At 45.8% G+C, this 72,089-nt stretch overlaps 2 protein-coding genes across 2 annotated transcripts; one reads left to right on the top strand and one right to left on the bottom strand.

The window, feature by feature from the left end:
• Positions 1-19,180: 19,180 nt before the first annotated feature.
• On the bottom strand, positions 19,181-22,243 carry LOC123142778 (uncharacterized). Its single transcript, XM_044561535.1, has 2 exons — positions 22,043-22,243; positions 19,181-21,602 (listed from the first exon to the last, which is right to left on the bottom strand). The coding sequence occupies exons 1-2, from the start codon at positions 22,241-22,243 to the stop codon at positions 19,317-19,319; spliced, it is 2,487 nt and encodes an 828-aa protein (XP_044417470.1). The 3' UTR covers positions 19,181-19,316.
• A 21,691-nt stretch (positions 22,244-43,934) lies between these two features.
• LOC123142174 (uncharacterized) lies at positions 43,935-46,425 on the top strand. Its single transcript, XM_044561175.1, has 2 exons — positions 43,935-44,193; positions 44,320-46,425. Exon 2 carries the CDS (start codon positions 44,334-44,336, stop codon positions 46,383-46,385), a length of 2,052 nt encoding a protein of 683 aa, XP_044417110.1. The 5' UTR covers positions 43,935-44,193; positions 44,320-44,333; the 3' UTR covers positions 46,386-46,425.
• The last annotated feature ends 25,664 nt before the right edge of the window (positions 46,426-72,089 follow it).

Consider the following 72,089-nt stretch of genomic DNA (forward strand, 5'->3'; position numbering starts at 1 on the left):
TCCTCACCGTCGCCGCCCGACGCCCCTGCTCCACGTTCCCGTCGCCGCCGCCACCGACGCCGTCAGGCTGCTCGACGTCGCCGTCGCCGCCGCCACCGACGCCGTCAGGCTGCTCAACGTCGCTGCCGCCACCGCTTTCGCCCTCTGCCCCGACGCCCCTACTCCTCTGAGTCGCCGTCGCCGCCCTCTGCCGTCGTCGTCGCCCCTGCTCCATCGTGCCCTGCCGCCCCCTGTGAGCACCAGCCTGCTCCCGCGCCCCTCCCCTGTCCCGCGCCCCTGTGCCCCGCCCCGCCGGCGCCGGCACCGGCCCCTCTGCCGTGCCCCTCCGCCCCTGCCCTTAGATGTTTTTACATGTTTTTTAGATTATTTTAGTTTATGTTTAGTTTCGTTTTAAGATTAGGAAAATTTCAAATGTGTAGTAATATTTATTTAGATGTGTAGTTAATTTAGATTTTGTAATTTGTTCATAAAAATTGTGCACTTTTGTATAGAAACTTTATTTTTTCATATGTACGAAAATGTAGAGTGAAAACGAAAACAAACATATAAGAAAAAACAAAGGAAAAAATGAAGAAGGAAAAGAAAACCGCCCGGCCCGGCCACCACTGCATTTTCATAAAGTGTTTTCACCGAGTCCACGTCGCACCGATCGAGCACCCGCGGCGAAGCAAGTCTTTTTTAAGGTAGATCTTTGTTAAAGTGAGGGGGGACGTCGAACATTACATGAGGCGGGGGGGCGTCGGACATGACATGAGGGGGGACGTCGGAAAAAATAAGAAGAGGAAGAAGAAGAAGAAAAAATAAATCTTCCACTCCTCTATTCCTTCTTCTTCTCCTCTTTTTTTTCTTCTTCTTTTTTATCGGGAATGAGGGTGTCGAGGATCGCCGAGCGGTCGAGGGTCGGGAACTAGGGCGGAGGGTCGAGGGTCACCGAGGGGCCGAGGGGTTTTGTTGAATCCTTTGACACTAGCTAGACAAACGTGAAGCGTTGCCGAGGCCACCCCAAACCCGGGAGAAGCTAGGTCTACGTTCGCCACTAATATATCCACCTGCTTCATGTTTAGAAAAGTGTATATATGTATGTATGTTCTCTGTGTATATATGTTCATATATGCAAAAGTTGGATTTTTAGAAAAGTGAGCACCCCCTCTCGACCGTGATAACTTATACCACGGGAGCACCCCCCCCCCCCCCCCCCCGCCCTCTCGCTCGACCAAAACTCTCGAGGACACCCAAACCCTAGAAAAAAAACGATGTCGGTCTCCTACCCCCTCCCGCCACGCCCCTACCCTTGAAGCGTTGCCGAGGCCACCCCAAACCCGGAATAAGCTAGGTCTACGTTTGCATTAATATATCTACCTGTTGTCATGTTTGTGTAATAATTGCCATGTTGTAATATTTGCAGAAACAATGGAGCACGGACGAGACGAGGAAGCAGAAGAGGTGTTGGGGACATAATCTTAGCCGGAGGTGATGTCTTGTCGTATCTTAACGACAATGATGGTCTGGAAGAACAGGGTGAAGAAGTAGGCTACGGTGATCGAAGAGTGGAGGAGGAAAGACATGATTATGATGGCTCCGGTGATCCAATGCTGGTGCAAGAAGGAGCCCGTGGTGACGGCTCCGGTGACCGAACAGAGTCCGGCCAGGTAAATATATTAGTTAAGCCTGTGCTGACTAGCTAATTGATGCATTCATTGTTTTGGTATGTACACATATTAATTAACTCTTGTCTTTCTTCTTTTTTCTAGCCCTCCGGATCGAGCACAACTTCGGTAAAGAGACGAGGCCCGAAGAGAAAGTTGCGCTCGGATGAAAGGTTTGAGATCACAGCAATCGCGCGTGACGGCCAACCGATTGAACCCATCCGGACAAAGGAAGCATTTGCTGCTCAGTGCGGGGTTCTTGTTAGGGACAAGATGCCGATCAGCATCCACCAATGGTATAAGCCTAAGAAGGAAGACCCTGAGGTGTCTTATGTCAATGATATGCAGAAAGATGATCTTTGGACTGAGCTGAAGGCAAATTTCACCCTACCGCCAGAGTAGGATCCGGAGAAGCCAGTTAAAGAGCAATTAATCAAGTCTCATGCTCTTAAGAAGATGGCAGACCTATTCAGGAGGTGGAAGAATGAGCTGAAAATGTTTGTCGACAAAGAAGAGACACCATAATTCATCGGCCGGTATGAGAAGATCAGAGATCACTGGCCCGCATTTGTGGCCCACAAGACATCAGAAAAGAGTAAGAAGATGTCAGCGACAAACAAGAAGAATGCTGCGAAGAAAAAGCTTCACCATCGCACGGGGTCAGGTGGCTACCTCAAAGCCTGGCATAAGTGGGCCAAGGCTGAGAATGATCTGCTTGATAAAGGGATCAAACCACAGACAATGAACTGGCCAGACCGTTGCCGGACTTGGTTCTTCGGGGCTGGCGGAAAATTGGACCCTGTATCAGGGAGGTGCGTTTGGACGGACGAGCTTTTGAGAATACCAGTCAAGAGGCTTCAGCACTATATCGATGCAGCGCAGGAAGGGACGTTCATTCCAGACAGACAGAACGATGAGCTCACAATGGCCCTCGGGAATCCTGAGCACCCTGGACGGACACGAGGCAGGCCAGGCTCCGTTCCGTGGAAGGCTGGTTTTCTGGACGCAGGCAGTTACAAAAGCCAGCAGAGGAAGAAAAAATTGGAGCAGACTCAAATTCAGAAGCTGCACGAAAGGGTTCAAGCGCTAGAGGAACGAGACGGCAATCGACATGCCGAAACTACCCCCGAAGCTACCCCGCCATCTCAGCGGAGAAGCAGCGTGGCTTCCACCGAGCTGCTTCAGCCGGAGCATGTCTTGACGGCTCCTGCTAGCTACCCCGTGAATGCTATCACGGAGTCTCAACATTGCCACCTTATGACGCAATGGATGAAATTCAAAGTCAAGGCAGCTGTTGGCTCTGTTTTACCTACTGAACCTGGGGCAACCTACCACTGCTGGCCGATTCCAGAAGGATATGCTAGGGTGATGGTGGATGAAATAACGGACGGATTTGAGGACCTCGAGCTTGATCACCCTACCGGTGAAGGGAAGACTCGGCTGGGTTCTGCTCTGAAGACTCCATGCCTATGGCGGAAGGAGCTCATCAACCTTCCGAACTGGACGCCTCCGGCGAGTAAGGGCACTCCGCCTCCTCCTCCACCTCCTCCTCCGGCGAGTGATCAGGGCACTCAGCCTCCTTCTCCGGCGCGTGGCGGCACTCCGCCTCCTCCTCCGCCTCCTCCTCTGGCGAGTGATCAGGGCACTCAGCCTCCTTCTCCGGCGCGTGGCGGCACTCCGCCTGCGCCGGCGCGCCAGTGCAGCCAGCCTCCTCCTTCTCCGCCTTGTAAGCAAGGAAAGAAGACAGCCGCAGCCGCTCCGTCTGCTCTGCTGGCGTCTAGCAGTACAGCCAGAGGCGAAAGGCAATACAGATTCGGTCCTTCTCTGAAGACTCCAGAGAAGTTACCATACGAGAGGACCGAGGAGGAAACCACGAAGATCGTGCGAGCCGAAGTGACGAACTTGTTTGAAGGGGTGAAAGCAAAGAAACATCCACCTCCGGAGGAGAAGGTAGATCCGGTGAAAGCGAAGCGCACTCTGGCTGCCCTGACAAAACCACCAAAGTCTCCGCCGAGAGGCAACTATGAGGGCACTATTGCAAAGACATTTGCCAAAGCGGAGCGGTCAGGAAGTATTGTCAGTGATCAAAGGTTAAAAGAACGACGAGCTGGGAAAAAAATTGCCCAGCTCGGCGAACAAGCGAACCAATCGTGCCCCCACTCAAGGTGTCTAGTGACATCGTCGCTAGTGATCCGAGGATGGTGCCCGGTTATAGCAATCTTGGAGATTACCTGCCCGATGATGTACATTATGATTTCTTGGAGGTGGACGAACACAAATACCATTACAGGAAGCCTCTCGTCAAAGATGAAAGATCTCTAACAATGATGATGTGAAGATTACATGATTGGTACATGAAAACCTGCAGAGAGTCTGGGGGGAGGAATACTTTGACGCTGAGAGTTAAACAGGAGCATGACCTCGTTGGAATTGAACTGTTGAATGTTCCATTTGAGGAGTTCTTCCAGTTTTTCAATCAAAAGGCCCTCGATAAATCAACGATCACTTGCTACTATCTGTAAGTAGTACTACTTCTGTCATTAAGTCTCTCTATATAGGTCAGCTCTTTCATTGCATGTATTTATAATTATCCTCACTATATTATGCAGATTGAAGATCGCCGAATTGAAGAAAAGACAAATCGGTGATATTGGGTTCATTAACACAAATCTCATAGATGCAACTGAGGTTAAATATCATGCCGAAAATACCGAGGCCAACTTGCTACGATCGTTGGTAATAAATGAAAACAAAGATATAATACTCTTTCCTTACAACTTCAAGTGAGTGTTACTGTCTTGTGCATATTCGGTTTCCCTTATTAGTCCAGGTTATAGTAATGTAATTGATGACTTATGCATGCGTGCGCAGCTTCCACTATATTCTCCTAGAGATTAAGCTTGAGCAGGGAATAGTAACCGTCTTAGACTCGAGACGAAAAGATCCCCAGAACTATGCGGACATGACTCAAATGCTCGAGAAGTAAGTTAAATCGATCATTATCCACCATATCAGCAACTTTGTTCATTTCCTGATATCAAGTAATTGTTTTCTTTGTCTGGCAGGGTTTGGAGAAAATTCACCAAAAAAGCTCCGGGGCTGCCGAAGAAGCTGCAATTTAGACACCCGAAAGTAAGTACTATAGTAGCATGTCCCGCGCATCTCCTAGTGATTCAAGCGCTAGTTTCATCAATACCATTTAGCATGCTTGCTTATCAGTTTGATTGACCTCTATTTCTTGTAAAGTAGTTGTGGCAGGAACCCGGGAATAATTACTGTGGATACTACGTTCGCGAGTCCATACGCTACACGACCTGTGAGCCGGGCTACTCTGACAAACAATATGAAGTGCGTAAGCAATAATATTCACAATTTTATTTTATTACCATCATTTGTGTTGTGTTTCATTTATTCATATATATATATGTATTGACCCCCTTCTTCAAATTAGATCTTTCGGATGCGGGATGAACTCCTAGCACCAGATCGTATGCGAGCAATTCAAGAGGAATTGGCGGCATTCTTCCTTGACCACGTGATCGCTGAAAACGGAGAATACTATGTGGACCCTGTGTTCTTACAATTTAATTAGGGGATTATATTGTAAGAGATAATAATTGTATATATGTAGCCGGTAGTGTCGGATAGATATACAAGAACTTGTTGTTCGATCAATCTCTCGGAGAAGGAGAGGTGGTCGATATCACTTCTCTCTGTATGCATATGTTCATGACGATCTTCTGTTTCCTTCATTTGCTTACTAGCTAGCGTGTCTAGTCCTCTCCATACGTATATAGTACGTAGCGCCGACCAAGCACGGAGATAAGAGAGGACACTTCTCTCTATTAATTAGCTAGCTAACACAATATAAGAAACACCTAAATTAACCCCCAAAACCCCCAACCCCCCCCCCCCCCCCTTGAAAAACAAAAACAAAAAACCCCAGCCCCTGAAATGGTGACGCGTGGATGCCTATTGGTCCCAGTTAGTGCCACCAACCGGGACCAAAGGCCCTCCTGCCTGGGCTCGCCGCACCGGCCACGTGGAGGCCCATCTGTCCCGGTTCATGTAAGAACCGGGACTAAAGGGTTAGGGCATTAGTAACGACCCTTTAGTCCCGGTTCAAAAACCGGGACAAAAGGCCCTTACCAACCGGGACAATAGGCCCTTTTTCTACTAGTGTAGAGTCGATGACGATCGGCGGTGCAGATCCCCGCAGCTAGGATTTGCAACCTCCCAACCGCGAGGATGTATACCCTCATCTGCTCCTCAGACAGCCCTCCGGGAGGCGGTCGAACAGCCCCCCGGACGATGTCATGGACAGCCCTTCGGGAGGACCTTCGAAACTCGAACGGTCACTCGGACAGCCCTTCGGGAGGACCTTCGAAACTCGGACGGTCACACGGACAGCCCTTCGGGAGGCACTCACGAACTAAGACCGGAACTACGATCTCTCTACAGAGTTGCACACATACGGTGTCATCTATCCGGCAGGGCTTCGCCGTCCAGAACTAGTTCCTGCCGGAACCCAGACAGCCTTACGGCTCTACGAAACTATTTCGCTAGGAGGGAGAGAAGAAGCCAGATAATGCATGGCATGTGTATGAGAGCAAGGATGAGTGTGGAGGGCTGCCCCTCCACCTCTATTTATAGGAAATCCCAAGGGGGTAGGGTAGTTTCACACAAAAACCCAAAATGCACATGAATGAAGTCCTTCCACAAGGACCTAGGAGTGAAACCAATGAACAAGAGGGTCCCCAAGGGGGGATACCCCATGTGGCCGGCCACACCCCCATGAGGGGCCCAAAAAATGGCTCCTATCCATCCATGTCATCCCCAAGATCTTTTGGAGCAAAGCCCCAAAAGGTGGCTTTCCATAAAGTAACCATAAAGCTGATTTTCACTATTCACGACGACATTTTTCAGCGTCTGATCGAACTGAAAATATTTATGTGGGCTAAGAACATTTCCAGTACCCACTAAAATGATTTTCAACGCATTCTGAAACAATTCCGGTTTTAGTGATTTTCATCTGCGAAACGCATCTGAAGTGCCTCCAGCGGCTCCGGAACATTTCCGGTTTTTATCTCAGAAAATTCCAAAAAGCTTCCGGAATGATTCTGGCATCCTCCAAGAATTATCAGGCATGTGCCGAAACCAATTTGACTTAATGGTATATCCCGAAACAACTTTTCGGTATCATCGAAACTTATCCGATGACCTCTCTCTGCGGTACGATTCCGCTGTCCGAAACTTTTCGGTGTCCCAAAACTTTTTCGGTGATTTTCTCTCAGACTCCCTGTAGTATTCAGCAGATAGATGACCCTTAAGTGTGTGACCCTATAGGTTCGGTGAAGTATAGACATGACCCGGAACCCCTTCCGATCAATGATCAACATCGGAGTCGTGGACACCCATATTGACCCCTATACCCACACGAATAAATATTTGAGTGAACCTCCAGTTGCAGTGAGCTATTCCTGTGCTTCGCGATATCTTACAAAGACCCGAGGTGAGATTTACTTGCATCCCCGTGGATCAACAACTTGTCCACTATGCTAGTTACCTCGTTACTGGTTTTGTTCTCTTTTCTCGTTTCCATATTCCGGCATCCCTGTGATCAAATCACACTGTGTCTGGCCATACGATGATGGATACCGTAACACCGAGAGGGCTCGAGAATGTCTCTCCGTTCGTCGGAGGAGCAAATCCCAATCTTGAGCTATCAAGTTACTTGATATACTTTTCCATGAACCCGTAAGCCGCCATAATAGCCACCCATTTACGGATGACGTTTAACAAACCCCAAAGTTCATGAAGCAAGCATGAAGAAACTCGATACTCTCATGGTCTAAGGAATCATGCAAACGTTAACCATCTCTGTGTTATGTACCATTAACTTGTGACGAATGAATCTCATAGCATAACATCAATTCGGGTCGATTCAACACAAATGTCCTTCCTGACATTGTGCCCTCAAAGTTGCTTGGCATAGACATGCCCATGATTGGGAAAACATAATCATCATGCAACACTTGAGCTAGTCTTAGAGGCACGACTAGGAATACATTTTACCGTTTATTATTCCACACGTGCATATGGGTTCTCCCCAGAGCCTTTATGGATATACGGGCTCGGGAACCACAGCAGTTATAGCATGGAACATAAACATAATTATGAACAGGGAGATAATCAATAACATTTATTATTGCCTCTAGGGCATATCTCCTACAGACTCCCACTTGCACTAGAGACAATAATCTAGCTTATGCTAATGCACTTCACACCTGTGGCACACCGGTGTAAATATGCTTCGCTTGTGGTATAGCCTGATGTCCAACGGATCTGACGACTTCAGTTCCGTGTGTATCTTTGCATGTCCTCCGTTTCACGTTTTCACAAAATTCATATTTTGTGTGGACTTGGCTTTGTATGTATGTGAATCACAGGTCGAACCTGGATTCCTCAGACTGAGTTATGGAGCAACTACCTGCAGTAGTGTCCCATTGTCAAAAGCCATCTTGGAACTATACTAAGTTCATGAATGAACTATATGATTCAACATCTTCTTTGTCGCTTCTAAAGCGTCAACATACTTAGCCCTTGTTATAGAATTCGCCACAGTAACTAGTTTGAACAAATTCCAACTAACTGTGCCACCACATTGTGTGTTACACAAAACCCTTAATTTAAATCGAAAATCGCATGGAGAAAAGATGAAGACTGTATCGATGTAACATTTTACAACGAACTCTTCATGATCTCTGCTTGCGAGAAAACCATGTCATCAGTACTTACTCTAGTACTCTGTGACATCTTTCACTGTTGTCCCATGATCAGTAATTTGATCACTTTGGTATCCATACTCGCAACACCTTGGGAGTATCGGACATATCTGGTTGTTTTACATACCATGGAATACATGATTAATCCAAACACAAAAGTGTGTGGAATCTGCATCATGTATTTTACTCATCAGTGTTTTGGGACACCGAGTCTTGCAAAAACTCTTTCCATGTGACTTTGGCAAGAATCACTCCTTGGCGTTTTAAATGCTAAAAGGTTTTAGCATCTTGTCAATATGTATTCATTGCTTAGCCCCATTAGGTAAATCTATCTCCATAGATCATCATGCCTAATATTGAGGCTATTTAGCCTAAGCACTTCATCAAAAAACTATTTTCAAATGAAGTCCTAATTCGTGTCAAGAAATTTATTTCCAATTACCAATGTGCCAAGCACATAAGGTTTTTAGAAATATTATTACGCTCCCACTTACTTTCTTGAATTACAAGCATCTTCGTTACCCATTGATGAAGTCAAAACCCCTTTGACCATTTCATCAAAACACGAAGATTCCAACTCCATTTTGCTCTCTTCTGTCCATTGCTGGAACTCTGAAGTTTGCATACCTACTAGCATCCTCTGGATCGACAAATTACTTTGGACTGTATCATATACAAGTCCTAGCTTTCATTTCCATCAGATGGAAATCCTTTTATCATCCATGTTTCATATCTCATGATTGAAATATGTATTAATTGCTAGTTCAACCCGAACCGACTTTAAGCATCGCTACGATGAAAACAACCTCATCGTAGTCAACTCTTGAACTTGTTATTTCAACAAGTCGAGCTTTATGGATAAAACATTTTTATCCGTATCAGTTTTAAGTTCCATAAATATTCGTTAGACTCTAAGTCTTCCGAAAGGTGTATCAAGGTTTAATCTTGAATCACTTATATGGAAACTAACTCGGGTTGTATTGGCATTTAGCCAATTCCGGAGTCAGGGCCCATCAACGCTTCCTTGTGTATCGTAGGTATAATGTTGTCTAACAACAATATCTCGTTTGCGCACCTGAGAGGTTTGCACGAGCCTTGCCTACGTGGTTCAGCTGCAAGTTCGACCGAAGTTCATACATTTTATTGTAGAGACTTCCGTATCAGTCGCAGTAGGAAACTCTGGAATTACTTCCAAGGTCTCTTTCCTTTGATCTGATGAAGATACTGTTTATCTCGTCGAGTTGCACTATTCTCCCACTCACCTTTTGAAAGAACCATTCTCTTTAAAAGCACACCGTTTCGTGGCAAAACTATTTGCCTCGGTATAGTGAGGGAGGAATACCCAACATTTGGTATAACCTACAAAGTAGCACTTGTCTGATTTGGAATAGGTTTGTAACCTTTTACACAAGCCCCATATTCCAAATGTTAAGAAAAGATATAACATGGTTGGGCGTACCATACCATGGCTTCATTTCAACAGACCCGATGTAGCTCTTTTCAGTGTAAAAGCCGCAGTCTCTAAAGCATCACTTTAAAAGGATAATGGCAAATTTATTTATGTCATCTTTGACCTTACCATGTCATAAATGGTTTGATTACATCTCCACGGACTTTCCACTTGCAGTGGTGTTCCGGGAGGTGCAAGTTATGAAACCCTTTCACAACTCATCAGACATTCGCTAAACATGTAACTCAAATATTCCTTTGTGCAATCAAATTGCAGAAACATAATTTTCTTGTTACAATAACTTCTACTTCATTTTTGAAAACCTTTCGAATGATTTCAAAAGATCCAGACTTACGTCTCATCAAGTAAATATCCATATATCTACTTGAGTCATTTCTGAAGATAAATAAATCCACCACTAACAACACTTATCGGACTACACACATCAAATGTATGATCACTAATAAGTTTGTTGTTCGTTCCTTATGGCCTGTGAACGGTATTTTAGTCACTTCACTTTTCGGAGGAAAGTTGCAAGTGTCAGATGATTCAAAATCAAAAAGACTTCAAAATCCATCATAATGGAATTTTCCATGCGGGTTTCTCCAATGTGACCAAATGTAGTGCCACACTTGTGTGGTATTCTTTTAGTCTTGCGACATTTAGCGTCAGTGTTATGGATGTATCATATTACCATCAATATTCATAACATACATCCCATCTTGGATGGAAGCATGGCCCTTCATGTTATTCATAATACTTAACAACAATTGTTGTTTTATGAACAACTCTTTTGCAACAAACATTGTGCAATGGGCTAGAGTGTATGAAACTCTAAAATGAATTATGAAAGTAAACCCAGAGGTATTGTATTATTATCAATATTCATAACATACATCTCATTCATAATGAAAGTATGGCCCTTGTGTTATTCATAACATCGAACATAAAAGTTCTCTTATGAACAACCTTCTTGCAAGATACCTTATGCAATGGGCTAGAGTTTGTAAAACTCTAAATGAATTATGAAAATAAATACAGACGGCAATACACCGATGGAAGGTATAGTAACATTTACTATGTTCCCTGTGTATACCTTAACCTCATTTCTGGCTAGTCTTTTTAGGCCATAGTAGCTCTTACAGTGATTCGCAACAGAATGCAATCGAGCGGGTATCTTTGTGATTAACTCACAATACCCAAGAATTAGTGATTAACATGTTTAACCATAATTCCCAAGAACTATATCTTTGACCAGCCTACTATACATCAAAAACTTGTATGACATTCATACATGAGCTGGATATTCCAGTCATCTTTCTTTCTGCCTTTATACTTCTAACAGTTTAACTTTTAGTATTTCTCCTACTCGCAAAAGAAGCACCCAACTTAAGAGTGGCGTTAGCCCCGGACTTCCTAGGCGTGTAAGTCATACTAACACCCTTTGGACACTTCCTTTCTCTTTAAGTTGTTGTTTTATTCACCTTTCATTATATGACAGGCGTTCTTCTGGATCCCTTTCCCAACAGTCAAATGCATAGTAAACACTTTTACTAATACTTGCAAACAAACATTGCTTTGTTTGTATCTGAAAATAATTTTCAGTTCCATGAATATCATATAACTATCCCAACTTTCGAAGTTTGGGTTTCATGGAAGCAAACATATTGCACTTGACTGAAACGGAATTATAGCTTTTGGATCAAAGGACGAGAGTCACATGATCCATAGCATTAGCGGGAGGATACGGAAAGCATGCGATAGGACAAAGTCCTTCTCGGCACTTTTGAGGACAATCCTCATATTACGGTACCAATCGTAAAGTTTTAACCAGATATTTAACAGCTATTCAATTTTAACAGGGAAGGTGGAAACGCGAGCCATTATTCTACAACTATTTTGCATATAACACTTAGACAATGTTCATAATTAATTGCACTAAGAATTAAACATGTTAATTCAACAGTGCGCTCCCACTCAAATCAATATCTCTCAAAATTGATTGTGAGTGATACAAGACCCACATTTCAATTGTTCGCCATTGGTGTAACACCACTGATGACGAAAAATCTCAACCGGTAGGCCAACTTGCCAATCACATCTCTATGTGACTCTTGTTCATCTTTCGATGCGTGTGTTCCGAGCTCATGACGGTCATGCCTGAACGTCAAGACAACCAAGTGATCTCGCTGCGAGGTCTCAACTCACCCGCCTCACACTTCTCTAATCGTTCGTACCCGTGTGACACGGCGCACCCCGAAAAGATAGGTGCCGTGACGGTGCTACACTTGGGAGAACACTAACTACTTGGTATTTTTGTGAGAGATCACCCTAATAAAAAGCGACTACCGCGCAATCAAGAAGGGTGCATCATAAGGGATAAACATCTCAGGCAATTCATAATAGCATGATATGGTATAGCCCTTTCTGACGGAGAAGTATTTCATTTCTTCGTCTTCGGCATTCGCGTCGGTGTTCACCTTCGCGAAGATTGCCACCACCTTGTCGATGCACCAGATAATATTGCTATCTCTATAGCTAACAAAATAATGCATTACTAAAGGTTGACACGCAGGTCATTAAAGTGCAATCATATGGCTCCAGCCATCATGCCGAATCATGACACGCAGGTCATGTTAATCAAATTACATCATATAGTCATCTCATACATAATCGAATTAGTATGAGCACTGCTATACCACATCACATGCACATCCTGCAAAACCAAGTTAGACGCCTCTAATCGGTTTATGCAAAATTTATTTTACGTGGCTTCTAAGGTTTTGACTTAAACCGCAGCGACCAACGTTTTATCATCAAGTATGATTATTCAAGTTGCTAGATTAACATCTCGGGGTGTATGAAACACGAGATAATTAAATCTCGAGCCCCATACTAAACTTCGTCATACGCATGACCCCCGTGCAGATCATATCTGCAATGCCCTTTCATCTGCGAATTTCATCTTTCTTTTGACTACGGCAGAACCCAAAGAACTGATAGCACTTCCATGATCAATCAGGATCACGGATTGCCAGAACTTTGTCAAATTCCACCATGCTGTCTCGAGATTGAGCAAACGCAAATTCTAGGGAAGCAACAAGAACCTCGGGTAACAGATTTCATCTGTCACCCGCATAAATAATTTTCAGCAATAGATCTCATCTACTACCTAATTATATTATGCAATACCCATACATCTCCATGTATTCTAGATCGAAACCTGCATCTACGCATAGCACGGCTCTTGATGCCACTGTAGGGGAACGCAGCAGAAAACAAAAAATTTCCGACCTACGCACCAGCCCAGGACCACTATGGAGACTGCATACATGGTTTGATCTTTTTCGTTACCGACTCGTAGCGCAGCGGGAAGTAGAGTCGATGACGATCGGCGGTGCAGATCCCCGCAGCTAGGATTTACAACCTCCCAACCGCGAGGATGTATACCCTCATCTGCTCCTCAGACAGCCCTCCGGGAGGCGGTCGAACAGCCCCCCGGACGGTGTCGCGGACAGCCCTTCGGGAGGACCTTCGAAACTCGAACGGTCACTCGGACAGCCCTTCGGGAGGACCTTCGAAACTCGGACGGTCACACGGACAGCCCTTCGGGAGGCACTCACGAACTAAGACCGAAACTACGATCTCTCTACAGAGTTGCACACATACGGTGTCATCTATCCGGCAGGGCTTCGCCGTCCAGAACTAGTTCCTGCCGGAACCCAGACAGCCTTACGGCTCTACGAAACTCTTTTCGTGGGAGGGAGAGAAGAAGCCAGATAATGCATGGCATGTGTATGAGAGCAAGGGATGAGTGTGGAGGGCTGCCCCTCCACCTCTATTTATAGGAAATCCCAAGGGGGTAGGGTAGTTTCACAAAAAACCCAAAATGCACATGAATGAAGTCCTTCCACAAGGACCTAGGAGTGAAACCAAGGAACAAGAGGGTCCCCAAGGGGGGATACCCCATGTGGCCGGCCACACCCCCATGAGGGGCCCAAAAAATGGCTCCTATCCATCCATGTCATCCCCAAGATCTTTTGGAGCAAAGCCCCAAAAGGTGGCTTTCCATAAAGTAACCATAAAGCTGATTTTCACTATTCACGACGACATTTTTCAGCGTCTGATCGAACTGAAAATATTTATGTGGGCTAAGAACATTTCCAGTACCCACTAAAATGATTTTCAACGCGTTCCGAAACAATTCCGGTTTTAGTGATTTTCATCTGCGAAACGCATCTGAAGTGGCTCCGGCAGCTCCGGAACATTTCCGGTTTTTATCTCAGAAAATTCCAAAAAGCTTCCAGAATGATTCTGGCATCCTCCAAGAATTATCAGGCATGTGCCGAAACCAATTTGACTTAATGGTGTATCCCGAAACAACTTTTCGGTATCATCGAAACTTATCCGATGACCTCTCTCTGCGGTACGATTCCGCTGTCCGAAACTTTTCGGTGTCCGAAACTTTTTCGGTGATTTTCTCTCAGACTCCCTGTCTAGTATTCAGCAGATAGATGACCCTTAAGCGTGTGACCCTATAGGTTCGGTGAAGTATAGACATGACCCGGAACCCCTTCCGATCAATGATCAACATCGGAGCCGTGGACACCCATATTGACCCCTATACCCACACGAATAAATATTCGAGTGAACCTCCAGTTGCCGTGTGCTATTCCTGTTGCTTCGCGATATGTTACAAATACCCGAGGTGAGACATGTTGGCATTCCCGTGGATCAACAACTTGTCCACTATGCTAGTTACCTCGTTACCGGTATTGTTCTCTTTTCTCGTTATCGTGTTCCGGCATCCCCGTGATCAAATCACAAAGTGTCTGGCCAGACGATGATGGATACCGTAACACCGAGAGGGCCCAGAGATATCTCTCCATCGTCGGAGGAGCAAATCCCAATCTTGAGCTATCAAGTTACTTGACACACTTTTCCATGAACCCGTAAGCCGCCGTAATAGCCACCCATTTACGGATGACGTTTAACAAACCCCAAAGTTCATGAAGCAAGCATGAAGAAACTCGATACTCTCATGGTCTAAGGAATCATGCAAACGTTAACCATCTCTGTGTTATGTACCAATAAACTTGTGACGAATGAATCTCATAGCATAACATCAATTCGGGTCGATTCAACACAAATGTCCTTCCTGACATTGTGCCCTCAAAGTTGCTTGGCATAGACATGCCCATGATTGGGAAAACATAATCATCATGCAACACTTGAGCTAGTCTTAGAGGCATGACTAGGAATACATTTACCGTTTATTATGCCACACGTGCACATGGGTTTTCCCCAGAGCCTTTATGGATATACGGGCTCGGGAACCATAGCAGTTATAGCATGGAACATAAACATAATTATGAACAGGGAGATAATCAATAACATTTATTATTGCCTCTAGGGCATATCTCCTACAGGCCGTGAGAATGGTGGCGACGTGGCGTCCTTTGTGTGGCTTGTTCGAGAGAGGAAGAAAGACAAAGATGAGCAAGAAGGGGGTCGTGTAGATGACAGATGGGACCTACATCCACCCTAGTGAATTTTCTAGATAGGCATGCCATGTTATCCCGACAGGTGGGCCCTAACTATCTGCTTCGCTGTGTTCGTGAGTAAATTCAATGATCAGTGCTCGGCGTTATAGGTTAGGCACGGAGTTGGTGGTTTTTTGTGTTCTGGCACAAATGTGATACTAAGTTGTTCACTTTAGCTATATATAAGTCCCTTGAAAATTAATATTGGGTCAGTCAATTTTTGGAGCATTGGTTTCTGCTTTGAGATTTGTGCTCTGCTATTTTTGTCCGGGCCACTTTTTTGACTGACCGCATATTTGGGTCAGTCAATTTATTACTGGGCTAAAGCCCATTAACTATACTGTCGAGCCCTCCCTCTCTTCCTTTGTTTCTTTTTATGTTTTTCAGTTTTGATGCATTTCTTCTTTTGCTTTTGTTTTTCTTTATTAATTTTTCTGTCATTGGTATTTTTAGGATGTTTTGTGAGTGTAAATGTATATACACGAATACAAAACAATTTGTCTGAAAACTACACTACTGTATGATTGTTTTTTTCTGTATACTACCTAAAGTGCAATTACACTGAAAAGTTGTGTGCAAGTTTGTTTAACTTTTTTTCAGTATCTTCCTTCTTCAAGAGTAATACGAATGACACCAATTCATTGTTCATTATAAACTTTATTACTTTTGATTTAGATTTATGAATGACGCCAATACATTGTTCCTTGTAAACTTTATTATTATTATTTTATATTATTTCATTTTCTTTCTTTTTAAAAGGTAATACCAATGCCACTACTTCATTCTTTCTTAAATTGTTTTTTGCAAAAATTGCATCATTATATGTTTATTCTTGCATATTTTTAAAAAGCACAATTTTTTTGTATATTGTGTGCACATGTTTTCATTATTGTATATTCTTTCTTTATTTAGTCTTAAAGGGTAATACAATGCAAAAAATTCATTCTTTCTTAGAAAATCTCATTATTTTGATTGTGTTTTACTTTTTATTTCATTTCCGTTCCTCTTAAAGTGTAACACTAATGCCACTAAGTCATTTTTCCTTATAAACTTCAATATTTTATTTATTAGTATTTTATTTTGTTTCTTCTTTAAGGGTAATACCAATGCCACTAATTCATTGCTGCTTAGACTATTCTTTTTTGCGCAGATTCCACTACCATGTGCTTATTCTTGCATATTATTCAAAAGCGCAATTTGTTGTCTATGTTGTGTGCAAATTTTGTTATTTTTTGTTTTTTATAATTTATTTCTTCTGAAAGGGTAATCCAAATGCCACTAATTCATTCTTACTTACAAAACTTCACTATTTTGATTTTTTTTTAGTTTTTATTTCTTCTTTCTTTTGAAAGGGTGATTCAAAACCACTAATTCATTCTTTCTTAACAAAATTTCAATTTTTTATTTAGTATTTTATTTCATTTATTTCTTCTTTAATGGTAAAACCAATTTCAGTAATCAACTCCTTCTTAGGAAACTTTCTTTATTTCTGAGAATTCTACTATTAAATGTTTATTCTTGCGTATTATAAAAAGTACAGTTTCTGCATAAATTGTATGCAAATTTTCTCATTATTTGTTCTATTTATTTTTATTAACTATCTTCTTAAAGGGTAATAACAATGTCATTAATTCATTCTTACTTAGGAAACTTCATTATTTTGATTATGTTCTAGTTTCTATTTCATTTTATTTCTTCTTAAAGGGCAATACCAAAACAACTAATTCATTCTTTCTTAGAAAAACTTTACTACTTCATTTTTCATTCATTTTTATTTTATTTTATTTCTCATTTAATGGCAATTTTGGTGCCATGAATTCTTTCTTTCTTAGGAAACTTCCTTATTTGCAAATATTTCACTACTATATGCTTATTATTGAATATTATAAAAAACGTAATTTCTGTTTAAATTGTGTGCAATTTTGTTCATTACTGGTCTTTTTCTTTTTCCTTAAAGTGCAATGGCAATGTCGTTAATTCATTTTTTAGAAAACTTCATTTTTTATTTTGTTTTGCTTTTTTGCTAAATTTACTTTCTTCTTTTAAGGGTAATACCAATGTCACTCATTCATTATATTTATACGAAAATTCTATTATTATATGTTTATTCTTACATATTATTAAAAACATAATTTATATGTAAATTGTGTGTCATTATTTTATTTTCATTTTTCTTTCATATTTTAAGTGTAATAACAATGCCACTAGGACATCGTTTCTTAGAAAACTTCACTATTTTGATTTTGTTTTAGTTTTACATTATTTTATTTTTACGGTTAATACAAATAATTTTTATTCATTCCTTAGAAAATTACTTGTTTTGCGGAAATTTCACTATTCCTTCTTAGAAAACTTCTTTTTTCTATTCTGGCGGCGAAAGCCATGAGTGTCGACGGTGTTACTATCCTCTGACGACTTGGCCTGGATATGTCACTGCTGGTGAAAGAAAATACAAGATCACAAACAAGTAGCTGGTTGGTGCAACATGGGCATGGCGTGTGCATGTGTTGCATGCGGTTAAAAATTACTGGACCATGTGACGAGGATCTGCGTCCATGTCTGCATCCGCCGCCGGCCCACGTCCATCGGCGTAGTAGTTAGTTGCACATAGCACGCGCACACTCAATCAGGTTGAGAGTTGACAGGGAAAAAAAAGGTGACTGGCCCAAATCTTCTTTTCAATTGATTGACACCTAGCCAACCCTCAAGTTGTTACCACGCCCTAACTGTGGTGGTTTTGAGTAAATAACCCATGTAACGATCTGACGTTTAAAAAGAAAATGAATCACAGCTTGGCTCATCGTTTGCTCATGGCTCTGGGGTTTTAAGAACGCATGCATCCACACATTTGCATCCCACCTGAAATGCTCCCGATCTACTCCCTCCGTTTTTAAATATATGTCTTTTTAAATATTTAAATATAGTAGTAATCCTATTCATCACCCAGGGTGCAGAATAAGTTATTCTTCACCTGAGGTAATCTTACTATCACTTCATAAATAAATTGCGTTTGGAATACAAATAGTTTCATTCATATTGATTCATTACGTAAAATTTGAAGAAAACACAAAAATAGGTCATAAAACCAGAAATATTGCATTTCATGTATGTTTTGTACTATGTTTTTAAGTTCGTAATTTTACGTAACATAAAATATTTTTTACGGCGAGTATATATTTTCTTACATTCTCTTTTTACGTATGAAATAAGACAAAATTTACGAAATCTAAAATAGAGAGGGAGTGAAGAATAACTGTTACTCATCCAGGATGACGAATAGCGCGACCCTAGACTATATACAGATAAATATAGACGTACTTTAGTGTAGATTCACTTATTTTGTTTTGGATGTAGTCTATATTAGAATCTATAATAAGACTTATATTTCGGAACGGATGAAGTATGTACGTTTAGCTTAAGCGAAGGCTTTGAGCTCGTCACCCGCCGTTGGATTGTCCCTGTTTGAGTTGGACAGGCTTGTCGCCGCATGCCCACTTGTAGTACGTCGACCTGCTACTTTTCAACTGGAACCAGGCAAAGATTGATCTGGGGAAGGTCTGTTCCACGTCTAACTGATTTTTCGATTGGTTAACATTCAGATTTACGATCTTCGCAAAATTAATAATAATAATAATTTATATTTAAAAACTGTAACATGCCAGTAGAAACAAACTAACGGGCAGCAGGCTGCCGCTGACATGAACAATTAACTTACAGGCAGCGCCCACACTGGGCAGGGGACACGCATGGGAATGATTAGATGAGTAATGCTGCTAATTTAAATTGGTCCGATACAGTTACAAAACAAGGAAGCAGAAACAGCACAATGAGAAGGGAAAAGATAGCCAAACATGAACAGAAAATTAAGTACTGATGAACATGTATTGCACACTTAAACGTCAACGGTAGCAGCATCAGTGGTGTTGTCTGACCTGCCGACGATGCCGAGGTGGGTGACCAAAGCCCAGAGGAGGGTTATCAGCTCGCCGCCGCGGGCGATCGCCTCCATATGACCGTCAATGTTGTCCGATGGAGCGACATACAGGATCATGTCCGACCAAAACGCAGCGAGCGCCTTCCAAGCTGCCTCCTCCCCTTCTTCAGCCAATTGCTCTGCAAGCCTCGCGCCATCCTTGAGCACCTCATGGTTACGCTCTGCGCTTAGCAACTGAATCAACCTCCTCCAGTACTCAACTTCAGACATCGAATCATTGCCAATGAGTACACGCTTGGCATCTTTCTCGACGGCCTTGTACAGGCTCTTGCACCATTCATCATCTTCAGGTAGTAGCTCAGGATAGTGTGCCACCAGGTAGGCGCAATATTGTGATATATGATTTGCAGCAGAGATATGGTCAGTGTCTGATGGAGGTTGATGTGTTGGTAACCTTGCTCCAAGGATTGTGGTAGCAATGTGACACACAAGCATGATTTCAGCCGTACCTCTTTCCCCAAATGTCCAAATGATCTTGTCGTCGTCTTGCAGATGTAGGATCCTTTGGAAAGAGGGTACATCACCATTGATTTGCCCTCTCTCGTAACCTTTTCTCAATGCACCGACAATAGCAGATTTGACTGCACTTGGTGTCTTCGTATTTTGGCCTGACAAATGAATGAGATGCCGAAGAAGAGCCATTGGAGTTTTGCTTGGGTGGAGCACCAAAACTGAGGACTGGCCCATTTTGTCCTCCCAATTCCTTATCAACTTGCCTTTGCTCCGTAGCACACAACCAACACATCTCTGGATGGTAGCGGATTGTCGCCAGGAACCATGCTTCACATATTGACATATCAAGGCAACTTTAATCCAGTTAGAGCGGATGTAAAATGCAATGTCCCTCACCTCGGCAAGTATAACTAGTGCAGCAAGTATATACAATGGTATGATATCAAAGTACATACTTCCAAAAGATATTGAACTAACTTGATCGTCATAAGAAATACCCTCGCAGTACACATCACAGTCAATCTGCCCTATCCCAGATACTTTCCCCAGGGCAGCAATAAGAATTATGGCTGGCAAGCAGTAACATATGCTTAGTAGTGAAATGAATCCGCTCACGATTGGAAGCCAACTCTTTGAATATATGATTGGAAGTGATGAATAATAATAGTCATGGAGAAAAGAAAGCTCATGTGCAATCACCGCAAGTACTCTTTCACCATCATTATCCTCAACCAAGATTTGTCGTAAGAAGTTACTGCCCTTGATGAAACCAACCTCGGTAATTGTGTATTTCGCAATTCGACACCGTAGCAGTTTAAATAATGCGAACGAAAAGCATAGTTCTTTCAGCTGTAGTGATTTTGATCTCAGAAGTGTGTCATTCAACTGCCAAACTTTGTCAAATGTCACTAAGCCCTTGTTGTACATATCACCTCTCACTGTGTTGTACATATCACCTCTCACTCTGTTGGACATCCACTTTAATTCATAGCCACAAGGCTTCTCCTGTACCTGCATGGTGTGCTCTCCAGTAACTATAAGTGGAGGCATATGCTCACTTGCTAGCTGCTCCATGTATCCAACAATAAGACGAGCATTGCGTCCAAAGGCTAATGATTGTGTAGCTATGTACCATGCATAACACTTCAGAACTAATTTGGCAAATATAACACCAAACGGTCCAAGAAGAAATAATATCACCTCAGGTGGAGGACCACTTACAATGCAGATGTATATCCCTAGGTAGGAGGTCCACATTGCTTGGATAAGTAGCGTCATATTGGGAGGAATGCTTCGACCTTCTCTAGCATCGGCGGCAACTAGTGCAGTGGTATTTATACCAACATTCAGAACAAGAGCCGTCCATATAAGGACAAAGATGATGTGTAGTGCTTGTGCACGACATTTCACTACTATGGTCTCCATCCAAATGGTGGTTGACTTGTAATTGTCTAAATCACTGGAAGAGACAATATAAGAGACAATGGGCAGAAACAATGTGGTGGCAGCCAGGAAGAGGAAACGGATCAATGGAATGTGCCGGTAGCGATGGCCATAGGTGCCTATCCCGACCATGAACCCCATCAAGATGCCCATAACCACCATAAGAGCATTGACTCGAAAAACCTGCCCTCTTAGTCTTTCTCCTACCTTCTTGGTGAAGTAGTTCAATAGATCACTGGGGCAGTCTTTGTCCATATTTGAGATGTTCGACATGCGAGGTATATATACCTGTATGTCAAATTTGTACATGATTAGTACGAGGTTGCTAAGACTTTTTCCGAGAAGGAGGATCAACCCCCGGCTTCGGCATCGATTGATGCGCATAGACATAAATTATTGATTATTCAGCGACGCCAAGGAAAGCCAAGCATCAATGCGGAACAAATTGGCTTACACGAAAAGAAAAACCCGAGGCATCCAAATTGGCTTACACACGCTCCGATCCCCATCTGGGTTGCTACAGTAAAACCTAAGTGCATCCCCATCCCATTCCCAACGAAACCAAGCCAAACGATCGCAAAGAATGTTATCGGGAGTCTAAACACCAAACCACATGGACATGGGGGAAAGCCGGATGGTACAGGACCTTGACGCGTCAGTCTCCGAGCATCGGCATTGGCATTGCTAGTAAGATTCTAAGAGGGGGAGGCTAGGAAGGTGGGGCTCACCTCGGGATCGCTAGGTTGAGGCAGGACTCCGGCGAGACGGCGGCGCGGCAGCGGGAGCACCCGGGCGGGCGGCGGGGCGGCGGAGACGAGAGAGCGGACGCTGGGGAGTGGGCAATAGCGCGTCTCTGTGTCGGAGAAAAACAAGTCAGTCAACGCAAAGAGCCACCAGCTCGCTCCTACAATGGGCCGGGCCTTGCGCATGGGCCCCGATTCTCAAGATACGGCCTTATTTTCGTGCACAGCTCAGTTATCCCAAAATCACTAGTTGACAAGTACTCGATGCAAAGATCACTCCAACTTCCCAGGTTTCGACAACTGATGCACACGCAGCGCGCCTGAGAGTTTTCTCTTTTTCCGTAGATCCGTTTATTCAAAACGTTTTATCTCTCAAACCGTGCGTCCAAATCTCAAACCGCTTTCACCGTTGGATTCTCGCGTCGAGATCTTCAAAACTAGATCCCCATGTCGATACGTTTTGATGAACTTTTTTTCATGATAAAACCGGACGATAAAACCGAATCGGGAGCACGGGTTTTTTCTCTTTTCGAAAGAGGCACGCCCGTGCCTCTCAATCACAACTGTGCCTCTTGCGGAAGCAAAACCGTGACTCTCGAGGAAGGAAAAAAAGAAGAGAAAACGCGTTTTTTTTCGTTTCCGAGGAGGCACGGCCGTGACTCTCGTAAAAGCACACCCGTGCCTCTCGCGAAAGCAAAACCGTGAATCTCGCGAAAGGAAAAAAACAAAAAACGCGTTTTTTTCGTTTTCAAGAGGCACGGGTGTGACTCTCGCGAAAACACAACCGTACCTCTCACGAAAGCACAACCGTACCTCTCGCGGAAGCAAAGCCGTGAATCTCGCGAAAGGAAAAAAACAAAAAACATGTTTTTTTTCGTTTCTGAGAGGCACAACCATGACTCTCGCGAAAGCACAGCCGTACCTCTCGCGGAAGCAAAACCGTGACTCTTGAGAACAAAACAAAAAACGCGTTTATTTTTTCCGTTTCCGAGATGCACGGCCGTGACTCTCGCGAAAGCACTACCGTGCCTCTCGCGGAAGCAAAACCGTGACTCTCGCGAAAGGAAAAAAAATGCTTTTTCCCGTTTCCGAGAGGCACGGCCGTGACTCTCGCGAAAGCAAAACCGCGACTCTTGCGAAAGGGGAAAAAAGGAAATGCGTTTTTTCGCGCAAAAGAAAGTTCGAATTTTTTTTGGTTGAAAAGCTAAGGAAGACCGGTAGAAAACCAAAACGTCGAAAAAAACGAAAAAAGAACGTTCAAATAGCCGAAAACACGTGCAGAAAAAAAAACAAAATCCGGAGGAAGCACCCAAAACGCAACATGTTGCGAGGCTCCTGAAGGAACGCTCGTTAACTAGTGGCTCCCCAGTTATCCCTACAAATGGCTCCCCAGTTGACGAACGCTTTGAAGAAAATATGCCCTAGAGGCAATAATAAAGTTATTATTTATTTCCTTATTTCATGATAAATGTTTATTATTCATGCTATAATTGTATTAACCGGAAACATAATACATGTGTGAATACATAGACAAACAGAGTGTCACTAGTACTCCTCTACTTGACTAGCTCGTTGATCAAAGATGGTTGTGTTTCCTAACCATAGACAAAGAGTTGTCATTTGATTAACGGGATCACATCATTAGGAGAATGATGTGATTGACTTGACCCATTCCGTTAGCTTAGCACTTGATCGTTTAGTATGTTGCTATTGCTTTCTTCATGACTTATACATGTTCCTATGACTATGAGATTATGCAACTCCCGTTTACCGGAGGAACACTTTGTGTGCTACCAAACGTCACAACGTAACTGGGTGATTATAAAGGTGCTCTACAGGTGTCTCCGAAGGTACTTGTTGGGTTGGCGTATTTCAAGATTAGGATTTGTTACTCCGATTGTCGGAGAGGTATCTCTGGGCCCACTCGGTAATGCACATCACTATAAGCTTTGCAAGCATTGCAACTAATGAGTTAGTTGCGGGATGATGTATTACGGAACGAGTAAAGAGACTTGCCGGTAACGAGATTGAACTAGGTATTGAGATACGGACGATCGAATCTCGGGCAAGTAACATACCGATGATAAAGGGAACAACGTATGTTGTTATGCGGTTTGACCGATAAAGATCTTCGTAGAATATGTGGGAGTCAATATGAGCATCCAGGTTCCGCTATTGGTTATTGACCGGAGACATGTCTCGGCCATGTCTACATAGTTCTCGAACCCGTAGGGTCCGCACGCTTAAAGTTTCGATGACAATTATATTATGAGTTTATGAGTTTTCATGTACCGAAGGTAGTTCGGAGTCCCGGATGAGATCGGGGACATGACGAGGAGTCTCGAAATGGTCGGGACATAAAGATCGATATATTGGACGACTATATTCGGACATCGGAAAGGTTCCGAATGATTCGGCTATTTTTCGGAGAACCGGGGAGTTACGGGAATACGGGAAAGAAGTATTGGCCCTTAATGGGCCTTAGTGGGAAGGAGAGGCAGCAGCCAGGAGGTGGCGCGCGCCCCTCCCAAGCCCAGTCCGAATTGGACAAGGGGTTTGGGGCGCGGCCCCCCTCTCCCTTCCTTCTCCTCTTCCCCCCTTTCCCCCCTTCTCCTAGTTGGACTAGGAAATGAGGAAACCTACTCCAACTAGGAGTAGGAATCCTACTCCCTTGGCGCGCCCCTCCTAGGGCCGGGCTCCTCCTGTTGGGGATCGTAGCAGAAATCAAAAAATTTCTACGCATCACCAAGATCCATCTATGGAGTTTACTAGCAACGAGAAGGAAGGAGTGCATCTACATACCCTTGTACATCGCGAGTGGAAGCGTTCAAGTGAACGGGGTTGATGGAGTCATACTCGTCGTGATCCAAATCACCGATGACCGAGCGCCGAACGGACGGCACCTCCGCGTTCAACACACGTACGGAGCAGCGACGTCTCCTCCTTCTTGATCCAGCAAGGGGGAAGGAGAGGTTGATGGAGATCCAGCAGCACGACGGCGTGGTGGTGGAAGTAGCGGGGATCTCGGCAGGGCTTCGCCAAGCTTCTGCGAGAGGGAGAGGTGTTGCAGGGGGAGAGGGAGGCGCCAGGGGCTGTGGTGCTGCTGCCCTCCCTCCCCCCACTATATATAGGCCCCCTGGGGGGGCGCCGGCCCTGGGAGATCAGATCTCCAGGGGGGCGGCGGCCAAGGGGGAAGGGGGGGTGGCTTCCCCCCGAAGCCAAGTGGGGCGCCCCCACCCCAGGGTTTCCAACCCTAGGCGCAGGGGGAGGCCCAAGGGGGGCCGCCCCAGTCCACTAAGGGCTGGTTCCCTTCCCACTTCAGCCCATGGGGCCCTCCGGGAGAGGTGGCCCCACCCGGTGGACCCCCGGGACCCTTCCGGTGGTCCCGGTACAATACCGATAACCCCCGAAACTTTCCCGGTGGCCGAAACTGGACTTCCTATATATAATTCTTCACCTCCGGACCATTCCGAAACTCCTCGTGACGTCCGGGATCTCATCCGGGACTCCGAACAACTTTCGGGTTTCCGCATACTAATATCTCTACAACCCTAGCGTCACCGAACCTTAAGTGTGTAGACCCTACGGGTTCGGGAGACATGCAGACATGACCGAGACGCCTCTCCGGTCAATAACCAACAGCGGGATCTGGATACCCATGTTGGCTCCCACATGTTCCACGATGATCTCATCGGATGAACCACGATGTCGAGGATTCAATCAATCCCGTATACAATTCCCTTTGTCAATCGGTATGTTACTTGCCCGAGATTCGATCGTTGGTATCCCAATACCCTGTTCAATCTCGTTACCGGCAAGTCTCTTTACTCGTACCGTAATGCATGATCCCGTGGCTAAATCCTTAGTCACATTGAGCTCATTATGATGATGCATTACCGAGTGGGCCCAGAGATACCTCTCCGTCATACGGAGTGACAAATCCCAGTCTCGACCCGTGTCAACCCAAGAGACACTTTCAGAGATACCCGTAGTGTACCTTTATAGTCACCCAGTTACGTTGTGACGTTGGGTACACCCAAAGCACTCCTACGGCATCCGGGAGTTACACGATCTCATGGTCTAAGGAAAAGATACTTGACATTGGAAAAGCTCTAGCAAACGAACTACACGATCTTTTATGCTATGCTTAGGATTGGGTCTTGTCCATCACATCATTCTCCTAATGATGTGATCCCGTTATCAATGACATCCAATGTCCATAGTCAGGAAACCATGACTATCTGTTGATCAACGAGCTAGTCAACTAGAGGCTTACTAGGGACACGTTGTGGTCTATGTATTCACACATGTATTACGATTTCCGGATAACACAATTATAGCATGAATAATAGACAATTATCATGAACAAGGAAATATAATAATAACCATTTTATTATTGCCTCTAGGGCATATTTCCAACACCTCCTCCCTTGCTCCTTTATATACGGGGGTAGGGGGCACCCCAGAGGGACAACAATTGATCACTTGATCTCTTAGCCGTGTGCGGTGCCCCCCTCCACCATAATCCACCTCGATAATATCGTAGCGGTGCTTAGGCGAAGCCCTGCGTCGGTAGAACATCATCATCGTCACCACGCCGTCGTGCTGACGGAACTCTCCCTCAAAGCTCAGCTGGATCGGAGTTCGAGGGACGTCATAGAGTTGAACGTGTGCTGAACTCGGAGGTGCCATGCGTTCGGTACTTGATCGGTCGGATCGTGAAGACGTACGACTACATCAACCGCGTTGTGCTAACGCTTCCGCATTCGGTCTACGAGGGTACGTGGACAACACTCTCCCCTCTCCTTGCTATGCATCACCATGATCCTGTGTGTGCGTAGGAATTTTTTTGAAATTACTACGTTCCCCAACAGTGGCATCCGAGCCTGGTTTTATGCGTTGATGTTATATGCACGAGTAGAACACAAGTGAGTTGTGGGCGATATAAGTCATACTGCTTACCAGCATGTCATACTTTGGTTCGGCGGTATTGTTGGATGAAGCGGCCCGGACCGACATTACGCGTACGCTTACGCGAGACTGGTACTACCGACGTGCTTTGCACACAGGTGGCTGGCGGGTGTCAGTTTCTCCAACTTTAGTTGAACCGCGTGTGGCTACGCCCGGTCCTTGCGAAGGTTAAAACAGCACCAACTTGACAAACTATCATTGTGGATTTGATGCGTAGGTAAGAACGGTTCTTGCTCATCCCATAACCGCCACGTAAAACTTGCAACAACAAAGTAGAGGACGTCTAACTTGTTTTTGCAGGGCATGTTGTGATGTGATATGGTTAAGACATGATGCTAAATTTTATTGTATGAGATGATCATGTTTTGTAACAGAGTTATCGGCAACTGGCAGGAGCCATATGGTTGTCGCTTTATTGTATGCAATGCAATCGCTCTGTAATTGCTTTACTTTATCACTAAGCGGTAGCGATAGTCGTAGAAGCAATAGTTGGCGAGACGACAACGATACTACGATGGAGATCAAGGTGTCGCGCCGGTGATGATGGTGATCATGACGGTGCTTCGAAGATGGAGATCACAAGCACAAGATGATGATGGCCATATCATATCACTTATATTGATTGCATGTGATGTTTATCTTTTATGCATCTTATCTTGCTTTGATTGACGGTAGCATTATAAGATGATCCCTCACTAAATTATCAAAGTATAAGTGTTCTCCCTGAGTATGCACCGTTACGAAAGTTCTTCGTCTGAGACACCACGTGATGATCGGGTGTGATAGGCTCTACGTTCAAATACAACGGGTGCAAAACAGTTGCACACGCGGAATACTCAGGTTAAGCTTGACGAGCCTAGCATATAACAGATATGGCCTCGGAACAGCGTGAATCATATAGTAGATATGATCAACATAGTGATGTTCACCGTTGAAACTACTCCATCTCACATGATGATCGGACATGGTTTAGTTGATATGGATCACGTGATCATTTAGAGGATTAGAGGGATGTCTATCTAAGTGGGAGTTCTTAAGTAATAGATTAATTGAACTTAAATTTATCATGAACTTAGTCCTGATAGTATTTTGCAAATTATGTTGTAGATCAATAGCTAGCATTGTTGCTTCCCTGTGTTTATTTTTGATATGTTCCTAGAGAAAAATTATGTTGAAAGATTTTAGTAGCAAAGATGCGGATTGGATCCGTGATCTGAGGATTATCCTCATTGCTGCACAGAAGAATTATGTCCTTGATGCACCGCTAGGTGACAGACCTATTGCAGGAGCAGATGCAGACATTATGAACGTTTGGCTAGCTCAATATGATGACTGCTTGATAGTTTAGTGCACCATGCTTAACGGCTTAGAATCGGGACTTCAAAGACGTTTTGAACGTCATGGACCATATGAGATGTTCCAGGAGTTGAAGTTAATATTTCAAGAAAATACCCGAGTTGAGAGATATGAAATCTCCAACAAGTTCTACAGCTAAAAGATGGAGGAGAATAGCTCAAGCAGTGAGCATGTGCTCAGATTGTCCGGGTACTACAATCGCTTGAATCAAGTGGGAGTTAATCTTCCAGATAAGATAGTGATTGACAGAATTCTCTAGTCACCATCACCAAGTTAGTAGAACTTCGTGATGAACTATAATATGCAAGGGATAACAGAAACAATTCCCAAGCTCTTCGTGATGCTGAAATTGACGAAGGTAGAAATCAAGAAAAACATCAAGTGTTGATGGTTGACGAGACCACTAGTTTCAAGAAAAGGGCAAAGGGAAGAAGGGGAACTTCAAGAAGAACGGCAAGCAAGTTGCTACTCAAGTGAAGAAGCCCAAGTCTGGACCTAAGCCTGAGACTAAGTGCTTCTGCTGCAAAGGAACTGGTCACTGGAAGCGGAACTACCCCAAGTATTTGGCGGATAAGAAGGATGGCAAAGTGAACAAAGGTATATTTGATATACAGATTATTGATGTGTATTTTACTAGTGTTCGTAGCAACCCCTCGGTATTTGATACTGGTTCATTTGCTAAGAGTAGTAACTCGAAACGGGAGTTGCAGAATTAACAGAAACTAGTTAAGGGTGAAGTGACGATGTGTGTTGGAAGTAGTTCCAAGATTGATATGATCATCATCGCACACTCCCTATACTTTAGGGATTAGTGTTGAACCTAAATAAGTGTTGTTTGGTGTTGAGCATGAATATGATTTGATCATGTTTATTGCAATATGGTTATTCATTTAAGTTAGAGAATAATTGTTGTTCTGTTTACATGAATAAAACCTTATATGGTTACACACCCAATGAAAATGGTTCGTCGGATCTCGATCATAGTGATACACATATTCATAATATTGAAGCCAAAAGATGCAAAGTTAATAATGATAGTGCAACTTATTTGTGGCACTGCCGTTTAGGTCATATTGGTGTAAAGCGCATGAAGAAACTCCATGCTGATGGGCTTTTTGGAATCACTTGATTACGAATTACTTGATGCTTGCGAACCATGCCTCTTGGGCAAGATGACTAAAACGCCGTTCTCCGGAACAATGGAGCGAGCAACAGATTTGTTGGAAATCATACATACTGATGTATATGGTCCGATGAATATAGAGGCTCGCGGCAGGTATCGTTATTTTCAGACCTTCACAGATGATTTGAGCGATATGGGTGTATCTACTTGATGAAACATAAAGTCTGAAACATTTGAAAAGTTCATATAATTTCAGAGTGAAGTAGAAAATCATCGTAACAAGAAAATAAAGTTTCTACGATCTGATCGTGGAGGAGAATATTTGAGTTACGAGTTTGGTCTTCATTTGAAACAATGCGGAATAGTTTCGCAACTCACGCCACCTGGAACACCACAACGTAATGGTGTGTCCGGACGTCATAACCGTACTTTATTAGATATGGTGCGATCTATGATGTTTCTTACCAATCTACCACTATCGTTTTGGGGTTATGCATTAGAGACAGCTGCATTCACGTTAAATAGGGCACCATCTAAATCCGTTGAGACGACACCGTATGAACTATGGTTTGGCAAGAAACCTAAGTTGTCGTTTCTTAAAGTTTGAGGTTGCAATGCTTATAAGAAAAAGTTTCATCCTGATAAGCTCAAACCCAAATCGGAGAAATGTGTCTTCATAGGATACCCAAAGGTGACAGTTGGGTACACCTTCTATCACAGATCCGAAGGCAAGATATTCATTGCTAAATTTGGATCCTTTCTAGAGAAGGAGTTTCTCTCGAAAAAAGTGAGTGGGAGGAAAGTAGAACTTGATGAGGTAACTGTACCTGCTCCTTTATTGGAAAGTAGTTCATCACAGAAATTTGTTCCTGTGACTCCTACACCAATTAGTGTTGGAAATATGCTTTAGAGGCAATAATAAATGGTTATTATTATATTTCTTTGTTCATGATAATTGTCTATTGTTCATGCTATAATTGTGTTATCCGGAAATCGTAATACATGTGTGAATATATAGACCACAACGTGTCCCTAGTAAGCCTCTAGTTGACTAGCTCGTTGATCAACAGATAGTCATGGTTTCCTGACTATGGACATTGGATGTCATTGATAACGGGATCACATCATTAGGAGAATGATGTGATGGACAAGACCCAATCCTAAGCATAGCATAAAAGATCGTGTAGTTCGTTTGCTAGAGCTTTTCCAATGTCAAGTATCTTTTCCTTAGACCATGAGATCGTGTAACTCCCGGATGCCGTAGGAGTGCTTTGGGTGTACCCAACGTCACAACGTAACTGGGTGACTATAAAGGTACACTACGGGTATCTCTGAAAGTGTCTGTTGGGTTGACACGGATCGAGACTGGGATTTGTCACTCCGTATGACGGAGAGGTATCTCTGGGCCCACTCGGTAATGCATCATCATAATGAGCTCAATGTGACTAAGGAGTTAGCCACGGGATCATGCATTACGGTACGAGTAAAGAGACTTGCCGGTAACGAGATTGAACAGGGTATTGGGATACCGACGATCGAATCTCGGGCAAGTAACATACCGATTGACAAAGGGAATTGTATACGGGATTGATTGAATCCTCGACATCGTGGTTCATCCGATGAGATCATCGTGGAACATGTGGGAGCCAACATGGGTATCCAGATCCCGCTGTTGGTTATTGACCGGAGAGGCGTCTCGGTCATGTCTGCATGTCTCCCGAACCCGTAGGGTCTACACACTTAAGGTTCGGTGACGCTAGGGTTGTAGAGATATTAGTATGCGGAAACCCGAAAGTTGTTCGGAGTCCCGGATGAGATCCCGGACGTCACGAGGAGTTCCGGAATGGTCCGGAGGTGAAGAATTATATATAGGAAGTCCAGTTTCGGCCACCGGGAAAGTTTCGGGGGTTATCGGTATTGTACCGGGACCACCGGAAGGGTCCCGGGGGTCCACCGGGTGGGGCCACCTATCCCGGAGGGCCCATGGGCTGAAGTGGGAAGGGAACCAGCCCTTAGTGGGCTGGGGCGCCCCCCCTTGGGCCTCCCCCTGCGCCTAGGGTTGGAAACCCTGGGGTGGGGGCGCCCCACTTGGCTTGGGGGGGAAGCCACCCCCCTTCCCCCTTGGCCGCCGCCCCCCTTGGAGATCTGATCTCCCAGGGCCGGCGCCCCCCAGGGGGCCTATATATAGTGGGGGGAGGGAGGGCAGCAGCACCACAGCCCCTGGCGCCTCCCTCTCCCCCTGCAACACCTCTCCCTCTCGCAGAAGCTTGGCGAAGCCCTGCCGAGATCCCCGCTACTTCCACCACCACGCCGTCGTGCTGCTGGATCTCCATCAACCTCTCCTTCCCCCTTGCTGGATCAAGAAGGAGGAGACGTCGCTGCTCCGTACGTGTGTTGAACGCGGAGGTGCCGTCCGTTCGGCACTCGGTCATCGGTGATTTGGATCACGGCGAGTACGACTCCATCAACCCCGTTCATTAGAACGCTTCCGCTCGCGATCTACAAGGGTATGTAGATGCACTCCTTTCCCCTCGTTGCTAGTATACTCCATAGATGGATCTTGGTGATGCGTAGGAAATTTTAAAATTCTGCTACGATCCCCAACAGTGGTATCAGAGCCAGGCCTATGCGTAGTTACTATGCACGAGTAGAACACAAAGCAGTTGTGGGCGTAGATGTTGCCAATTCTTCTTGCCGCTACTAGTCTTATCTTGTTTCGGCGGCATTGTGGGATGAAGCGGCCCGGACCGACCTTACACGTACGCTTACGTGAGACAGGTTCCACCGACTGACATGCACTAGTTGCATAAGGTGGCTAGCGGGTGTCTGTCTCTCCCACTTTAGTCGGAACGGATTCGATGAAAAGGGTCCTTATGAAGGGTAAATAGAAATTGGCATATCACGTTGTGGTTTTACGTAGGTAAGAAACGTTCTTGCTAGAAACCTATACAAGCCACGTAAAAACTTGCAACAACAATTAGAGGACGTCTAACTTGTTTTTGCAGCATGTGCTATGTGATGTGATATGGCCAGAAGATGTGATGAATGATATATGTGATGTATGAGATTGATCATATTCTTGTAATAGGAATCACGACTTGCATGTCGATGAGTATGACAACCGGCAGGAGCCATAGGAGTTGTCTTTATTTTTTGTATGACCTGCGTGTCATTGAATAACGCCATGTAAATTACTTTACTTTGTTGCTAAACGCGTTAGCCATAGAAGTAGAAGTAATCGTTGGCGTGACAACTTCATGAAGACACAATGATGGAGATCATGATGATGGAGATCATGGTGTCATGCCGGTGACGAAGATGATCATGGTGCCCCGAAGATGGAGATCAAAGGAGCAAAATGATATTGGCCATATCATGTCACTATTTGATTGCATGTGATGTTTATCATGTTTTGCATCTTATTTGCTTAGAACGACGGTAGTAAGTAAGATGATCCCTTATAATAATTTCAAGAAAGTGTTCCCCCTAACTGTGCACCGTTGCGAAGGTTCGTTGTTTCGAAGCACCACGTGATGATCGGGTGTGATAGATTCTAACGTTCGCATACAACGGGTGTTGACGAGCCTAGCATGTACAGACATGGCCTCGGAACACACGCAATACACTTAGGTTGACTTGACGAGCCTAGCATGTACAGACATGGCCTCGGAACACGGAGGACCGAAAGGTCGAGCATGAGTCGTATAGAAGATACGATCAACATGGAGATGTTCACCGATCTTGACTAGTCCGTCTCACGTGATGATCGGACACGGCCTAGTTAACTCGGATCATGTTTCACTTAGATGACTAGAGGGATGTCTATCTGAGTGGGAGTTCATTGAATAATTTGATTATATGAACTTAATTATCATGAACTTAGTCTAAAATCTTTACAATATGTCTTGTAGATCAAATGGCCCACGTTGTCCTCAACTTCAACGCGTTCCTAGAGAAAACCAAGCTGAAAGATGATGGCAGCAACTATACGGACTGGGTCCGGAACCTGAGGATCATCCTCATAGCTGCCAAGAAAGATTATGTCCTAGAAGCACCGCTAGGTGAAGCACCAATCCCAGAGAACCAAGACGTTATGAACGCTTGGCAATCACGTGCTGATGATTACTCCCTCGTTCAGTGCGGCATGCTTTACAGCTTAGAACCGGGTCTCCAAAAGCGTTTTGAGAAACATGGAGCATATGAGATGTTCGAAGAGCTGAAAATGGTTTTCCAAGCTCATGCCCGGGTCGAGAGATATGAAGTCTCCGACAAGTTCTTCAGCTGTAAAATGGAGGAAAATAGTTCTGTTAGTGAGCACATACTCAGAATGTCTGGGTTACACAACCGCTTGTCTCAGCTGGGAGTTAATCTCCCGGATGACGCGGTCATTGACAGAATCCTTCAGTCGCTTCCACCGAGCTACAAGAGCTTTGTGATGAACTTCAATATGCAGGGGATGGAAAAGACCATTCCTGAGGTATATTCAATGCTGAAATCAGCGGAGGTGGAGATCAGAAAGGAACATCAAGTGTTGATGGTGAATAAAACCACTAAGTTCAAGAAGGGCAAGGGTAAGAAGAACTTCAAGAAGGACGGCAAGGGAGTTGCCGCGCCCGGTAAGCCAGTTGCCGGGAAGAAGTCGAAGAATGGACCCAAGCCTGAGACTGAGTGCTTTTATTGCAAGGGAAGTGGTCACTGGAAGCGGAACTGCCCCAAATACTTAGCGGACAAGAAGGCCGGCAACACCAAAGGTATATGTGATATACATGTAATTGATGTGTACCTTACCAGTACTCGTAGTAGCTCCTGGGTATTTGATACCGGTGCGGTTGCTCATATTTGTAACTCAAAACAGGAACTGCGGAATAAGCGGAGACTGGCAAAGGACGAGGTGACGATGCGCGTCGGGAATGGTTCCAAGGTCGATGTGATCGCCGTCGGCACGCTACCTCTGCATTTACCTACGGGATTAGTTTTAAACCTCAATAATTGTTATTTAGTGCCAGCTTTGAGCATGAACATTGTATCTGGATCTCGTTTAATTCGAGATGGCTACTCATTTAAATCCGAGAATAATGGTTGTTCTATTTATATGAGAGATATGTTTTATGGTCATGCCCCGCTGGTCAATGGTTTATTCTTGATGAATCTCGAACGTGATGTTACACATATTCATAGTGTGAATACCAAAAGATGTAAAGTTGATAACGATAGTCCCACATACTTGTGGCACTGCCGCCTTGGTCACATTGGTGTCAAGCGCATGAAGAAGCTCCATGCAGATGGACTTTTGGAGTCTCTTGATTACGAATCATTTGACACGTGCGAACCATGCCTCATGGGTAAGATGACCAAGACTCCGTTCTCCGGAACAATGGAGCGAGCAACCAACTTATTGGAAATCATACATACCGATGTGTGCGGTCCAATGAGTGTTGAGGCTCGCGGAGGATATCGTTATGTTCTCACTCTCACTGATGACTTAAGTAGATATGGGTATGTCTACCTAATGAAACACAAGTCTGAAACCTTTGAAAAGTTCAAGGAATTTCAGAGTGAGGTTGAGAATCAACGTGACAGGAAAATAAAGTTCTTACGATCAGATCGTGGTGGAGAATATTTAAGTCACGAATTTGGTACGCACTTAAGGAAATGTGGAATCGTTTCACAACTCACGCCGCCTGGAACACCTCAGCGAAATGGTGTGTCCGAACGTCGTAATCGCACTCTATTGGATATGGTGCGATCTATGATGTCTCTTACCGATCTACCGCTCTCATTTTGGGGCTATGCTTTAGAGACTGCCGCATTCACTTTAAATAGGGCTCCGTCGAAATCCGTTGAGACGACACCGTATGAATTATGGTTTGGGAAGAAACCTAAGCTGTCGTTTCTAAAAGTTTGGGGATGCGATGCTTATGTCAAGAAACTTCAACCTGAAAAGCTCGAACCCAAGTCGGAAAAATGCGTCTTCATAGGATACCCTAAGGAAACCATTGGGTATACCTTCTACCTCAGATCCGAAGGCAAGATCTTTGTTGCCAAGAATGGGTCCTTTCTGGAGAAAGAGTTTCTCTCGAAAGAATTAAGTGGGAGGAAAGTGGAACTTGATGAGGTGATAGTCACCCCTTCCGAACCGGAAAGTAGCGCAGCGCGGGAAGATGTTCCTGTGGTGCCTACACCGACTGGGGAGGAAGTTAATGATGATGATCATGAAGCTTCGGATCAAGTTACTGCTGAACTTCGTAGGTCCACAAGGACACGTTCCGCACCAGAGTGGTACGGCAACCCTGTCCTGGAAATCATGTTGTTAGACAACGGTGAACCTTCGAACTATGAAGAAGCGATGGCGGGCCCGGATTCCGACAAATGGCTAGAAGCCATGAAATCCGAGATAGGATCCATGTATGAAAACGAAGTATGGACTTTGACTGACTTGCCCGATGATCGGCGAGCCATAGAAAATAAATGGATCTTTAAGAAGAAGACAGACGCGGATGGTAATGTGACCATCTATAAGGCTCGACTTGTCGCTAAGGGTTATCGACAAGTTCAAGGGGTTGACTACGATGAGACTTTCTCACCCGTAGCGAAGCTGAAGTCCGTCCGAATCATGTTAGCAATTGCCGCATTCTATGATTATGAGATATGGCAAATGGACGTCAAAACGGCATTCCTTAACGGCTTTCTTAAGGAAGAATTGTATATGATGCAGCCGGAAGGTTTTGTCGATCCTAAGAATGCTAACAAGGTATGCAAGCTCCAGCGCTCCATCTATGGGCTGGTGCAAGCATCTCGGAGTTGGAACATTCGTTTGATGAGATGATCAAAGCGTTTGGGTTTACACAGACTTATGGAGAAGCCTGTGTTTACAAGAAAGTGAGTGGGAGCTCTGTAGCATTTCTCATATTATATGTGGATGACATACTATTGATGGGAAATGATATAGAATTCTTGGAAAGTATAAAGGCCTATTTGAATAAGTGTTTTTCAATGAAGGACCTTGGAGAAGCTGCTTATATATTAGGCATCAAGATCTATAGAGATAGATCAAGACGCCTCATTGGTCTTTCACAGAGTACGTACCTTGACAAGATATTGAAGAAGTTCAATATGGATCAGTCCAAGAAGGGGTTCTTGCCTGTATTGCAAGGTGTGCAATTGAGCACGGCTCAATGCCCGACCACGGCAGAAGATAGAGAAAAGATGAGTGTCATCCCCTATGCCTCGGCCATAGGGTCTATTATGTATGCCATGCTGTGTACCAGACCTGATGTAAACCTTGCCGTAAGTTTGGTAGGAAGGTACCAAAGTAATCCCGGCATGGAACACTGGACAGCGGTCAAGAATATCCTGAAGTACCTGAAGAGGACTAAGGATATGTTTCTCGTTTATGGAGGTGACGAAGAGCTCGTCGTAAAGGGTTACGTCGACGCTAGCTTCGACACAGATCTGGATGACTCGAAGTCACAAACCGGATACGTGTATATTTTGAATGGAGGAGCAGTAAGCTGGTGCAGTTGCAAGCAAAGCGTCGTGGCGGGATCTACATGTGAAGCGGAGTACATGGCAGCCTCAGAGGCAGCGCAAGAAGCAATCTGGATGAAGGAGTTCATTACCGACCTAGGGGTGATTCCCAATGCGTCGGGCCCGATGACTCTCTTCTGTGACAACACTGGAGCTATTGCCCTTGCCAAGGAGCCCAGGTTTCACAGGAAGACCAGGCATATCAAGCGTCGCTTCAACTCCATTCGTGAAAGTGTTCAAAATGGAGACATAGATATTTGTAAAGTACATACGGACCTGAATGTAGCAGATCCGTTGACTAAACCTCTCCCTAGAGCAAAACATGATCAACACCAGAACGCTATGGGTGTTCGATTCATCACAATGTAACTAGATTATTGACTCTAGTGCAAGTGGGAGACTGTTGGAAATATGCCCTAGAGGCAATAATAAATGGTTATTATTATATTTCTTTGTTCATGATAATTGTCTATTGTTCATGCTATAATTGTGTTATCCGGAAATCGTAATACATGTGTGAATACATAGACCACAACGTGTCCCTAGTAAGCCTCTAGTTGACTAGCTCGTTGATCAACAGATAGTCATGGTTTCCTGACTATGGACATTGGATGTCATTGATAACGGGATCACATCATTAGGAGAATGATGTGATGGACAAGACCCAATCCTAAGCATAGCATAAAAGATCGTGTAGTTCGTTTGCTAGAGCTTTTCCAATGTCAAGTATCTTTTCCTTAGACCATGAGATCGTGTAACTCCCGGATGCCGTAGGAGTGCTTTGGGTGTACCAACGTCACAACGTAACTGGGTGACTATAAAGGTACACTACGGGTATCTCTGAAAGTGTCTGTTGGGTTGACACGGATCGAGACTGGGATTTGTCACTCCGTATGACGGAGAGGTATCTCTGGGCCCACTCGGTAATGCATCATCATAATGAGCTCAATGTGACTAAGGAGTTAGCCACGGGATCATGCATTACGGTACGAGTAAAGAGACTTGCCGGTAACGAGATTGAACAAGGTATTGGGATACCGACGATCGAATCTCGGGCAAGTAACATACCGATTGACAAAGGGAATTGTATACGGGATTGATTGAATCCTCGACATCGTGGTTCATCCGATGAGATCATCGTGGAACATGTGGGAGCCAACATGGGTATCCAGATCCCGCTGTTGGTTATTGACCGGAGAGGCGTCTCGGTCATGTCTGCATGTCTCCCGAACCCGTAGGGTCTACACACTTAAGGTTCGGTGACGCTAGGGTTGTAGAGATATTAGTATGCGGAAACCCGAAAGTTGTTCGGAGTCCCGGATGAGATCCCGGACGTCACGAGGAGTTCCGGAATGGTCCGGAGGTGAAGAATTATATATAGGAAGTCCAGTTTCGGCCACCGGGAAAGTTTCGGGGGTTATCGGTATTGTACCGGGACCACCGGAAGGGTCCCGGGGGTCCACCGGGTGGGGCCACCTATCCCGGAGGGCCCCATGGGCTGAAGTGGGAAGGGAACCAGCCCTTAGTGGGCTGGGGCGCCCCCCTTGGGCCTCCCCCTGCGCCTAGGGTTGGAAACCCTGGGGTGGGGGCGCCCCACTTGGCTTGGGGGGGAAGCCACCCCCCTTCCCCCTTGGCCGCCGCCCCCCCTTGGAGATCTGATCTCCCAGGGCCGGCGCCTCCCCAGGGGGCCTATATATAGTGGGGGGAGGGAGGGCAGCAGCACCACAGCCCCTGGCGCCTCCCTCTCCCCCTGCAACACCTCTCCCTCTCGCAGAAGCTTGGCGAAACCCTGCCGAGATCCCTGCTACTTCCACCACCACGCCGTCGTGCTGCTGGATCTCCATCAACCTCTCCTTCCCCCTTGCTGGATCAAGAAGGAGGAGACGTCGCTGCTCCGTACGTGTGTTGAACGCGGAGGTGCCGTCCGTTCGGCACTCGGTCATCGGTGATTTGGATCACGGCGATTACGACTCCATCATCCCCGTTCACTAGAACGCTTCCGCTCGCGATCTACAAGGGTATGTAGATGCACTCCTTTCCCCTTGTTGCTAGTATACTCCATAGTTGGATCTTGGTGATGCGTAGAAAATTTTAAAATTCTGCTACGATCCCCAACACCGGGGAGTTACGGGAATACGGGAAAGAAGTATTGGTCCTTAATGGGCCTTAGTGGGAAGGAGAGGTAGCAGCCAGGAGGTGGCGCGTGCCCCTCCCAAGCCCAGTCCGAATTGGACAAGGGGTTTGGGGCGCGGCCCCCCTCTCCCTTCCTTCTCCTCTTCCCCCCTTTCCCCCCTTCTCCTAGTTGGACTAGGAAAGGAGGAAACCTACTCCAACTAGGAGTAGGAATCCTACTCCCTTGGCGCGCCCCTTCTAGGGCCGGCCTCCTCCTCCCTTGCTCCTTTATATACGGGGGCAGTGGGGCACCCCAGAGGGACAACAATTGATCTCTTGATCTCTTAGCCGTGTGCAGTGCCCCCCTCCACCATAATCCACCTCGATAATATCGTAGCAGTGCTTAGGCGAAGCCCTGCGTCGGTAGAACATCATCATCGTCACCACGCCGTCGTGCTGACGGAACTCTCCCTCAAAGCTCGGCTGGATCGGAGTTCGAGGGACGTCATCTAGCTGAACGTGTGCTGAACTCGGAGGTGCCGTGCGTTCGGTACTTGATCGGTCGGATCGTGAAGACGTACGACTACATCAACCGTGTTGTGCTAACGCTTCCGCTTTCGGTCTACGAGGGTACGTGGACAACACTCTCCCCTCTCGTTGCTATGCATCACCATGATCCTGGGTGTGCGTAGGAATTTTTTTGAAATTACTACGTTCCCCAACACGCTTCTTCGGGAGCCTCTCAACGATAACTTGGGGCACGTGTCGCGTTCTGGGCGCTTCATCCGGATTTTTTCGCACGTGTTTTCCACTTTTTATATGGTTTTTTCCGGGTGTTTTTTTATCCTTTTGGTTTTTCACCAGTTTTTCTTAGCTTTTGGACAAAATAAAATGAAAATTTTATGCAAAAATGTATTTTTTTTTGTTCTGTGAGAGGCATGGTTTTGCTTTCGCGAGAGACATGACCATGCCTCTCGAAAATGAAAAAAAAGTGCTTTTGTTCTTTTTCTTCCGTGAGAGACGCAGTTTTGCTTTCGCGAGAGGCACGGTTGTGCCTCTCGAAAACGAATTTTTTTTATTATTTTCCTTCCGCGAGAGGCATGATTTTACTTCCACGAGAGAAACGGCCGCACCTCTCAGAAGCGAAAAAAACACATTTCTCCTTTTTTTTCTCTTCCGTGAGAGGCACAACCGTGCCTCTCGGGAACGAAAAAATGTGTTTTTTTATTTTTTCTTCCGTGAGAGGCACGATTTTGCTTCCACGAGAGGCACGACTGTACCTCTCGAAAATGGCTTTTAGAAAGAAAAAAACGTGCTCCCCGTTCGGTTTTTTCGTCCGGGTTTTTGTCCGGATTTTTTCATGAAAAAAAATTCGTCAAAACCTATCAACATTGGATCTACTTTTCAAGATCTCCACGGGATGAATCCCACGGTGAAAATGGTTCGAGATTTGAACGCACGATTTAAGAGACAAAATATTTTGAATAAAACGGATGTACGAGAAAAGGAAAAACTTCCAGGTTGCGTCAAGTGGCGCACATGCAGCACGCCACTTGTCGCAACCTGATAATATGAAAGTGATCATTGGAAGGACCACTCCTTAATTAATGATTTCGTATAAAATGCCTCAATTTTAAACGACTCAAACCTTATTTTTGTTTTGGTTTGCTCCAAACATTACAAAAATGCTGACTAAGTTGGATAGCGAAGGAGAGATGCTTGTGGCTGATCCAGTGAGGAAGTCGCACCCGCAAAAAAAAGTAGTCGTCGGAGTCGGACGGAGGGCTCGCTACATCGCGACTCGGGACGAGCTGGTGCACTCAAACGGTAGAGGGGACAATCCTGCGTTGATGTATGGCAGCGCAGTGTCTCCCTCACATGTCGCTGGACGCAGCGGTGGGCGGCTTCGTGCGGCGGCACGGGCTCTTGACAGAGGAGGCTCGCTTCTCACAATATACTAATAATCTTACACCTACGAACGACATCAGAGTTCCCAGCAGATACAGCAGATAGTGACTGACAATCCCCTCCTCTCCCCTGGGTCGCCCCCGCGCAGTGACCGGGGGGAACCCTAGCGCCGCCAAGCCCTCAACTCCCTCTCCCACCTCTCCTGCCCGCCGCCGCCGGGCAAATCCTGGTTGGCGTCGGCGGCGGCGGGACCTCTCCTTCCCGCAACGGCCGGATCTGGCACGGGTGGTGTTCGGCGGCGGTTGGCGGCGGGGCACGCCGGCGAGGACTCAGGGGGCGACGCGCTCGTGTCTCCCCCTGGTGGTTGCGTGGGTGGGGGGGGCGTTCGGGGTGCTCCTTGGGTGTCTGGTGGTCGATCTGTTTCAGATCTGCCCGCTGGTGCCTCGGGCGGCGCGAGGATCTCAGGGCGGCGGCCTCGATCGGTGGCGCGCGATGCGGCCTGCCTGGCGGGCGGCACCTACAGGTGCAGATGGGGGGCCTTCCACGGCTGTGTGGGAGACGTGGAGGCGGCGGCGCTAAGGCGGTTCCTCGTTGGCCGACCGGAGTTCCATGGGAGGCATCGTCTCCGACTCGATCTACTCCGGTTCGTGCTGGCTACGGTAGCGACTACGGTCGACGGCAATACTGCCTGGACGGATTTGGCGGGTGGGCATGGATCCGGGGGAAACTCCAGATCGGCGTGGCGGCTGCACCAAAGTCGACGCTCTCGGCGCCGATTCCCTTCCTGGAGGCTTCGGTGTGGATCATACGCCCCTCACCTCTACCATGAGCGCAGGCGAAAGCCTCCGTTCCTCTGTTTCGGCGACGATGGCACTTTGGTGTCGTGTTTCTTCATGAAGGCGTCGGCGGGGGACTGCTCAGGGTGGTGGAGTTGCTGGTAGTTCGGAGTCGACGCGAGATGGCATGTAGGTGGAGCGGTCTGGCATCAACCCTATCGTCGACGGTGGGTCTCGGCGGCATGGCGCAGTGGAGACTCGGCGTCTGATGCGCGAAGATGGACTCGCGCAGGAACAGGAAGCTGTCGGGCATCATGGTGTCGTCGATAGCAGAGAGGCCTGGCAAGGTCGGTGCATCAGTTCTGCTCTGAGGATGGACCGATGGAAGATGGAGGTGACGGCCCTTGCAGCGTGCGGTGCTCACTGGGAGTGTGCCAGACCGATGTGGGGCCCAATCCAGGTAGAGACTTGGATGGGACACCCGGCTTTAGATGTTAGGCTTTGGTGTGATGTCTGTTGGTATTAGGCCCGGACATTCGGCACACCTTCATCAAGGGGATAGAAGTAGCAACAACGTTGCTAAGATGGTGGCTTCAGACTTATTGATGTATCACCTTGTATGATCTTTATAAATAATTAATAATATAGCTGCATGCATCATCCAGATGCAGAGGCCGGGGTACATCCTCCTTTTTCAAAAAAAGACGGACGGCATCAAGAGATGCTATGTCGAATATGGAAGGAGTTGTTGATTTTCAAACAAGCACAGACTGAAAATGGAAGCATGCAATGGCCATCCTCATTTTGTTTAGTAACTTTTTCGCAAGACAAAATCATCACTATTGGAATCAATATTTGTAGCATGTAGACCTCAAAAGTCAGAAAAAACGAGGCAAAATTGGATCTTGTCATTCTTGTGGTGTATTGATCTATTCATGAGTGTACAAAGTGGAGTTTCTATCGGATTTGCTTCTTTATGTAATGATATTTCCACTTCACAGCGAACACCCTAAAGTTCTCGTTTTCTTGCAAACAAGGCCAAATTTTGTCCCGGACATTTTCTTGTTCATTCATTCATTAACCCTCCAATTCAACAAGAATGGGGCTATCTTGTTCATCCCAAAACTTCATTCATGCACTCCAAGTCGATACCCTGGATGAAGCTTAACCCATTCCATACCATCATCCTCCCAAATCATTTCCACCACCACGACAAACAAAATAAGCTCATGGATGAATCTAACAGCTTCCAATACTCACTGCCATCCATCGTACCACTCCCGTCATTCTTTAGTCTGAATGGTCACAACTCGTCAAACAATCCTTCCTTGTGTTGAATACAAAAGGAGCTAAGAGCTTGCACCCAACAAAATAGCCACCCGTCAGGCAGCACTCCACACCACCAAGAATCTATCACACTCACCAGCAACCCAATTACGACCAAGCGGCACTACAAGCTCCATACATCCATCGGTCTTCTTGCCCTTCGCAAGATTAAACTCCTAGGCGTGAAGGGTGAATAGTGCATTGAAGCAGTCTGAGATGTGGTCGGGGTTATGCCCATAGCTATCAGGTCTTGGTCGAGACGCGGTCTTTGATCTCTTGTCGTTGTAGTCGTGGTGTTGTGAACTAATTGCCGAAAGGCGTTCTATCAGCCGCTTGGCTTTTCTTCTGTGATACTGATACACCTTTTCATGGTGTATCCTTGAAAATAGTGTCAAACAGTGTTTCTCTGTCATGTACGTACATTGCTCGGACAGAGTAGAAACCAGTGTTTCTCTCTCCATGATCCTTTTTTTTTTGTCCATGCTTCACACGATAATCTGTGCCAAATTTTGACCATAAATTTGACTAACAGAATATTCATGCATGTCATAAAAATTACATCATTAAAAACTTTATTCCAATACGAATCCAATGATATAATTTTTGTTAACATACACTAACATTTTATAAGTTAAATCTTTGTTCAAAGTTTAGCATAAATTACAAAGGTGACCAATAAACCAGCACGAAGGTAGTACTTGATAACACTGGGCAGAAACCGTGTGAGACGGGCCGCATGACCGTGGCTGGTTATGCTAACGCTTGAGAGGATAGAGCGAAAGGAAACATGGTATCCATTCATTCCTGGGCCCACTTTTGGACCAGATTCTGAAGGAAGAACTCTATTCTCATCTCACTTGTTCTTCCTGCTCACCCCAGCTCTCCTTGTATCAAGATTTGTATCTCCAATTTCACTCTGAAGTTGAGAGAAATCCTGTGATATGTCGGAAATTAAGTGGAGCGATTAGCGTGCGTCTTCATCAACCGACCTTGCATCTCAGAGTTTACTAGTAGTTCATCGAGCAGCCTTCACGGCGGTATGTTAATCACTACCAGTATATCCTAATCTCTCTAGCATGCAAATACAACAACAAACTGGTTGATCTAGCTAGGACTAGATGATTGCATGCGGGTATTAACCTACGTAGATAATTTGAGTGCAGGAGGATTATCTGGTATGGCTGGACTTTTCATGGGCGAGGAGAGCCAGGAGCGGATGAATCTACGGGTGACACGGGTCTTGGTGACTGTGAGCCACCTCGCGCATCTTACCCTGGCCCAATTATCCGGGATCCGTCGGCGTAGAGACTCCGGTGTGCGGATGTCTCTGGTGTGGGTGGCGTACCACGTGACCGAGATAATCACGCCAATCGCCCTCGGCAAGGTGTTTCTCGACACCGCGACCGCGGTTAGCGAGGAGCTGATGTTTCTCCTGCTGCACCTTGGTCGCCCGGACAACATCACCAGCTACGCCTTGGAGCACAATGAGCTGTCGCCGACCCAAAAGGCTGCTCTCGTCCTTGAAATCGGAGGAGCTATCTATGGCTCATACAAGCAAAGATTTATGCGCGGCGATGCGGCTCTACGCGCCACCTTCTTCATCATGCTCTTCTTGGGCTCCTATAAGTACGTGGAGAGGGCGGTTGCGCTACGGCGAGCTTGCTTTGACAACATTCGTCGCTCAGCCGGGAGAAAGAAGTTACGGCGCTTCACATTTGAGGACGAAGGCCGCAAGTGGGATAATGATGATGCCCTGCTTGATGCTCACGGCCTTCTCGGTGTCACCATGGGTGCCTTCGCTGACTATCAAGTCCACCGCAGGAGGTATGTCCCATCCTATTCTGGCTGGAAGGGTGTGAGCGAGGTGGTTGAGATGGAGGCGTCGCTCATGTACGACATGTTGTACACCAAGGCAAGTGTGATCCGCACTTGGGCCGGCTACATCATCCGTGTCCTCTCACCGCCGGCAACTGCCACGACGCTCTATCTCTTCCACAGTAAGGAGGGCAATGCCATGGAGAGTGCAGATCGGACGGTCACATACACCTTGCTTGTTGGTACCCTGGTGTTGGATGTGAGATGGCTGCTGAGAGCACTAGGGTCCACCTGGACATATGCGTTCTTGGTAGAGCAAGGGGAAGGAAAAGAATGGCTGCTTCCGGTTCGACGGACCTTCCCGGACAATTTGCCACGTCAAGCTGCAATGCAATCATGGTATTGCGTCCGTCGCCTCCTCGTCTCTCTGGATATGTCCCGTCTCTCACTGAGAAGCGGCCCGAGTGGCCATAGGTTGTTGTCCGGCGCGGGGCAACACAACTTGTTGCAAGAGTGTTGTACCTGTACTCCTCCTCGCCCTCCGGGCCAACTGGAGAAGCTGGTCTATTCTTTCTTCACTGGACTTGGGAAGAAGACTGATGATGTCAAGGATGAGTTGTTGGAAGCTGTGTGTACACAAGTACTGCTGGAATCTTGCACACTCGTCGGGATGCGTCCCATAAGGGAACTCGATGATTTTATGAGGTCTAATGCCAGTAACTATAGTTTTGAAAGCAACCTCATCGCCCTGCACGTCGCCACGGGTATTTTCCTCTTGTGCAAGCCGACTTCGATAAAAAGTGAAGCATCAGCCAAATACGAGAAGCAGATACGAGCAATATCAGATTACATGATGTTCCTCCTCGCTGAACGCCAGCACATGGTATTGAGACAGGGTGACGAGGGTGTCCACTACAAAAAGGCCCGCCTCGATTTGGAGGAGATATGGAGTGAACGAGGAACCGACAATTCTCCAACAATAAGAGAGACCAAGCAGCTTGCCAACATCCTTCTAGACATGGATGCCACTGAGGGCAGCTGCGTGCTTGGAAGATCAAGTCATCTTTATGACAGAAACGATACTCTCGGGCTTGGTGCTTACTGGGCCTTCAACCTGTTAGATGAGCTAGAACCGGGAAATTATGGACGACATCCGATGCAGGGCCAATACATTCACAAACTTGAAGCTTTCATCCCGGCATTCACCGATGAGGTACAAACAAAAGTTAGAGAGCATAGGGACCGTGGGGAACAACCAGAACTCCTCGATTGTATGTTGCAGACCATTCTTGTTTCATGGGTACGTCTTCTCACCTTCACGTCCGACCAATGCAGCAGGGATTCCCATGCCAAGCAGCTCAGCTGCGGCGGTGAGCTCTTAACCATCGTCTGGCTGATGAATCGACAAAAGTGAGTAAATAGCATAAAACTACTACTTTACAGGCTGTGGTTCCAAAAAACTACCGAATTTATTTTTTTCGCTGATAACTATCAAGTCAGGGGTTGGCTGTTTCAAAAAACCCCAAATCCTCTTTGTTAAAAAATTAAACATGTTTATGACAGGTCGGGCCCGCCACTAAACGCACCGTTTGGTTGACCGTTTGTTTGACCGTTAACTTACATGTGGGGGCCACATGCCAGTGTCTGAAAAAGCAATCGGGTCCCTGGAAATTTTCTAAAAATGCAATCAGGTCCCTGGAAGTTTTCAAAAAAAGCAATCAGGTCCTCCGGCGCACCCGCCATGGCCGCGATGCCACCTCCTCCGGACCGACGCCGTGCATCGCCTGCAGCCGGCGAGCCACGCCCCTAGTGACCGGATCCACGCCGCCCCTTGCCTGTGGCCGCCGCCACGCCGCCCCTCGCCTGTGGTCGCCGCCCCGCGCGTGTGGTCGCCGCCACGCTCTGCCTCGCCTGCGACAACCCCCAGGTGCTCCCCATGGCGGGCGGCAGCACGGGACCTGAGCGGAGACCCATGGCTGGCGGCGCCCCAGGCAGCTCCCCATGGCGCGCGGCGGTGTGGCGACCTGAGGGGAGGGAGCGGCTCGCACGAGGTGGGCGCACGAGGGGAGTGAGCGGGTCGCCGGCGGGGTGGGCGTGACAGGGGAGGGGAAAGGGTCGCCGGCGGAGTGGGCACGCCGCCCCTCGCCTGTGGCCGCCGCCACGCCGCCCCTCGCGTGTGGTCGCCGACAGAGAGAGAGAGTACAGGAGGAAGAGGAGAGAAGGAAAGAGAAGAAGAAAAGAGAAGCTGACATGTGGGCCCCACATGTCAGTTAACGGTCAAACTAACGGTCAAACTAGAGCTTCGTTTAGGTGCGGGTCCCACCTTTCATAATCACGATCAACTGATAAGCACTCAGCGTTTTGGGTTTTTTGAAACAGCCGACCCCTCGTTTGGTAGTTATCTGAGAAAAATTAAAAACCGGTAGTTTTTTGGAACCATAGCCTGTAAAGTAGTAGTTTTATCTATTTACTCGACAAAAGTACTTTTACAAGCCAATAAACTGACGAGCCCCCTCTGCTCTGCTCTGCTTTCTACACAAAAAAGTAGTAACTACTACTACTACTAGATGACCTGGTGTGGCCACTGGCACAAGTACTTGAGAAGATCGTTTTCGTTCATTATTAGTTCTATCTTTCCTATATGTCCAGGTATTGAAAATTTTATCTGCCTCAGGCAAGTAACCGCAGCTACTTGGTTACCTTATTCCTATGAAATGCACACAATCGGACATGCTCACGATGTTCTTTTGCCCTGTCATATTCACAAAACCTGACAAGCTCACACTGTTCTGGGTGATGGTAATATTGCCATGGGCAATCTTCCAAGATTGTATATGTTCTACATTTCTAGATCACCTTGCACCATGGGCAACACCTGCGTTTCTGGTTCGGGATGTATGTGTATATTTATGCGTGTAATTCATAATAATCTTTGCCAATTTGTCATTTCCAAATTGTGTGTCAGTGATGCACGGGCAAAGGGTACTGAAGATCGAGACCAAGCGGCAACAGGTTCAGATACTGTTCACCATCCGGCAAGCGAGGAAGCAACGACAAGAACCAAGGCTTCGAGTGGGCCTGCGGCGCTGCCCACTCGAACCACGACGAAGCCCAGATGGAACGACGGCCCAGAATGGACTCGGTAGTTAAATACATCTCTGTAACGTTCGAATGGACTTGGCTTGGACTTGGACGGCGGCTCCGGCCGATTGTAATCCAGCTGTAGCAGCGAGGGAGGTTGGGAGGAAATATACGCTACCGAATTCCCCATTTCGCTATGAACCCTAGTTCCTCCTCGTAGATCGATCGCGACCCTTACACTTGGTATCAGATTCGACTGTCCTGGCGCTTCCCAACATCATCACGAGACGCGGTGGTGAGATCGACGGCGAGCGGCGGTGATGGAGAAGCTGTCGGAGGATGGGCGCGGCGTCTACGAGCTCCTCCGGGCGGATCTCACGGTCGACCTCGACAAGCGTTTCAAGGAACAAGGTGCGGATCTCCTCAAGGCCATGGAGAACCTGATCTCTATGAATACCACGACCCTCGACGGCTTGCTCTCCTCGCGGGTGGACGGGGTCCGCGACGAGCTGTTGATGGAGATGGAGCAAATCCGCGGCGACCAGTCGAAGGGGAGCCCTCTGCGACATGAAGATCCATCACCGTCCCGCGTGGCTGGGAATGGTCGCGGCGGTGCCCCGACTGATTCCCTCAGCTTCGACCACGACCACCGGGGGAAGGCGCATAATACTTATGTCCCTCCTCCGGTTAGAGGTGCGCGAGAGTCCAATTTACCGTTCCGTCAATCTCTGGGCCGTGAGTCGAATTCCTTTGATGCTGCTGATTCGTTTGCATTTGGTGCTCGTTTGGAATTGCCACGATTTGATGGAGCCAATCCGCATCTGTGGCAAACGCGTTGCGAAGATCAATTCCGGCTGTCGTGTACTCCTACTCATCGATGGATTTCTCTGGCTACGGCTCAATTCGAGGGTGCTGCTGCTCGTTGGTTGGAGTCGATGCAGCGTCGTCAACCACAGGCAAGTTGGTCTGAATTCTGTCAGAGTCTGCAGAACCGCTTTGGTCGTAATCAGCATCAGACACTGTTGCGTCAGTTGTTCCGGATAGCTCAGACCTCCTCTGTAGCTGATTATGTAGAGCGTTTCGCTGATTTATATGATCAACTGTCTGCGTATGAAGAGGCACCCAATTCGCTGCATTACACTACCAGATTCCTGGATGGACTCAAACCTGGTGTTCGTGTTCCTGTAGCTCTGCAGAAACCACGTGATCTCGATGCAGCGTATGATTTAGCCATGTTGCATGAGGAGTTGGGTGAAGGCATTACACCTCTTAATCATGTCTCTGCTGCTAAATCGGGGCCTAGGCCATTGCCACTGCCACCTTATAAGCATTGCAACTCTGAAGACAAACGTAGCTTGGAAGTTCAGAAACCAGTTCAGACTGAAGATAAATGGTCTGCTTTGAGAAATTTTCGTAAGTCCAAGGGCCTTTGTTTTGTTTGTGGTGAAAAATGGTCCAAAGATCATGTCTGCAAGTCCTTAGTTCAGTTGTATGTAGTTCAGGAGCTTATTGATCATATTCAGACAGAAGGAACAAACTCATCTGCTAGCACTGATCAGGATCAGGATCAGGATAGAATGTCTGTGTGTAGTATGCACTTGTCTGCTGCTGCTGTAGGGAAACAATCTAATGCACCAACACTACAGCTCTTGATTGAGATACATGGCATGGAACTGATTTTTCTGGTTGATTCAGGCAGTACACACTCCTTCATTGATAGTAACTTGCAACATCGACTGACTAATGTTCAGTCACCCCCTCCTGTGTCAGTGGCTGTAGCTGGTGGGGGCACACTGCAATGTGACTCTGTGTTGAAACACTGTTCTTGGAGCTGTGGTCAAGCAGAGTTTGCTACTACTTTCAGACTGTTACCTTTGGCCAGTTATGATGGAATCATTGGTTTGGACTGGCTTGCTCAGCATAGTCCTATGCAAGTGGATTGGGTGCAGAAGTGGATGTCCTTCTCTTATTAGGGTACAGTAGTTACTTTGCAAGGATTGTTGCCTGAAGATGTTGTTGTTACAGTGTTCTCTATTTCCTTAATCAGACCTGCTGAAGAAAAAGTGAAACATCCAGAATTGCATGTGCTGTTGGATAAGCATGATGTAGTGTTTGAAACTCCTACCACACTACCACCCAGAAGACTCAAAGATCATACTATTCCACTGATTCCTGGAGCAAGACCAGTATCTGTGAGACCTTACAGGATTGCTCCACATCTCAAAGATCAGTTGGAGAAGACAGAACAAGGAACTGCTGGACTCAGGGATGATCAGACATAGCAACAGTGCCTTCTCTTCTTCTGTGTTGCTGGTCAAGAAAAAGGAAGAGGGCACTTGGAGAAGGTGATTGATTACAGACATCTCAATGCTATCACATTGAAAAGTAAATATCCAGTTCCTGTTATAGATGAACTTCTGGATGAATTAGCAGGGGCTTGTTGGTTTTCCAAATTAGATTTGAAAGATGGCTATTATCAGATCCGATTAGCACCAGGAGAAGAATACAAAACAGCCTTTCAGACTCATAATGGACATTATGAATTTAATGTAATGGGCATGGGGCTGTCAGGAGCACCAGGAACATTTCAGCGGACAATGAACTATGATCTTTCCCCTGTTTTGAGGAAATGTGCATTAGTATTCTTTGATGATATTTTGGTATTCAGTAAAACATTAAGGGAGCATGGGGAGCATTTAGATGAGGTGCTGTCTATTCTGCATAAGGAGCAGTGGAAGGTGAAATATGTCTAAATGTGATTTTGCTCAACCTAAGATAGCATACCTGGGGCATGTTATTTCAGCAGAGGGGGTTTCTACTGATACTGATAAAATAGTAGCTGTTCAACAATGGCCTACTCCACAGAATGTGAAGGAGGTGAGGGGTTTCCTTGGTTTGAGTGGTTATTACAGGAAGTTTATTAAGCACTATGGGATTATTGCAAGACCATTGACTGATTTGCTTAAGAAGGGAGTTCCTTTTGTGTGGACCAGCATAACAGATGAAGCTTTTGTAACACTCAAACAGGCACTAGTGTCTGCTCCTGTCCTGGCCTTACCAGATTTTACTAAACCCTTCATGATTGAGACTGATGCTTGTGAGTATGGTATTGGTGCAGTTCTCATGCAACAAGGTCACCCACTAGCATTTGTCAGCAAAACATTGGGACCCAAAAACAGAGCTCTCTCGGTATATGAAAAGGAATATCTGGCTATCTTATTAGCAGTGGATAAATGGAGGCCTTATCTGCAGGTACAACATTTCACTATCAAAACAGATCAAGGAAGCTTGGCTCATCTGCAAGATCAGAGACTGCATACAATATGGTAGTAGAAATGTCTTACTAAACTGCTGGGATTAAACTACCAAATTCAGTACAAACAAGGTGCAGATAATACAGCAGCTGATGCCTTGTCTAGAAGACCTCCAGATCAGTCCCAACTTTTCTTAATCTCCAGTAATCAACCTGCTTGGTTGCTTGAAATCATAGATAGTTATCAGCAAGATGAGAAAGCTCTAGCTATAATGCAGCAATTAGCTATACAGCCAGCATCTAAACCCCCCTACAGCCTGGTGAATGGATTACTGAAATATAAGCAGAGCATATGTGTGGGTCCTATTCCTGCCTTGCATCAGAATTTTTTTGTTGCTTTCCATGATAGTCCCTTGGGTGGGCATTCAGGTTTTCCAGTTACATACAAACGAATTCATGCCCTATTTTCTTGGCATGGTATGAGGAAATTCATCTTGACTCAGGTGCAGTCCTGCTTGCTTTGTCAGAAAGCTAAACCTGAGAGAGTCCCTTATCCTGGATTGTTATCTCCATTGCCAGTGCCACACCAGGCTTGGGACACTATTTCTATGGATTTCATAAGTGGTCTTCCTCGGTCTTCTCAATTTAACTGCATTTTGGTGGTTATTGATAAGTTTTCCAAGTTTGGTCATTTTATTCCTTTGAGGCGTCCTTTTAATGCTCAGAAAGTGGCAGAGGTGTTTTTGGACAATGTATATAAATTGCATGGAATGCCAAAGTTTATTATCTCTGATAGAGATCCAATTTTCACTAGTCATTTCTGGAAACTGTTGGTTGCTAGAACTGGGACTCAGTTGAAAATGAGCACAACAAATCATCCTGAGACAGATGGGCAGACTGAGAGGGTTAACCAACAGGTGGTGTGTTATCTCGGGTGTTTCATTAGTGCTCAACCTCACAAATGGAGTAAGTGGTTGTCATTGTGTGAATTTTGGTATAATTCCAGCTGGCATTCTACTCTGGGGAAGTCTCCTTTGAAATATTGTATGGGTACACTCCAAGATATTTTGGTGTTACTGAGTCTGATACAATTGCACCAGTGGAAATGCAAGAATGGTTGCAATCTCGTCAAGCAATTACAGAGACAGCAGCGCATGAAAAGTCAAGCTGACAAGAAAAGGTCTAAAAGAAGTTTTGCAATAGGAGATAAGGTATTCTTGAAGATGCAACCGTATGCTCAGTTGTCGTTGTACTCCAGAGCGAACCATAAACTTGCTTTCAAGTTTTATGGGCCATTCCAAGTCTTGGAAAAGATAGGGGACAGAGCTTATAAGTTGGATCTTCCTACAACCAGCCATTTGCATCCTGTGTTTCATGTTTCGCAGTTGAAATGATTTTTGCCACGAGAAGCTGTTGTCAGTCACTCATTGCCTACACTTTAAGCTACACTTCAAGTTCCAATCCAGGTTTTGCAGCGAAAGGTGTGTCAGGTGGGTCACCATACTATCATCCGAGGACGGGTCCAGTGGTCCGATTCTTCACCAGCTGATGCCACTTGGGAAGATCTGGAGTTTCTCAAGCAACAATTCCCTCGTGCTCCGGCTTGGGGACAAGCCGGCTCTCAAGGAGGGAGGATTGTCAGCGACGCACGGGCAAAGGGTACTGAAGATCGAGACCAAGCGGCAACAGGTTCAGATATTGTTCACCATCCGGCAAGCGAGGAAGCAACGACAGGAACCAAGGCTTTGAGTGGGCCTGCGGCGCGGCCCACTCGAACCACGACGAAGCCCAGATGGAACGACGGCCCAGAATGGACTCGGTAGTTAAATACATCTCTGTAACATTCGAATTGACTTGGCTTGGACTTGGACGGCGGCTCCGGCCGATTGTAATCCAGCTGTAGCAGTGAGGGAGGTTGGGAGGAAATATACGCTACCGAATTCCCCATTTCGCCATGAACCCTAGTTCCTCCTCGTAGATCGATCACGACCCTTACATTGTGCCAAAGAGAAGTCAGATAAAATTAATCTAGAATCATCTCTTTTCAAATCAAACCTTTTATAAACTGAAAGTAGCCTATATTTAGACCTGCAATTCAGATTTAACAACAGAACATGTTTATAGCACCTACACCGTTTCCTTTTCACAGTTCTGCACTTTTGAGAGATGGTGATCTTGTGAAAATTTCACCAACTGCTACCGATGTCTCGTATCAAGAAAGAAATACAGTGAAGATTGTGCAATTAACATGTAACAAGGGATTTCAGTGAAGCTTCAAAGTTATCATATCATCAAACTTTCAAATAAATTATAAATACCACTGCTTGCACATATTGATCTGTTGATATATTAAGATACAGCCTACATGGGTAAGATATCGGACCCCCTCCCCCTCCGCGAAGGAAGTTGAACCTCGCTTAACGTGGATGCGCCACTCCGATGTCAGGACTGGACTATGATCCAATTCTCCACGACCCTAACACTGTTGGGGATCGTAGCAGAATTTTAAAATTTTCCTACGCTCACCAAGATCCATCTATGGAGTATACTACCAACGAGGGGAAAGGAGTGCATCTACATACCCTTGTAGATCGCGAGCGGAAGCGTTCCAATGAACGAGGTTGACGGAGTCGTACTCGCCGTGATTCGAATCACCGATGACCGAGTGCCGAACGGACGGCGCCTCCGCGTTCAACACACGTACGATGCAGCGACGTCTCCTCCTTCTTGATCCAGCAAGGGGGAAGGAGAGGTTGATGGAGATCCAGCAGCACGACGGCGTGGTGGTGGATGTAGCGGGATCTCGGCAGGGCTTCGCCGAGCTTCTGCGAGAGGGAGAGGTGTAGCAGGGGAGGAGGGAGGCGCCCAAGGCTATTGTGTTGCTGCCCTCCCTCCCCCCCCCCCTTTATATAGGCCCCCTGGGAGGGGGGCGCTGGCCAAGACCCATCTGGAGCGGGGGGCGGCGGCCAGGGGGGAGACTTGCCCTCCAAGGCAAGTGGGGCGCCCCCCCCCACCCTAGGGTTTCCAACCCTAGGCGCAGGGGGGAGGCCCATGGGGCCGCCCCAGCCCACTAAGGGCTGGTTCCCTTCCCACTTCAGCCCATGGGGCCCTCCGGGATAGGTGGCCCCACCCGGTGGACCCCCGGGACCCTTCCGGTGGTCCCGGTACAATACCGGTGACCCCCGAAACTTTCCCGGTGGCCGAAACTTGACTTCCTATATATAATTCTTCACCTCCGGACCATTCCGGAACTCCTCGTGACGTCCGGGATCTCATCCGGGACTCCGAACAACTTTCGGGTTTCCGCATACTCATATCTCTACAACCCTAGCGTCACCGAACCTTAAGTGTGTAGACCCTACGGGTTCGGGAGACATGCAGACATGACCGAGACGCCTCTCCGGTCAATAACCAACAGCGGGATCTGGATACCCATGTTGGCTCCCACATGTTCCACGATGATCTCATCGGATGAACCACGATGTCGAGGATTCAATCAATCCCGTATACAATTCCCTTTGTCAATCGGTATGTTACTTGCCCGAGATTCGATCGTCGGTATCCCAATACCTTGTTCAATCTCGTTACCGGCAAGTCTCTTTACTCGTACCGTAATGCATGATCCCGTGACTAACTCCTTAGTCACATTGAGCTCATTATGATGATGCATTACCGAGTGGGCCCAGAGATACCTCTCCGTCACACGGAGTGACAAATCCCAGTCTCGATCCGTGCCAACCCAACAGACACTTTCGGAGATACCCGTAGTGTACCTTTATAGTCACCCAGTTACGTTGTGACGTTTGGCACACCCAAAGCACTCCTACGGTATCCGGGAGTTGCACGATCTCATGGTCTAAGGAAAGATACTTGACATTGGAAAAGCTCTAGCAAACGAAACTACACGATCTTTTATGCTATGCTTAGGATTGGGTCTTGTCCATCACATCATTCTCCTAATGATGTGATCCCGTTATCAATGACATCCAATGTCCATAGTCAGGAAACCATGACTATCTGTTGATCAACGAGCTAGTCAACTAGAGGCTTACTAGGGACACGTTGTGGTCTATGTATTCACACATGTATTACGATTTCCGGATAACACAATTATAGCATGAACAATAGACAATTATCATGAACAAAGAAATATAATAATAACCATTTATTATTGCCTCTAGGGCATATTTCCAACAGTCTCCCACTTGCACTAGAGTCAATAATCTAGTTACATTGTGATGAATCGAACACCCATTGCGTCCTGGTGTTGATCATGTTTTGCTCTAGGGAGAGGTTTAGTCAACGGATCTGCTACATTCAGGTCCGTATGTACTTTACAAATATCTATGTCTCCATTTTGAACACTTTCACGAATGGAGTTGAAGCGACGCTTGATATGCCTGGTCTTCCTGTGAAACCTGGGCTCCTTCGCAAGGGCAATAGCTCCAGTGTTGTCACAGAAGAGAGTCATCGGGCCCGACGCATTGGGAATCACCCCTAGGTCGGTAATGAACTCCTTCATCCAGACTGCTTCCTGTGCTGCCTCCGAGGCTGCCATGTACTCCGCTTCACATGTAGATCCCGCCACGACGCTTTGCTTGCAACTGCACCAGCTTACTGCTCCTCCATTCAAAATATACACGTATCCGGTTTGTGACTTCGAGTCATCCAGATCTGTGTCGAAGCTAGCGTCGACGTAACCCTTTACGACGAGCTCTTCGTCACCTCCATAAACGAGAAACATATCCTTAGTCCTCTTCAGGTACTTCAGGATATTCTTGACCGCTGTCCAGTGTTCCATGCCGGGATTACTTTGGTACCTTCCTACCAAACTCACGGCAAGGTTTACATCAGGTCTGGTACACAGCATGGCATACATAATAGACCCTATGGCCGAGGCATAGGGGATGACACTCATCTTTTCTCTATCTTCTGCCGTGGTCGGGCATTGAGCCGTGCTCAATTGCACACCTTGCAATACAGGCAAGAACCCCTTCTTGGACTGATCCATATTGAACTTCTTCAATATCTTGTCAAGGTATGTACTCTGTGAAAGACCAATGAGGCGTCTTGATCTATCTCTATAGATCTTGATGCCTAATATATAAGCAGCTTCTCCAAGGTCCTTCATTGAAAAACACTTATTCAAATAGGCCTTTATACTTTCCAAGAATTCTATATCATTTCCCATCAATAGTATGTCATCCACATATAATATGAGAAATGCTACAGAGCTCCCACTCACTTTCTTGTAAACACAGGCTTCTCCATAAGTCTGTGTAAACCCAAACGCTTTGATCATCTCATCAAAGCGAATGTTCCAACTCCGAGATGCTTGCACCAGCCCATAGATTGAGCGCTGGAGCTTGCATACTTTGTTAGCATTCTTAGGATCGACAAAACCTTCCGGCTGCATCATATACAACTCTTCCTTAAGGAAGCCGTTAAGGAATGCCGTTTTGACGTCCATCTGCCATATCTCATAATCATAGTATGCGGCAATTGCTAACATGATTCGGACGGACTTCAGCTTCGCTACGGGTGAGAAAGTCTCATCGTAGTCAACCCCTTGAACTTGTCGATAACCCTTAGCGACAAGTCGAGCCTTATAGATGGTCACATTACCATCCGCGTCTGTCTTCTTCTTAAAGATCCATTTGTTTTCTATGGCTCGCCGATCATCGGGCAAGTCAGTCAAAGTCCATACTTCGTTTTCATACATGGATCCTATCTCGGATTTCATGGCTTCTAGCCATTTGTCGGAATCCGGGCCCGCCATCGCTTCTTCATAGTTCGAAGGTTCACCGTTGTCTAACAACATGATTTCCAGGACAGGGTTGCCGTACCACTCTGGTGCGGAACGTGTCCTTGTGGACCTACGAAGTTCAGTAGTAACTTGATCCGAAGCTTCATGATCATCATCATTAACTTCCTCCCCAGTCGGTGTAGGCACCACAGGAACATCTTCCCGCGCTGCGCTACTTTCCGGTTCGGAAGGGGTGACTATCACCTCATCAAGTTCCACTTTCCTCCCACTCAATTCTTTCGAGAGAAACTCTTTCTCCAGAAAGGACCCGTTCTTGGCAACGAAGATCTTGCCTTCGGATCTGAGGTAGAAGGTATACCCAATAGTTTCCTTAGGGTATCCTATGAAAACGCATTTTTTCGACTTGGGTTCGAGCTTTTCAGGTTGAAGTTTCTTGACATAAGCATCGCATCCCCAAACTTTTAGAAACGACAGCTTAGGTTTCTTCCCAAACCATAATTCATACGGTGTCGTCTCAACGGATTTCGACGGAGCCCTATTTAAAGTGAATGCGGCAGTCTCTAAAGCATAGCCCCAAAATGAGAGCGGTAAATCGGTAAGAGACATCATAGATCGCACCATATCCAATAGAGTGCGATTACGACGTTCGGACACACCGTTTCGCTGAGGTGTTCCAGGCGGCGTGAGTTGTGAAACGATTCCACATTTCCTTAAGTGCGCACCAAATTCGTGACTTAAATATTCTCCACCACGATCTGATCGTAAGAACTTTATTTTTCTGTCACGTTGATTCTCAACCTCACTCTGAAATTCCTTGAACTTTTCAAAGGTTTCAGACTTGTGTTTCATTAGGTAGACATACCCATATCTACTTAAGTCATCAGTGAGAGTGAGAACATAACGATATCCTCCGCGAGCCTCAACACTCATTGGACCGCACACATCGGTATGTATGATTTCCAATAAGTTGGTTGCTCGCTCCATTGTTCCGGAGAACGGAGTCTTGGTCATCTTACCCATGAGGCATGGTTCGCACGTGTCAAATGATTCGTAATCAAGAGACTCCAAAAGTCCATCTGCATGGAGCTTCTTCATGCGCTTGACACCAATGTGACCAAGGCGGCAGTGCCACAAGTATGTGGGACTATCGTTATCAACTTTACATCTTTTGGTATTCACACTATGAATATGTGTAACATCACGTTCGAGATTCATCAAGAATAAACCATTGACCAGCGGGGCATGACCATAAAACATATCTCTCAAATAAATAGAACAACCATTATTCTCGGATTTAAATGAGTAGCCATCTCGAATTAAACGAGATCCAGATACAATGTTCATGCTCAAAGCTGGCACTAAATAACAATTATTGAGGTTTAAAACTAATCCCGTAGGTAGATGCAGAGGTAGCGTGCCGACGGCGATCACATCGACCTTGGAACCATTCCCGACGCGCATCGTCACCTCGTCCTTTGCCAGTCTCCGTTTATTCCGCAGTTCCTGTTTTGAGTTACAAATATGAGCAACCGCACCGGTATCAAATACCCAGGAGCTACTACGAGTACTGGTAAGGTACACATCAATTACATGTATATCACATATACCTTTGGTGTTGCCGGCCTTCTTGTCCGCTAAGTATTTGGGGCAGTTACGCTTCCAGTGACCACTTCCCTTGCAATAAAAGCACTCAGTCTCAGGCTTGGGTCCATTCTTCGACTTCTTCCCAGTAACTGGCTTACCGGGCGCGGCAACTCCCTTGCCGTCCTTCTTGAAGTTCTTCTTACCCTTGCCCTTCTTGAACTTAGTGGTTTTATTCACCATCAACACTTGATGTTCTTTTCTGATCTCCACCTCCGCTGATTTCAGCATTGAATATACCTCAGGAATGGTCTTTTCCATCCCCTGCATATTGAAGTTCATCACAAAGCTCTTGTAGCTTGGTGGAAGCGACTGAAGGATTCTGTCAATGACCGCGTCATCCGGGAGATTAACTCCCAGCTGAGACGAGCGGTTATGCAACCCAGACATTCTGAGTATGTGCTCACTAACAGAACTATTTTCCTCCATTTTACAGCTGAAGAACTTGTCGGAGACTTCATATCTCTCGACCCGGGCATGAGCTTGGAAAACCATTTTCAGCTCCTCGAACATCTCATATGCTCCATGTTTCTCAAAACGCTTTTGAAGACCCGGTTCTAAGCTGTAAAGCATGCCGCACTGAACGAGGGAGTAATCATCAGCACGCTGCTGCCAAGCGTTCATAACGTCTTGGTTCTCTGGGATTGGTGCTTCACCTAGCGGTGCTTCTAAGACATAATCTTTCTTGGCAGCTATGAGGATGATCCTCAGGTTCCGGACCCAGTCCGTATAGTTACTGCCATCATCTTTCAGCTTGGTTTTCTCTAGGAACGCGTTGAAGTTGAGGACAACGTGGGCCATTTGATCTACAAGACATAGTGTAAAGATTTTAGACTAAGTTCATGATAATTAAGTTCATCTAATCAAATTACTCAATGAACTCCCACTCAGATAGACATCCCTCTAGTCATCTAAGTGAAACATGATCCGAGTTAACTAGGCCGTGTCCGATCATCACGTGAGACGGACTAGTCAAGATCGGTGAACATCTCCATGTTGATCGTATCTTCTATACGACTCATGCTCGACCTTTCGGTCCTCCGTGTTCCGAGGCCATGTCTGTACATGCTAGGCTCGTCAAGTCAACCTAAGTGTATTGCGTGTGTTCCGAGGCCATGTCTGTACATGCTAGGCTCGTCAACACCCGTTGTATGCGAACGTTAGAATCTATCACACCCGATCATCACGTGGTGCTTCGAAACAACGAACCTTCGCAACGGTGCACAGTTAGGGGGAACACTTTCTTGAAATTATTATAAGGGATCATCTTACTTACTACCGTCGTTCTAAGCAAATAAGATGCAAAACATGATAAACATCACATGCAATCAAATAGTGACATGATATGGCCAATATCATTTGCTCCTTTGATCTCCATCTTCGGGGCACCATGATCATCTTCGTCACCGGCATGACACCATGATCTCCATCATCATGATCTCCATCATTGTGTCTTCATGAAGTTGTCACGCCAACGATTACTTCTACTTCTATGGCTAACGCGTTTAGCAACAAAGTAAAGTAATTTACATGGCGTTATTCAATGACACGCAGGTCATACAAAATAATAAAGACAACTCCTATGGCTCCTGCCGGTTGTCATACTCATCGACATGCAAGTCGTGATTCCTATTACAAGAATATGATCAATCTCATACATCACATATATCATTCATCACATCTTCTGGCCATATCACATCACATAGCACATGCTGCAAAAACAAGTTAGACGTCCTCTAATTGTTGTTGCAAGTTTTTACGTGGCTTGTATAGGTTTCTAGCAAGAACGTTTCTTACCTACGTAAAACCACAACGTGATTTGCCAATTTCTATTTACCCTTCATAAGGACCCTTTTCATCGAATCCGTTCCGACTAAAGTAGGAGAGACAGACACCCGCTAGCCACCTTATGCAACTAGTGCATGTCAGTCGGTGGAACCTGTCTCACGTAAGCGTACGTGTAAGGTCGGTCCGGGCCGCTTCATCCCACAATACCGCCGAAACAAGATAAGACTAGTAGCGGCAAGAAGAATTGGCAACATCAACGCCCACAACTGCTTTGTGTTCTACTCGTGCATAGTAACTACGCATAGGCCTGGCTCATGATGCCACTGTTGGGGATCGTAGCAGAATTTTAAAATTTTCCTACGCTCACCAAGATCCATCTATGGAGTATACTAGCAACGAGGGGAAAGGAGTGCATCTACATACCCTTGTAGATCGCGAGCGGAAGCGTTCCAATGAACGAGGTTGATGGAGTCGTACTCGCCGTGATTCCAAATCACCGATGACCGAGTGCCGAACGGACGGCACCTCCGCGTTCAACACACGTACGGTGCAGCGACGTCTCCTCCTTCTTGATCCAGCAAGGGGGAAGGAGAGGTTGATGGAGATCCAGCAGCACGACGGCGTGGTGGTGGATGTAGCGGGATCTCGGCAGGGCTTCGCCGAGCTTCTGCGAGAGGGAGAGGTGTAGCAGGGGAGGAGGGAGGCGCCCAAGGCTGTTGTGTTGCTGCCCTCCCTCCCCCCTTTATATAGGCCCCCTGGGAGGGGGGCGCCGGCCAAGACCCATCTGGAGGGGGGGCGGCGGCCAGGGGGGAGACTTGCCCTCCAAGGCAAGTGGGGCGCCCCCCCCCCCACCCTAGGGTTTCCAACCCTAGGCGCAGGGGGAGGCCCATGGGGGGCGCCCCAGCCCACTAAGGGCTGGTTCCCTTCCCACTTCAGCCCATGGGGCCCTCCGGGATAGGTGGCCCCACCCGGTGGACCCCCGGGACCCTTCCGGTGGTCCCGGTACAATACCGGTGACCCCCGAAACTTTCCCGGTGGCCGAAACTTGACTTCCTATATATAATTCTTCACCTCCGGACCATTCCGGAACTCCTCGTGACGTCCGGGATCTCATCCGGGACTCCGAACAACTTTCGGGTTTCCGCATACTCATATCTCTACAACCCTAGCGTCACCGAACCTTAAGTGTGTAGACCCTACGGGTTCGGGAGACATGCAGACATGACCGAGACGCCTCTCCGGTCAATAACCAACAGCGGGATCTGGATACCCATGTTGGCTCCCACATGTTCCACGATGATCTCATCGGATGAACCACGATGTCGAGGATTCAATCAATCCCGTATACAATTCCCTTTGTCAATCGGTATGTTACTTGCCCGAGATTCGATCGTCGGTATCCCAATACCTTGTTCAATCTCGTTACCGGCAAGTCTCTTTACTCGTACCGTAATGCATGATCCCGTGACTAACTCCTTAGTCACATTGAGCTCATTATGATGATGCATTACCGAGTGGGCCCAGAGATACCTCTCCGTCACACGGAGTGACAAATCCCAGTCTCGATCCGTGCCAACCCAACAGACACTTTCGGAGATACCCGTAGTGTACCTTTATAGTCACCCAGTTACGTTGTGACGTTTGGCACACCCAAAGCACTCCTACGGTATCCGGGAGTTGCACGATCTCATGGTCTAAGGAAAGATACTTGACATTGGAAAAGCTCTAGCAAACGAAACTACACGATCTTTGATGCTATGCTTAGGATTGGGTCTTGTCCATCACATCATTCTCCTAATGATGTGATCCCGTTATCAATGACATCCAATGTCCATAGTCAGGAAACCATGACTATCGGTTGATCAACGAGCTAGTCAACTAGAGGCTTACTAGGGACACGTTGTGGTCTATGTATTCACACATGTATTACGATTTCCGGATAACACAATTATAGCATGAACAATAGACAATTATCATGAACAAAGAAATATAATAATAACCATTTATTATTGCCTCTAGGGCATATTTCCAACAAACACAGCGCAGATTTCATGTCGTACCCGCCGGCGCCACATTAGAACATGTCGAATTACAAAGTGGTGAGGGAAAATTACGCTATAATTCCAAGGAAGTTTTCAGGGTATTTATGAGCCAGGGGCGCACAGTAGACTTAGGGCGCTTGGGTGGGGCGTGTGGGCCCTGTGGGCCTCCTCACTCCTTCTTTTGGCGCACAGCCTCTTTTGATGGAAAACCAGTTTCTATTCATTTTCCAGATCTTTTTACTCATGGAAACAATCCAATTTCTAAGCCAAAGACAAGAAATATCAACCGGCTCTCTCGCACTTTGCTTATATGTTATTCCAAATAAATTATAAAACAATGTATATTCGATAAAATTATGTCACGACAACTTTAAAATATATAGATATATTTTAGGACATATTTCAGTTTGCTAGCTACGGAGAATTGGTTAAAGAAAATAGGCTATCAATTTTTTGAAGATTCAACACGTATTATTAAAAAATGTTCACCAATTTTAAAAAGTTTATTAATATTATAATATGATTGCGAATTTCAAAAACAGTTCAGAATTTTAAATATACATGAGAACTTTAAAAATTGTCCATGTTTTTAAGTACTCACTAACTTTCAAAAATTGTTCATAAATTAAAAAAACATGTATTAGAAGTTAAGAATATTATACATGTATTTTTGAAAATATATAGATAGTAAAATATATTCATGTATTAGAAGTTAAAAATGAAAAGGAAGTAAACAAGAAAGATAAAAGACAGAAAAATGAAATGAAAGGAACTATTTAAAAAGGAAAAGTGTTCGATTCAACCGGCTGATTTCACAGCTCGCTCAGCCGCTCGCTATGCTCGCCACGTGTCCATTGGGCCCACCCACCCGCCTGCGAACCACCCCATCCTTATCTCCAGTGGCACACGCGTAACCACCCATTCCTTATCTCTTCTCTCCAGACCCCCTTCGTCTCGATCGCTCCTCTTTCATGCTGCTCCTCGCTAACTCCTCGCCATGGCCATGCTTTTCCTTTTCTCTGCCGCTACTGATGTTGTTGTGAGAGATACCCGCCCGCGGTGCCTGGGGGCACCGGGCTGCATATGGACAGCTACTCGCCGGTTGCTGCCGGGGGGTGTGTGTGTGTCAACCATGCTGCAATGCAGGCTCGATGCGGCGAGCACCGCCTGGAGATGCAATGGAATGCGTGGTGTTGGGATGGTGACCATGGAGAGTGGCCGACGGGGGCGTTGCAACTTCGGCGATGTTGTGTTGAAGCTGTTAGGAGCAACACCGGGCGTTGGAGCTCCATTGGTGCTGCAATGGAGCTTCGCTAGACGCGTCGTTGCTGCAATGCAGCTTCGCCGGACGCATCGGTGCTGCTTTGGAGCTCCGCCTAGGTTGCAATGGAGCTTTGCTGGACACCGTCGGTGTTGCGTTGGAGCTTCGATGGACGACGGCGGTGCGCCATGAGAGATGCAGTGGAGCTTTTGCCGGGGTACATCAACGCTATGTTGTAGACGTCGCGCGCTTATTACTGTCATGGCATTGATGTGATCCGATGGCCACCAGCCCACATTGATCGGGCGACTGCCTAACCGGATGATTTCTCTAAGGTATAATGCGACTCACTCGTAGCACTAGCCATTTAAAAATGAAAGAAAAGGAAATGGTAAAATAAAAAGTAATACAACTAAAAAATCGGAAGAAAATGGTGAAAACAGGTAGAGAAGGCCCGATGACGATAAGAAAACGAAAACAAGATCGAGCGAAGCTAGAGACTAAAAACCGGTCTTGAGATACCCAAGTCGGGCCGGCCCATTTGCGTTCTCAGGCGCATCATAGCATCAACTCTTTGCTACAGGCGAACAATAGGATACTCCGCTCCTCTCTCCCATAGCCCTATTCTCCGGAGCCGGCGCAGGATACCTACCACTCCTCCTCCCCGTCGCTCCAACAACAGCGGGGGCTGTTGGAAATATGCTCTAGAGGCAATAATAAAATGGTTATTATTACATTTCTTTGTTCATGATAATTGTCTATTGTTCATGCTATAATTGTATTAACTGGAAACCGTAATACATGTGTGAATACATAGACCACAACATGTCCCTAGTAAGCCTCTAGTTGACTAGCTCGTTGATCAATAGATGGTTATGGTTTCCTGACCATGAACATTGGATGTCATTGATAACGGGATCACATCATTAGGAGAATGATGTGATGGACAAGACCAAATCCTAAGCATAGCACAAGATCGTGTAGTTCGTTTGCTAAGAGCTTTTCTTAATGTCAAGTATCGTTTCCTTAGACCATGAGATTGTGCAACTCCCGGATACCGTAGGAATGCTTTGGGTGTACCAAACGTCACAACGTAACTGGGTGACTATAAAGGTGCACTACAGGTATCTCCGAAAGTGTCTGTTGGGTTGGCACGAATCGAGACTGGGATTTGTCACTCCATATGACGGAGAGGTATCTCTGGGCCCACTCGGTAATGCATCATCATAATGAGCTCAATGTGACTAAGGAGTTAGTCACGGGATCATGCGTTACGGAACGAGTAAAGAGACTTGCCGGTAACGAGATTGAACAAGGTATTGGGATACCGACGATCGAATCTCGGGCAAGTAACATACCGATAGACAAAGGGAATTGTATACGGGATTGATTGAATCCCCGACATCGTGGTTCATCCGATGAGATCATCGTGGAACATGTGGGAGCCAATATGGGTATCCAGATCCTGCTATTGGTTATTGGCCGGAGAGGTGTCTCGGTCATGTCTACATGTCTCCCGAACCCGTAGGGTCTACACACTTAAGGTTCGGTGACGCTAGGGTTATAGAGATATTAGTATGCGGTAACCCAAAAGTTGTTCGGAGTCCCAGATGAGATCCCGGACGTCACGAGGAGTTCCGGAATGGTCCGGAGGTAAAGATTTATATATGGGAAGTCTTGTTTTGGTCGCCGGAAAAGTTTCGCGCATTATCGGTATTGTACCGGGAGTGCCGAAAGGGGTCCGGGGGTCCACCAAGGGGGTCCACCTGCCCCGGGGGGGCACATGGTCTGTAGGGGTGTGCGCCTTGGCCTATATGGGCCAAGGGCACCAGCCCCAAGAGGCCCATGCGCCAAGAGATAAGGGAAAGGGACAGTCCTAAAGGGGGGAAGGCACCTCCTAGGTGCCTTGGGGAGGATGGACTCCTCCCTGGCCGCACCCTTCCTTGGAGGAAGGGCCAAGGCTGCGCCCCCCCTCTCCCTTGGCCCTATATATAGTGGGGGGAGGGAGGGCAGCCACACCTAAGCCCTGGCGCCTCCCTCTCCCTCCCGTGACACATCTCCCTCCTCCCGCAGCACTTGGCGAAGCCCTGTTGGAATCCCGCTACTTCCACCACCACGCCGTCGTGCTGCTGGATCTCCATCAACCTCTCCTTCCCCCTTGCTGGATCAAGAAGGAGGAGACGTCGCTGCTCCGTACGTGTGTTGAACGCGGAGGTGCCGTCCGTTCGGCGTTAGGATCATCAGTGATTTGGATCACGACGAGTACGACTCCATCAACCCCGTTCTCTTGAACGCTTCCGCTCACGATCTTCAAGGGTATGAAGATGCACTCCCTCTCTCTCGTTGCTAGCATCTCCTAGATTGATCTTGGTGACACGTAGAAAATTTTGAATTATTGCTACGTTACCCAACAGTGGCATCATGAGCCAGGTCTATGCGTAGATTCTATGCACGAGTAGAACACAAAGTAGTTGTGGGCGATGATTTGTTCAATTTGCTTACCGTTACTAGTCTTATCTTGATTCGACGGCATTGTGGGATGAAGCGGCCCGGACCGACCTTACACGTACTCTTACGTGAGACAGGTTCCACCGACTGACATGCACTTGATGCATAAGGTGGCTAGCGGGTGTCTGTCTCTCCCACTTTAGTTGGATCGGATTCGATGAAAAGGGTCCTTATGAAGGGTAAATAGCAATTGGCATATCACCGTTGTGGCTTTTGCGTAGGTAAGAAACGTTCTTGCTAGAAACCCATAGCAGCCACGTAAAACATGCAACAACAATTAGAGGACGTCTAACTTGTTTTTGCAGGGTATGCTATGTGATGTGATATGTCCAAAAGGATGTGATGAATTATATATGTGATGTATGAGATTGATCATGTTCTTGTAATAGGAATCACGACTTGCATGTCGATGAGTATGACAACCGGCAGGAGCCATAGGAGTTGTCTTAATTTATTATGACCTGCGTGTCAATGAAAACGCCATGTAATTACTTTACTTTATTGCTAACCGTTAGCCATAGTAGTAGAAGTAATAGTTGGCGAGACAACTTCATGAAGACACGATGATGGAGATCATGGTGTCATGCCGGTGACGAAGGTGATCATGCCGCGCCTCGAAGATGGAGCTCAAAAGGCGCAAGATGATATTGGCCATATCATGTCACTTTATGATTTGCATGTGATGTTTGTCATGTTTACATCTTATTTGCTTAGAACGACGGTAGCATAAATAAGATGATCCCTCACTAAAATTTCAAGAGATGTGTTCCCCCTAACTGTGCACCGTTGCGAAGGTTCGTTGTTTCGAAGCACCACGTGATGATCGGGTGTGATAGATTCTAACGTTCACATACAACGGGTGTTGACGAGTCTAGCATGTACAGACATGGCCTCGCAACACAAGCAAAACACTTAGGTTGACTTGACGAGCCTAGCATGTACAGACATGGCCTCGGAACACAAGAGACCGAAAGGTCGAACATGAGTCGTATAGTAGATACGATCAACATGGAGATGTTCACCGATGATGACTAGTCCGTCTCACGTGATGATCGGACACGGCCTAGTCGATTCGGATCATGTATCACTTAGATGACTAGAGGGATGTCTATCTAAGTGGGAGTTCATTAAATAATTAGATGAACTTAGTTATCATGAACATAGTCAAAAGGTCTTTGCAAATTATGTCATAGCTTACGCTTTAGTTCTACTAAGATATCTTCCTAGAGAAAATTTAGTTGAAAGTTGATAGTAGCAATTATGCGGACTGGGTCCGTAAACTGAGGATTGTCCTCATTGCTGCACAGAAGGCTTATGTCATTAATGCACCGCTCGGTGTGCTGAACCTCGAGCGTCGTTTCTGGATGTTGTGAACATCTGACATACACGTTTTGATGACTACGTGATAGTTCAGTGCGTAATGTTAAAACGGTATAGAATTGAGGCACCGAAGACGTTTTTGAAATGCCGCAGAACATATGAGATGTTCCAAAGACTGAAATTGGGATTTCAGACTAGTGCCCATGTCAAGAGGTATGAGACCTCTGACAAGTTTCTTAAGCCTACATACTAAGGGAGAAAAGCTCAATCGTTGAGCATGTGCTCAGATTATCTGAGTACTACAATCGCTTGAATCGAGTGGGAGTTAATCTTCCAGATGAGATAGTGATGGTTCTCCAAAGTCACTGCCACCAAGCTACTAGAGCTTCGTGATGAACTATAACAAATCAGGGATAGACATGATGATCCTTGAGCTATTCGCGATGTTTGACACCACGAAAGTAGAAATCAAGTAGGAGCATCAATTTTTGATGGTTAGTAAAACCACTAGTTTCAAGAAGGGCAAGGGAAAGAAGGGATACTTCATGAAACGGCAAATCAATTGCCGCTCCAGCGAAGAAACCCAAGGTTGAACCCAAACCCGAGACTAAGTGCTTCTGTAATGAGGGGAACGGTCACTGAAGCAGAACTACCCTAGATACTTGGTAGATGAGAAGGCAGGCAAGGTCAACAGAAGTATATTGGATATACATTATATTAATGTGTACTTTACTAGTACTCCTAGTAGCACCAGGGTATTAGATACTGGTTCGGTTGCTAAGTGTTGGTAACTCGAAATAAAAGGCTACGGAGACTAGCTAAAGGTGAGATGACGATATGTGTTGGAAGTGTTTCCAAGGTTGATGTGATCAAACATCGCACGCTCCCTCTACCATCGAGATTGGTGTTAAACCTAAATAATCGTTATTTGGTGTTTGCGTTGAGCATAGACATGATTGGATTATGTTTATCGCAATACGGTAATTCATTTAAGGAGAATAATGGTTACTCTGTTTGAGTAATACCTTCAATGGTCTTGCACCTAAATTGAATGGTTCATTGAATCTCGATCGTAGTGATACACATGTACATACCAAAAGATATAAGATAGTAATGATGGTACCACATACTTGTGGCACTGCCACTTGAGTCATATTGGTATAAAACGCATGAAGAAGCTCCATGTTGATGGATCTTTGGACTCACTCGTTTTTTTGAAAAGATTGAGACATGCGAACCATGTCTATTGGTAGATATGCATGAAGAAACTCCATACAGATGGATCGTTTGGACTCACTTGATTTTGAATCACTTGAGACATGCAAATCATAACACATGGGCAAGATGACTGAAAGGCCTTGTTTTCAGTAAGATGGAACAAGAAAGCAACTTGTTGGAAGTAATACATTTTGATGTGTGCAGTCCAATGAGTGCTGAGGCATGCAGTGGATATCGTTATGTTCTTACTTCATAGATGATTTGAGTAGATGCTGAGAATATTTACTTGATGAAACACAAGTCTGAATTATTGAAAGGTTCAAGTAATTTCAGAGTGAAGTTGAAGATCGTCGTGACAAGAGGATAAAAATGTCTATGATATGATCATAGAGATGAATATCTGAGTTACGAGTTTGGCACACAATTAAGAAATTGTGGAAATTGTTTCACGACTAATACCGCCTGGAACACCATAGTGTGATGGTGTGTCCGAACATCATAACTGCACCCTATTGGATATAGTGCATACCATGATGTCTCTTATCGAATTACCACTATCGTTTATGGGTTAGGCATTAGAGACAACCACATTCACTTTAAATAGGGCACCACGTAATTCCGTTGAGACGACACCGTATGAACTATGGTTTAGAGAAACCTAAGCTGTCGTTTCTTAAAAGTTTGGGGCTGCGACGCTTATGTGAAAAAGTTTCAGTCTGATAAGCTTAAACCCAAAGTGGATAAATGCATCTTCATGGAATACCCAAAACAGTTGGGTATACCTCCTATTTCAGATCTGGAAGCAAAAGTGATTGTTTCTAGAAACGGGTCCTTTCGCGAGGAAAAGTTTCTCTCGAAAGAATTGAGTGGGAGGATGGTGGAGACTTGATGAGGTTATTGAACCGTCACTTCAACTAGTGTGTAGCAGGGCACAAGAAGTTGTTCCTGTGGCACCTATACCAATTGAAGTGGAAGCTTATGATAGTGATCATGAAACTTCGGATCAAGTCACTACCAAACCTCATAGGACGACAAGGATGCGTACTACTTCAGAGTGGTACGTAATCATGTCTTAGAAGTCATGTTGCTAGACAACAATGAACCTACGAGCTATGGAGAAGCGATGGTGGGCCCGGATTCCGACGAATGGCTTGAGGCCATAAAATCCGAGAGGATCCATGTATGAAAACAAAGTATAGACTTTGAAAAGAACTACTTGATGGTCGTAAGGCTGTTGGGTACAGATGGATTTTAAAGGGAAGACAGACAATGATGGTAAGTGTCACCATTAAGAAAGCTCGACTTGTCGTCAAGATGTTTTCCGGCAAGTTCAAGGAGTTGACTGCGATGAGACTTTCTCACTCGTAGCGATGCTAAGAGTCTGTTGGAATTATATTAGCAGTTACTGCATTATTTATGAAATCTTGCAGATAGGATGTCAAAACATTGTTTCCTCGATGATTTTCTTGAGGAAAGGTTGTATGTGATACAACCAGAAGATTTTGTCAATCTTGAAAGATGCTAACAAGTATGCAAAGCTCCAGCAATCCTTCTAAGGACTGGAGTAAGCATCTCAGAGTTGGAATGTATGCTTTGATGAGATGATCAAAGATTTTGGGTTTATACAAAGTTTAAGAGAAATTTGTATTTCCAAAGAAGTGAGTGGGAGCACTATAGAATTTTTGATGAGTATATGTTGTTAACATATTGTTGATCAGAAATGATGTAGAATTTCTGGAAAGCATCCAGGGTTATTTGAAAAGTGTTTTTAATGGAAAACCTGGATTAAACTACTTGAACATTGAGCATCAAGATCTATAAGGATAGATAAAAACGCTTAATAGTACTTTCAAATGAATACATACCGTGACAAGATTTTGAAGGAGTTCAAAATAGATCAGCAAAGAAGGAGTTCTTGGCTGTGTTACAAGGTGTGAGTATTGAGTAAGACTCAAGACCTGACCATGGCAGAAGAGAGAGAAAGGACGAAGGTCATCCCCTATGCTTTAGACGTAGGCTCTACAGTATGCTATGCTGTGTACCGCACCTGAAGTGTGCCTTGCCATGAGTTCGTCAAGGGGTACAATAGTGATCCGGGAATGGATCACATGACAGCGGTCGAACTTATCCTTAGTATCTAGTGGACTAAGGAATTTTCTCGATTATGGAGGTGGTAAAAGAGTTCGTCGTAAAGGGTTACGTCGATGCAAACTTTGACACTAATCCGGATGACTCTGAGTAGTAAACCGGATTCGTATAGTAGAGCAGTTATTTGGAATAGCTCCAAGTAGCGCGTGGTAGGTACATCTACAAGATGACATAGAGATTTGTAAAGCACACACGGATCTGGAAGGTTCAGACCCGTTGACTAAAAACCTCTCTCACAAGCGAGATATGAACAAACCCCTTGGGTGTTGGATTCATTACAATCACATGGTGATGTGAACTAGATTATTGACTCTAGTAAACTCTTGGGTATTAATCACATGGCGATGTGAACTAGATTATTGACTCTAGTGCAAGTGGGAGACTGTTGGAAATATGCCCTAGAGGCAATAATAAAATGGTTATTATTACATTTCCTTGTTCATGATAATTGTCTATTGTTCATGCTATAATTGTATTAACCGGAAACCGTAATACATGTGTGAATACATAGACCACAACATGTCCCTAGTAAGCCTCTAGTTGACTAGCTCGTTGATCAATAGATGGTTATGGTTTCCTGACCATGGACATTGGATGTCATTGATAACGGGATCACATCATTAGGAGAATGATGTGATGGACAAGACCCAATCCTAAGCATAGCATAAGATCGTGTAGTTCGTTTGCTAAGAGCTTTTCTTAATGTCAAGTATCGTTTCCTTAGACCATGAGATTGTGCAACTCCCGGATACCGTAGGAATGCTTTGGGTGTACCAAACGTCACAACGTAACTGGGTGACTATAAAGGTGCACTACAGGTATCTCCGAAAGTGTCTGTTGGGTTGGCACGAATCGAGACTGGGATTTGTCACTCCGTATGACGGAGAGGTATCTCTGGGCCCACTCGGTAATGCATCATCATAATGAGCTCAATGTGACTAAGGAGTTAGTCACGGGATCATGCGTTACGGAACGAGTAAAGAGACTTGCCGGTAACGAGATTGAACAAGGTATTGGGATACCGACGATCGAATCTCGGGCAAGTAACATACCGATAGACAAAGGGAATTGTATACGGGATTGATTGAATC

Source organism: Triticum aestivum, chromosome 6D (assembly GCF_018294505.1).
Source record: "Triticum aestivum cultivar Chinese Spring chromosome 6D, IWGSC CS RefSeq v2.1, whole genome shotgun sequence".
NCBI classification, from domain to species: Eukaryota; Viridiplantae; Streptophyta; class Magnoliopsida; order Poales; family Poaceae; genus Triticum; species Triticum aestivum.

Excerpts from the sequence above, each read along its gene's own strand:
- LOC123142778 (XM_044561535.1), bottom strand. The coding sequence starts at position 22,243 with ATGCGCAAGGCCCGGCCCATTGTAGGAGCGAGCTGGTGGCTCTTTGCG. Across the intron at positions 21,603-22,042 it reads CTCAACCTAGCGATCCCGAG|GTATATATACCTCGCATGTC; the intron begins GTGAGCCCCACC and ends TTTGACATACAG.
- LOC123142174 (XM_044561175.1), top strand. The coding sequence starts at position 44,334 with ATGGCTGGACTTTTCATGGGCGAGGAGAGCCAGGAGCGGATGAATCTA.